A 72,089-nucleotide genomic window follows, 5' to 3' on the forward strand; every position below is an offset into this window, starting at 1 on the left:
CCATGTGAATTTACTCAAACCATGGCAGGGTAGGGAGACCAGTACTGACGATAGCCCGCGGTCAAGGTTTCTAGGGGGAGAGGTTATGGCCCCTAAGTCTGATGTAAGGGAAGCGGTTGCCACAGTGAAGATTGCTGACAGCCTCTCCTCTAAACAGATTCAGGAGGCCAGGGAGTTCATCAGCAGGAACACGGATGTGTTCTCAGACCTCCCTGGATGCACTTCCATAATCCAGCATGACATTGTCACTGAGCCTCAGGCCAAAATCCAGTTGAAACCATACTGGGTACCCGAGGCTTGGCGACAGGCCATCTCTGAGGAAGTACAACTAATGCTGCAACTAGACGTCATCGAGGAGTCTAGAAGTGAGTAGGCCAGCCCTATAGTACTGATACCCAAACCGGGCATTGCGGTTTTGTAACGATTTTCGAAAATTAAAAGAGGTATCTAAGTTCGACGAGTATCCCATGCCCCGGGTAGAAGAGCTGATTGGGAGGTTAGGACAAGCCCGGTATTTTTCTGTTTTGGACCTCACCAAAGGGTACTGGCAGGTACCCTTAACAGAGGCTGCCAAAGAGAAAACGGCCTTCATCACACCGGAGGGGCTGTACCAGTATAAGGTGTTACCCTTTGGTCTGCATGACACCCCGGCCACTTTCCAAAGGCTAATGGACATTGTGCTGCGACCACATCGTCGGTAGGCTTCGGCTTACCTGGACGATATTGTCATTCACAGTACCGACTGGGAAAGTCACCTGCCCAAAGTGCAGGCTGTAGTAGACTCCCTTCGAAAAGCTGGACTAACCGCTAACCCCAAAAAAGTGCGATAGGGTTAGAGGAGACTAAATACCTGGGGTATGTCGTTGGGCGCGGAGTGATCAAACCCCAAGTAAACAAAATAGAGGCGATAAGAAATTGGCCCCGACCTGTCACCACTAAACAAGAAAAGTCGTTCCTAGGAATGATAGGCTATTACATGAGATTTGTTCCCCACTTTGCCACTATAGCTGCTCACTTGACAGAGCTCTTAAAGGGACGAAAATCAGTGATGATTCGCTGGGATGAGTGGGTGGAAGAGGCTTTTTCCACTTTGAAGTCGGCCCTGTGCGGGTCACCGGTTTTGGTGACGCCTGACTTCTATAGGGAGTTCGTGGTACAGATGCCTCCGAAGTAAGCCTCGGTGCTTTACTCTCTCCGGAAGTCAACGGGTAGGAGCATCCCATTGTCTTTTTAAGCCGCAAGCTCACCCCAGCCGAAAACAGGTATAGTATTCCTCAACTCCAGTCCTCAGGGCTCACCTACCGGTCATGTTTTTAGGGTTTCCTTAGTATTGAGCAGGTGATATAATTAGTGTCAATGCCTTAGGACTTACCACAGGTATTCATTCTGTGGGATATTCTCAAATCCTGACTGGTAGGTGGGCCCTGAGGACTGGAGTTGGGGAACTCTGGTATAGTGGAGAGAGAGTGCCAGGCTATCAAGTGGGCACTCGAGTCTCTCAGCTACTATTTGTTGGGGAAAAAGTTCCGCCTGGTGACTGACCACTCCCCTTTCAAGTGGATGAGCCAGGCCAAAGAGAGAAATGCCCGAGTCACCAGGTGGTTCCTGTCCTTACAGAACTTTAAGTTCTCCGTGGAACACAGGGCAGGCCGGTTGCAGGGAAATGCAGATGCCCTGTCCCGGGTATACTGTATGGCAGGTTTTCACCCCCTCAGGGTTGAACAAAGGGGAGATATGTAAGAAGGTACCTGGAATCATCTTGGATGGAAGTATGAGTCACCGAGGTTCCTGGCCTCGGTGAAGTAAGAGCCGGTATTTTATGTGTCAGCAGCAGCTATTGCTAATTGACACCTTGAGATTTAGCATGGCTGTCATAGCTGATCCAGGACGGCTCTTACTGGGAGTAGTCAAAGTGCTGGGTTTGTGTCCTAACAACCAGAGGGAATCCCCACAGCCCTTATAAACACTCATTATAGCCCAGTTTTTATCTTACTGATAAGAATGTGGCTAAGGCTACATGCACACGACTGCTCGTGTTTTGCAGTCCACAAATTGCAAAACAAGGATGCCGAGCCTGTGCATTGCGCAATTTGCGGAACGGGACGGCCTGGCCATTATAGAAATGCCTTTTCTTGTCCGCAGAACGGACAAGAATATGACATGTTCTATTTTTTGCGGGGCCATGGAACAAAGCAACGGATGAGTGCTGTCCGTATCTTTTGTGGCCCTATTGGCGTGAATGGGTCTGCATCAGACCAAAACAACGGTTGTGTCCATGAAGCCTTAAATAAGTATATATGAGCTCTCAGTAGTTTAGAGATAAGGTTTATTAGATCACAGCACAAAGTGAAAGTACCAGTCACACAGTTAGAAAAACAGTTAACCCTTTGTGACAGAAAGGCTCAATATTTTTTAATAAAGGCAAATTGAAAAAATAATTTTTAACAAAAAAATTTGTAAAATACAATCATAAAAAAACAATTGCCTCTGAAGATGTACATAGCCTTTAAAGCTCCAAAATGCTTCACAAGTCATATGTTTTTGGATTGCTTTTTGGCCTAAAATTGTTATGACAAAAATATAGAGTGGCAGCATCCATAGGCTTCCTTCACACATAAATTTGGTTTGGCTCTTTTTTTTTTTTTTTATGCACAAACTCCAGAAAAGATGCCTGTGTTTCTTTCAATGTGACATTCTTTTTTAATTTTTTAGGCATTTTTGTAGCTTTTTTTAAATTTACAAATAGTGGAAAACATATATTTAGGCCTTATGCACACGAACGTATATTCTTGCCGTGTCCGTTCCTTTTTTTTTTGGCGGAACGCATACAGAACCATTAATTTGAATGGGTCCGCAAAAGAAAAACGGAAGTTACTCCATGTGCATTTAGTTTGCGTATGTCTGTATTTCCGTTCTGCAAAAAAATAGAACATGTCCTATTATTGTCCGCATTATGGACAAGGATAGTACTGCTATATCAGCGGGCAGCAAAATACGGAATGCACGTGGACGTCATCAGTATTTTTTGCGGATCAGTTTTTTACGGACCGCAAAATACATACGGTCGGGTGCATGAGGCTTAAGACTGGCGTATTTATACTCCAGTCTTAATTTATCCCCCACTGGCGTCATATGTGCCACAATTATTAAGAGCTGGGTCAGAATGGAAATTTACACCAGCAAGGGAACTGGTGTAGATTTCCACTGTAATCTATGCGAGTTTCCTGGCGTAGATTATAATAAATATGCCAGGCTTGCTGTAGTTACCCACTCCTCTCCCTGCAAACTTTTTGTAAAAGTGGTGAGCAGGGGTGTAAACCCCCCAAAAGTTACAACATTTTGTACAGCCATGGCACGTACCAAACGTCGCAACTTTTTAACTCCAGTTTTCTGTTGCACAAGGGATGATAAATGTCTCTAGTGTGTTTCAATACATGTGTTTTCTTCCAAGCCATGCATTTTTAAATAGTAAAATATATACATCCGTCTGATTTCCTTTCCTTTGTAGATCATTGTTACAAAAGCCATTGTGGAAAAAAAGGAATGCAAAAAGGGCCATAAAAGACGGAACACACTTTGTCACATGTTTTTTCAAGCAGGTGCAAAGAAAAACAATGGATGTCTATGACAAAAAAAAGCTGAAAATGAGGAACAAAATGCTATAGAAAGAGCATGCTGATCGCAAAAAAAGGAAGCGTAAATGAAGATACACAAGCTTGCACTACATTTCATAATTCCCATAGATGTACCTCTAACATCTGGAGGTGGCATTTTTTTACCTATAAATGTTGGAAAAAAAGGTCTTAAAAAAAATCAATAATTAAACTGTGGAAAACCAACCTTTAAGGAGATGTATATGTTTCCATTTATATTTCCCCCTTAGCCAGCAGTACCAGAAATCTATATTCACCTGCTCCCCGCCACTCAGTTCCAGCTCACTGGGTCCTCAGGTCTCCTCACTGGACTTCTGGTGACCTGTCCCACAAGTGGCACCCTGTACCACTGGAGATCAGCTGTTCCTTGTAACTTCATTGCCGGCACCAGAACTACACCACACTATCAACGTTATAGTGGACAGCACTTGTCACTACAGCGCTGCTCTCATTGACTTCAATACATTATTGTCACCGCCAGCTTTGTGAGAAGGTCTGTTAGACGTTCTTCGCTACCTCTTGCATGAAGTTCTTTGTTTTGGTTTCACTTTGTCATCTCCTTTCCTTCTCCCAGCTGTCATCTATTTGCATTGATTGTCTCCTTTTATATTCCCTCCCATACTGCCTCACTTTGTGGTTTATACTTCTTCCGGGATGAGTTGTTCACTGCTGGATGCTCCTTCTCCTGATTCCTCAGATAAGTCTGTTTCCTTTATTTGTGTTTACTTGCTGGCTTGATTGTAGGTGACCCTGACTCCGTCCGTATTAAGTGCAGGGAGCCGGTGGTCGTGTCCCCTCACTATTATAGGGTTTTCAGGTGTCAGATAGTATAAGGTACGTGGACATGCAATTGTCTACCATAAAGATCTTTGCATGGGCATAGCAGTCAGGTAGAGCTCTAGGGCTCACCCATATGCTCCTTAGTTTGGGATCAAGCCAGTCGGATGTTTATTTATAAGTTCCAGCTTTCTGCAACACCATCCGTGACATTATAAACCGCCCTGGGGTTAAAAATGTAAAGGCGGATGCCCTGTCACGTTGTTTTCCGGGAGTGGGGAACTTTGAAGACCTGGGGCCCATTTTGGCTGAAGGGGTGGTCGTCTCAGCTCTTTATCCTGATTTGGAGGCAGAGGTTCAGGCAGCCCTGGCAGAGGCTCCTGATCTTTGTCCCCCTGGGAGGTTGTTTGTGCCTCTCACTTTACGACACAAGGTTTTTAAGGAGCACCACGATACTGTCCTTGCTGGGCACCCGGGGAGCAGAGCCACAGTGGATCTCATTGCTCGGAGATTCTGGTGGCCGGCTCTTCGTAAGACGGTTGAGGGTTTTGTGGCAGCCTGCGAGACCTGCGCTCGTGCCAAGGTCCCTCATTCACGGCCATCGGGTTCCCTCCTCCCGTTACCCATTCCTTCCCGTCCTTGGACGCATCTGTCCATGGACTTCATTACGGACCTGCCTCGTTCCTCGGGGAAGACTGTGATTTTGGTAGTAGTGGACCGTTTTAGCAAAATGGCGCATTTCATTCCCATTCCTGGGTTACCCAATGCTAAGACGCTGGCGCAAGCGTTTGTTGATCACATTGTTAAATTGCATGGCATTCCTTCAGACATCGTTTCTGATAGGGGCACGCAATTTGTTTCCAGATTCTGGAAGGCCTTCTGTTCTCGCTTGGGGGTTCGGTTGTCGTTCTCTTCTGCTTTTCACCCACAGTCGAATGGTCAGACCGAACGCATCAATCAGAATCTGGAGAGATATCTGCACTGTTTTGTGGCGGAGAATCAGGAGGATTGGTGTTCTTTTTTGTCCCTTGCTGAGTTTGCTTTAAATAACCGTCGCCAGGAGTCCTCTGATAAGTCACAATTTTTTGGTGCATATGGGTTTCATCCGCAGTTTGGGACATTCTCTGGTGAGGGGTCTTCTGGTTTACCTGATGAGGAGAGATTTCCCTTGTCTTTGTCATTTATTTGGCAAAAGATTCAGGGTAATCTGAAGAGGATGAGTGAGAGATATAAGCGTTTGGCGGATAAGAGACGTGTGCCTGGTCCAGACCTGTATGTGGGGGATCTGGTGTGGTTGTCTACAAAGAATATTAAACTGAAGGTTCCCTCCTGGAAGTTGGGTCCTAGGTTTATTGGGCCTTACAAGATCTTGTCCGTCATTAATCCCGTTGCCTTCCGTCTTGATCTTCCTCAATCTTGGAAGATCCATAATGTTTTTCACAGGTCCCTATTAAAACCTTATGTCCAACCCACGGTACCCTCCTCTTTGCCTCCTCCGCCGATTGTTGTTGATGGTAATCTTGAATTTCAGGTCTCTAGGATTGTGGATTCTCGCATTATCCGCGGTTCTCTCCAGTACCTCGTTCATTGGGAGGGTTATGGTCCTGAGGAGAGGATGTGGGTCCCAGTGGCGGACATTAAGGCCACTCGTCTCATCAGGGCTTTCCATAGGTCTCATCCTGAGAAGGTGGGCTCTGAGTGTCCGGAGTCCACCCGTAGAGGGAGGGGTACTGTCACCGCCAGCTCTGTGAGAAGGTTTGTTAGACGTTCTTCGCTACCTCTTGCATGAAGTTCTTTGTTTTGTTTTCACTTTGTCATCTCCTTTCCTTCTCCCAGCTGTCATCTATTTGCACTGATTGTCTCCCTTTATATTCCCTCCCATACTGCATCACTTTGCGGTTTATACTTCTTCCTGGATGAGTTGTTCACTGCTGGATGCTCCTTCTCCCTCAGATAAGTCTGTTTCCTTTATTTGTGTTTACTTGCTGGCTTGATTGTAGGTGACCCTGACTCCGTCCGTATTAAGTGCACTATTATAGGGTTTTCAGGTGTCAGATAGTATAAGGTACGTGGACATGCAATCGTCTACCATAAAGATCTTTGCATGGGCATAGCAGTCAGGGAGAGCTCTAGGGGTTTTATAGCGCTCACCCATATGCTCCTTAGTTTGGGATCAAGCCAGTCGGATGTTTATTTATAAGTTCCAGCTTTCTGCAACACCATCTGTGACAATTATGTTATCACTGCAGCCTACCACCAGAGCACTTGAAAGCTGAGGGGTGCACAGCCAGAATGGAGAAGAGCCAGTGGTTTGCCTAACTTACCTGTTTGCTGGGCTGGAGCTTCTTATTGGCAGCTTCAGTAGTACATGTCCCCGCTGGCTCAGGGATTGTGTAACTGAAACTTCTACACACTTCAAAGCCCCATTCAATATGTTTTTAATGGTTTCTCATCTTTTAAGGGGAAATTAGATTATAGATGGCAAACATTTTTGGTCAGAAGACCTTCCTAAGGCCATCTGATTGCCCAGACAGTGATACATGAGGAAAGCATGGTGATGCAATAGTTGTGGTGAGCCTAGTTTTGGCACCTCCCTGATATACAGAGTGCTGTGTATTCACTGGTGCAGAGGGGAGTATCAGCATGGGGTTGGTTTCTTGGTCCCTTCAAAGCAAACTATACCTAGGCCTACATCATATCTATACAGAACATGTGTACATCCACTTTTAATTGCATTGTAATTTTTGTTATCATTGTACACCGATGACATGTAATCAAAAAGGGCTAACAAGTTATTTGTAAAACCACAGTCAGCCTCATATATAGTTGTCTTCTGCTGAGGTCAATTTTTGTGTCAGAGGTTTGGTTCACTGGAGGGACTGATCCTATTGTAGACCAGTCTAACCCTGGTGGGAAACCATAACTCTAAGGCTGGGTTCACACAGGCGTCACGTTTTGGCTCAGGATGCGTCCGGGTGCATTGCTGCAAATCCGCGATAGGAAGGTACCCAATTGCAGTCAGTTTTTACTGCGATTGCGTTCCGTTCAGTTTTTATCGTGCGTTTTGCACGCGCGTGATAAAAAACTGAATGTGGTTCCCAGACCCGAACTTCTTCACTGAAGTTCAGGTTTGGATTTGATGTTTTGTATAACATGGTTATGAGAGAAAATAATAGCATTCTTAATACAGAATGCTTAGTAGAAGGTCAATTGAGGGTTAAAAATAAAAATAAAAATTAACTCACCTCCTCCAATTGATCTCGTAGCTGCCGGTCTCCTGTTCTTTCTTCAGGACATGTCAAAGGACCTGTGGTGACGTCACTGAGCTCATCACATGGTCCAATCACATGGTCCATCCCCAATTGACCTTATTCTGTATTAAAGAATGCTATTATTTTCCCTTATAACCATGTTATAAGGGAAAATAATACAGTGAATAGACTGTCATCTTAGCAACCATGAGTGAAAATCGCACCGCGTCCGCACTTGCTTGCGGATGCTTGCGAATTTCACGCAGCCCCATTCACTTCTATAGGGCCTGCGTTGCGTGATAAACGCACAATATAAAGCATGCTGTGATTTTCACGCAACGCACAAGTGATGCGTGAAAATCACCGCTCATGTGCACAGCCCCATAGAAGTGAATGGGTCCGGATTCAGTGCGGCTGCAATGCGTTCACCTCACGCATTGCACCCGCGCGGAAATCTTGCCCGTGTGAACCCAGCCTAAGAGATCATCTATGTCCATTGATGTCAGTTGGTTGTCCAAAGGTGACCATACCATGGTCACTAATCTCATCTTTAGCTAACTGAATGGCCACCTACTCTATGAAGCAAACATAATTAACATTTGATGTTCAAAAATTCCTTCTTGGCACTTAAATATTAGTAGTCACACTCATCTTGGACACAGTCCATGGACATGCGTTACACTGTTTATGGAGAAAATAGACCCTTTTTAAAAAAAAAAATGTTCTTCAGGTCCAGGCCAATTTTTGTTTTTGCATTTTGGTTTTTCCTCCTCACTTTCCAAAAGCGGTAACTTTTTTTACTTTTCCACTTGCAAAACAAGTTGTATTTTTATGGCATCATTTAATTCAAAATACAGAGTGATTAAAAAAAGTGCAAAATTATAGTCTCGGAATTCATAAAATAACACAAATTTCTTAACATGAAAACAAACTATCTAAGTTTTATCTATATATTACAAATGATTGATGTGAGCTTCATTGGTGACATGGCAGATGTCTCGGCTGTCGTCCAGTTCTGTCCAAATGCATGCCAGGATATCCCTGGATATGCACTCCACTTCTCGTGATCTATCATCTCAGGTTGTTCAGATCCAGAGGCTGGGAGGGGAGATACACAGCTTTCATAGCAACCACTCACAGCGCAGCTTTCATAGCAACTACTCACAGCACAGCTTTCATAGTAACCACTCAGCACAGCTTTCATAGCAACCACTCACAGCATAGCTTTCATAGCAACCACTCACAGTGGAGCTTTCATAGCAACCACTCACAGCGCAGCTTTCATAGCAACCACTCACAGCGCAGCTTTCATAGCAACTACTCACAGCACAGCTTTCATAGCAACCACTCACAGCACAGCTTTCATAGTAACCACTCAGCATAGCTTTCATAGCAACCAATCACAGCACAGCTTTCATAGCAACCACTCACAGTGGAGCTTTCATAGCAACCACTCACAGCGCAGCTTTCATAGCAACCACTCACAGCGCAGCTTTCATAGCAACCACTCACAGCGCAGCTTTCATAGCAACCACTCACAGCGCAGCTTTCATTTTTCAAGAGCAGAATCTGAAAACTATTCTTTTTGGGAGAAATAAAAAAAAACACCTCAATTCAGCCCTTCCGTGGGATTTTGGGTCCGTGCCTCTGCACCGCAAAACATATCTTTTGCCATATGTTGCGGATTGCGGACCCATTCAAGTCATGGACTTCATACGGCCGGTGCCCATGTTTTGGCCACGGTGACCATATGGTCGTGTGAATGGGCCCTTACTGTGAAGGTCAGTACGATTATGGCGACATCACATTTATAGAGTTTTTATGTTTTACTACATAAAAAAAAAAAATACTTTGAAGAAATGAAATTTTGTTTTGCATTGCTATACTCTGACACCCATCACTTTTTATGTTTCTACATGCTAAAGACGGGGAAAACTGTATTTCATATTATTAACATTTTAGGGTACATGTAACTTTTGATCACTTTTTATTCAATTTTTTCAGGGGTTGAGGTGACCAAAAAAATGGTGATTCAGACATTTTGACTTTTTTTTCGTTACAGTGTTCACTCTACAGGAAAAAATACTTAGATTTTTATAGTTCAAATGCAGTAATACCAGTTTTATATGTATTTTTATGGTTTATTCATTTTTATTTGTAAAATTTGGAAAGGTGGTGGTCTGAATTTTGAATTATTTTTTCTAATATTTTTGAAGCCTATGGGATTTTTACAGGCCTCCTAATAAGCACTGCCACAGGATGGCTGGGAGTCAGCTGTAAGCTCGCTCCATATACCACTCCCACATCAATGACGTATGTTTATAAGGCGGAGTTAGGAAGTAGTTCAGGACTCAATTATTATTTTAGTTTTCGCCTAATTCCATTCAGACAATTGGGAGAAGTTTAAGGCACCATTTTGGAGGAAATTTAAAGGAGTTGTCTGAGACCTAAAAAAAAATTGTGGATGACCAGGTATGGTGCCAGAATAAAAAAAAAAAAAAACCTCATCTGGAGTGGCTTCCGTCCCCGATGCTTCATGTCCCACTAGACCAGAAGTGTGATATACAATCTATATGCACGTGACCGGCCAATCAATGGCTTCATTACCTGGTGCAGACAATTGAAGATTTACCAGCACATGTATGGCATATCAGCACCAGGCAGAAGGATAGTGTCACTCTGTTACTCCAGAGGAGGGGAATGGTTAAAAAGGTTGTGCAGTGCTAATATATTGATGACCTATCCTCAAGACAGGTCATCAATATTAGATCGTCGGGGATCTGACTTTCTGCACCCCCTCTGATCAGCCGCTTGAAGTGACCGTGTCGTGCGGTGCAAGTTCTACGTCCTCTTCACTGTTTAACTGCAGGTTGTCTAACTTGAAGCGGCAGTGCAGTGTAATTACAATACATTCACTTGAATGGGACAAGCAGTTGTAATTATACCAACCGCTACAAATTAGACAGCGTGCAGTTAAATACTGAAGAGGATGCAACGCTCGCACAAGCGCCCCAGCCTCTTCAAACAGCTGATAGGTGGAGGTGCCGGTAGCCGGACCCCCACCAATCTGATACTGAAGACCTATCCTGAGTATAGGTCATCAATAAACTAGCACTGCACAAACCCATTAGGGGGAGAAGGTGGAGGAGCTGTGGTGATGCTAGGGGCTTGGGCTACCACTTGGAAAACTAAAGTCCTCATAAGCATATGAAATCGAAGACTAATTTCTCTAAAACGAAACATGAATTTGAACCGGACAGGGGTCGTTCAACTTAGCAGGACAAACCCTATCAGACAGTATGCCTGCTTAAAGGGGTTGTCCGGGTTTAGAGCTGAACCCGGACATACCCACAATTTAACCCAGGTAGCCCCCTGATGTTAGCATTTCGTGCTCCTAAGCTCTCCTTTGCCCTGCGCTGAATCACTCATGGCAAAGGGATTTCATGGAGTTCCGGTGACGTACCAGGCTCTCCATAAGGACTGCTAGGCGGAGGCTTCCGCCCAGCAGCGAGCCCGGTGACGTCACTGGCACTAATGGGCGGGCTTTAGCGCTGCCCTAGCAGTGTGCTATTGTAAACAAACAAAAAACTTGCCCTGCGCGATCCATAAAATGCTCCGATGCTAACATCAGGGGGCTGCCCAGGTAAAATTGTAGGTATGTCTCGGTTCAGCTCTGAACCCGGAGAAACCCTTTAAATAGAGTTGATTCTGCTGACAGATGCTCTTTAAGTGAACTAAGCTAAAATATCAGACCTAAATCATGTATCTGAAAGGTCCTGTTGTCGCAAAAAAGGCCCTTTTCCCGAAGCCTGGACAACTCCATAAACGGTAATGAAACTTTGGATGAAAAAGATGAAGGGGCAGAAGCGCTACCCCATTCGGCTTTTATCAGATCTGCTCGGCTTTTTGAGTGTGTTGAGTAGAGATCCTGTGTATTTTCTACGGATCCATACTCCACACACTCAAAAAGCTGACGGGGCAGAGCACTGCGAACAATGATTCTGCCCCTTCGTTTTTTCCCAACAAAGGCTTAGCTACCCTTTAATTCTACTGTATTCACTAGTGTGATTTATTAACCATACTTACATAAAATATGATTATAATATAGGTAAAACCTCTTATTACCCGCATGCTAATGAGAAGCAATGCATAATCTAACTTATAAAATCAAAGCACCATTGTGCTAACAAATAGTAACACTGCCGCATAGGAAAAGCTTAACAAGCCCAATAAAATGATGAGGAAAACAAATATTTAAATGCTAGTGAATGACCAGCTAAGACCAAATGACTGGAGAATCATGCTTATTTCATTAGAGAGTTGCAGTTTTAAGAGCATTAGCCTCTGGAGTAAAGGTCTTTCTTCCAAGTGAAAGAGGCACAATTACCCTCATTGAGAAGTCGGTTTGTTCCCTGGCTGGTATTTTATTCTTTATGTAAGCCCCTGCATTTCTGAATGAATAAAAGCACATGCCAAGTATTTCAGGTCAGTTTCAGCTTAAAATCCTGTGCAGGTGGCAGTGGAGCCCTCTTAGTGGTTTATTACGGGTAAAGAGTAATTTCATTTTTGCAACCAATTTCCATAATACGTCCAACAAGAAAGTGGAGTAGAATAATAATAGTGACATTTCTTCTTTATTAATTATATTACTGATGTTTTATTTTTTTTCATTTACAATTTTATGCTTTGCAAAAAGTTGCATGTGTTTTTCCATGCATGAGGCTTTCTTTTTGGTCAGAACAGCCTGTGTATAGACTGTCCAGGCCATGCTGCCCGTGCCAGGATTACGGCTGGCATGGGCAGTAGGGACTATTGAAAAGATTCAGCGCACACGCTAATGTGGATCTAAGTTTTAATCTTTTTAATCTTTGTACAAGATATTTGTACATAATTTCCATTGTCTCAACAAAGAAAAATATTCATTATTGGTACATAATTTCCATAGTCTCAGCAAAAAAGAACATTCATAATTTTGGAAATGATTTCCTAGTATGATGATGGCGATGACGACGTTTCGGTCAGGTGACCTTTTTCAAGTCTCATCATCTGGCTGAATGGGGGGAAGGGGGGAATTGCAGAGACCAGGCGACAATTGCCGAGACCAATTCACCCCCCCACACACACACACATTTAGCCCGGTGATGAGACTTGAAAAAGGTCACCTGACCGAAATATCGTCGTCAGCATCATACTAGGAAATGATTTCCAAAATTATAAATGTTCTTTTTTGCTGAGACAATGGAAATTCTGTACAAATATCTTGTCCAAGATTAAAAAGGATACAACTTAGATTCACATTAGCGTGTGCGCCGAATCTTTTCAATACTTAAATAAGGTTGAAGAACCCATTTTGGCTGCACCGCATCCTACATATGATGTGCTTCCCCAATTAATCTCCATGGGCAGCAGGGACTGACACCACAAAGGCTGCACTGATACAGTACTCCGCGTCACTGCGGAAGACCAGAACTGAACGGCTGGCATCGGAGGCTGCTCAACCTGCTAAATGTGAATAGCACAGTCAATAGCAACTGTGGGAACTAGGTTGTTAGAGGGTGCTCCCTTTGTCATCATTGGCCCATCAGCAAGCATAATTGTGGGGTGCCCATGCATTGCTATGGCAGCCAGGGCCCTAGCAAAGGCCTCCAGGCCTGTATGCCTATTAGACTGTACCACAGGCAGACCCTAACAGACAGCCTGCAATGTATACCAATGCATTCGAAAAGTGATTCGCCCTACTGGGGCTAAAAAATACTAATTAACCTTTAAAAAAGTTCATAAAAAAAATAAAACAAATTTATTTCCATATAAATTGGTTGTATTTTGTAAAAGTGGTAAAAACACACACACACATACACACACACACACACACACACACACACACACACACACACACACACACACACACACACACACACACACACATCTATATAACCCAGGATCAGTCAAGATGCTTGGTCCTGTCAATCAAGGTATGAAGGAGAGTGGAAACCGGGGGGAGAGGAGGTGAAGTAGTGCTCTGAGGCTCCAGGCCAACCCCTTGGTGCTCCAAGTACCTCATTTGAAGAAGAATAAAAGTAAGAATTTTGCTGCAATGGTACACCTGATTGCAGCAATAGAGGGCTCAGTGAATTCACCAGGATCAACCCTACCAGGTAGTTTGCCTAGATTAATAAGGTTGATCACGGTGACAGATACTCTTTAAGTCATCACATGTCGCTCAAGTTTTATTTTTTTATATAGCCTTTCTTAGGGAGCACCCCTACCTTAGAGGGGTAGTTTCTAAGTTTGAGGGTATATAGTTTTCTATGATATTATTCAGTATTTTCATATAAAAAGTTGCTTAAGGACACATGTGTATTTTGTAGTACCCAATATGGCATATTATTCACCACTACAATGCCCTGTAGTTTTGTTTTACTCATCGTACTTACTCCTAGATATGTATGAATAAATTGACAACTGGGTTTCACCATTTCCATCATCAATGGAGTGTGTCCCCACCCACTGACAGTGCTGATTGGACAGTGTCAGACTGTTCAGGGACACCCCCCCATCTGTTAACACCCAGTTGCCAACATAGTCATAAAGGTATATAGTAAATAGTAATAAGAATAGAGTGTGCAGAATTATTATTTCATGGGGAACACAAGTATTTACTAAAACCGATATGTCAGGAGAAGGGACGGGCCCTCTTTAAAGGCAATGCATTTTTTTTAAAATGAATCCATAAATTATTATTATTTATTATTAAAGCGCCATTCATTCCATAGTGTTGTACATATGAGAAGAGGCATACATACATAATACAAACAATTGCACTAATCATAAACAAAACGAGTTACAAACTGGTACAGAAGGAGAGAGGGCCCTGCCCGTGAGGGCTTGCAATCTACATGGTATGGGAGAAGGACGCAATAGGTGCGGGTGAAGTTGATCATGGCGGTATAGCAGCAGCAGGGTCACTGGTTGTAGGCTTGTCTGAAGAGGTGGGTTTTCAGGTTTATTTTGAAGGATTCCACTGTAGGTGAGAGTCTGATATGTTGGGGTAGCGAGTTCCAGAGTATGGGGGATGCACGGGAGAAATCTTGGAGGCGATTGTGGGAAGAGGTGATAAGAGGAGAAGAGAGAAGGTCTTGTGAGGATCGGAGATTGCGTGTGGGGATGTATCGGGAAAGTATCTCAGAGATGTAGGGAGGGGACAGGTTGTGGACGGCCTTGTATGTATTTGTTAGTACTTTGAAGTGAATTCGCTGGGCAATGGGGAGCCAGTGAAGGGATTGGCAGAGGGGAGAGGCAGAGGAGTAATAGGGTGAGAGGTGAATTAGTCGGGCAGCAGAGTTGAGGATAGATTGGAGGGGTGAGAGAGTGCTAGATGGAAGGCCACAGAGGAGAGTGTTGCAGTAGTCTAGGCGGGAGATGATGAGGGCATGTACAAGCATTTTCGCAGATTCAAAGTTAAGGAAAGCGCGGATGCGGGAGATGTTTTTGAGTTGGAGGAGGCAGGTGGTGGAAAGGGCTTGGATGTGCGGTCGGAAGGAAAGGGCAGAATCCAAGGTTACTCTAAGGCAGCGGACTTGGTTGACCGGGGAGAGTGTGCAGCCATTGATAGTGATAGATAGGTCTGTTGGGGGGGGGGGTTGAGCAAGATGGGGGAAAGAAGATGAATTATGTTTTATCCATGTCAAGTTTTAGAAAGCGAAAGGCGAAGAAGAATGATATAGAAGATAGATTGTGGGATTCTTGATAGTAAGGTGGTGATGTCTGGATCAGAGAGGTAGATTTGTGTGTCGTCAGCATAAGAGTGATACTGAAAGCCATGGGACTCTATGAGTTGTCCCAGGCCAAAAGTGTAGATAGAGAAGAGCAGGGGTCCTAGGACAGAGCCTTGCAGGACACCAACAGAGAGTGAATGAGACGAGGAGGTGGTGTGAGAGTGGGAGACGCTAAATGTCCGCTCTGTGAGGTACGATGTGATCCAGGAGAGGGCCAGGTCAGTGATGCCAAGAGATGAGAGAGTTTGCAACAGAAGGGAGTGGTAAACAGTGTCGAAGGCAGAGGACAGGTCAAGGAAAAGGAGGACAGAGTATTGTTTCATGGTTTTGGCTGTTAGTAGGTCATTGGTGACCTTGGTAAGGGCAGTCTCAGTCGAGTGGTGGGGTCGGAAGCCAGATTGTAGCCGGTCAAAGAGGGGGCAGGAGGAGAGGTGAGAGGACAGTTCAGAATGGACATGTTGTTCAAGTAGCTTTGAGGCATACGGAAGAAGTGATATGGGGCGATAACTGGGCAAAGCAGATGGGTCAAGTGAAGGCTTTTTGAGGATGGGTGTAATGGTAGCATGTTTAAAAGCAGAGGGGAAGGCACCAGAGGTTAGTGATAGATTGAAGAGATGAGTTAGGGCTGGGATAAACACTGTGGTGAGGTTAGGGATGACGTGGGATGGGATTGGGTCAAGTGCACAGGTGGTCAGATGAGATCTGGAGAGTAGAGTGGAGAGTTTTTCTTCTGTAATGGTGGAGAAGCGGGTTTTGGGAGAAGAGGACCGAGCAGTTGTGTAGAGGGTCTGTGGGGACTGTGTAGTGAAGCTTTCTCTGATGTTGACTATCTTTTGTTTGAAGTATTTGGCAAAGTCCTCAGCTGAGATGAGAGGAGAGGGTGGGGGCGCTGGGGGACGGAGAAGGGAGTTAAAAGTGTTAAAAAGTTGTTAAGGGCTTTGAGCCAGGGAAGATATGAGAGATAAGAAGGAGGCATGTTTTGCATCAGCGAGTGAGGATTTGAATATGAGGAGGGATTGCTTGTATGCGGTGAAATGATCTTTAGAATGGGATTTCTTCCATCGCCGCTCAGCAGCCCTGGAAGCTTGTCTGAGTTTTTTGGTCAGGTTGGTGTGCCAGGGTTGTCTGTTAATTTTTCAGGTTTTGTTGTGTGTGAGGGGGGCAACAGTGTCCAGAGCTGTACTTATTGTAGTGTTATATAGGGTGGTGGAAGCATCTGGGTCTTGGAGGGAACAGATGGTAGAGAGTGGGAGAAGAGAGTCAGAGAGCAAGCGAAAGTCGAGATGTTTAAGGTTCCTGCGGGGGGGGGGGGGGGGGGGGGGGGGGCTAGTGTGTGGACCGGGGGAGCAGCAGAAGGGACCAATGAAGAGAAGGTGAGTAGGTTGTGGAAGCAGGTAGGTGAGTAGGTTGTGGTCGGATAGGGGGAGAGGCGAATTAGAAAGGTTAGATAGGGAGCAGAGGCGGGTAAAGATAAGATTCAGAGTGTGACCATCTCTGTGGGTGGGAGCTGAAGACCACTGTGAGAGGCCGAAGGAGGAAGAGAGTGACAGGAGTTTAGAGGCGGCCGAGTGGCAGGTGTCAATAGGGATGCTAAAGTCACCCATGATGATAGTGGGGATGTCGGCAGAAAGAAAGTGCCCCTCACCCCGATGGCGACATAGGGGAATGCCTACCTCCATCTAACCCTTGACCTGTTGGGGCAGCAAGAGAAAAGCCTATACAGCAAATAACAAAAATTGCCTTCCCAAGTGCACCTCAGTTTGAGAAGTGGAAATCTAGAACAATGCTTCTCAATCTATGAGGGAGCTAAATGGTGAGGCATCCCCCCAATGCTTGCCTTCAAGTAAGACCTTAGTGGCTGATATTGGAAACCTTGTAGCTGGTCCTGGGAGCGCCATGTCTCATATTGTCACCACTGAGGAAGACAATAGGAGACAACTATATATCCCTCTTTTGGCATGAATGCTAAAGGGAGACTATCACCTTGAAATTCACTGATAAACCAGGCCAATACCCTGTAGTACAAGTTCAGCTGAATGTAAAGATACCTTACACTTAGCGATCCGTTGCTTCATTCTGAAAAAAGTACCATTAATCTTTATGTAAATGAGCAGTTAAGTGCACTGAAGGTGGGGCCATGACACTGCGCACCCTTGCTTCTCCTTCTACCTCTGTCAGCCCCTTCCTCTTCTTCATGAATGAAAAGGCCAGGCGAGATGACTATGCAGGAACCTAGCGTGTCAACCAAGATGGAGAGGGAGGAGCTGACACAGAAAGCAGAAGGAGAAAGGGTGCACAGAGTGGCTTGGGCCCGCCTTCAGTGCACTTAACTGCTCATTTGCATATTGATTAAATATCCTACTTCTTCTGAATGAACATATCACTGAGTGAAAGGTGTCATTACATTTAGCTTAGATAGTCTTACAAGACATTGTGCATGGTTTAACAGGGAATTTCTTGGTGACAGACTCCCTCCAAACTACAGTAATTGGTGTACAGTGTAAGTGATGCTGAGTCAGATTACATAATTTTTATCTCCATACTTACTTACATTCCGATGCTGTGCATCCGCGAACCAGCAGTAAAATGCATTGACAGGACTACTCTTTGAGTCCTCTCCATTAGGTGTGTGGGCTCCGGAGTCCTCTCAATGCATTTTACTGCTGGTTTGTTGGAGCACAAGGGAGCATGAAGATAGAAATTACATAAGCAGACTCAGCACCACATACACTATACATCGCTTACCCTAGTTTGGAGGGTGTACAGTATCTGAGCTGACAGATTCCCATTATAGGATCACTAACTTTTCACAAAAATTTCATTTTTTTTTTTTTTTTACTTCCAGGGTCTCACCATGACTTAACTTAAAGGGTCACTAACTTTTCACAAAACTTTTGATATGTCATGCAGACGTATCCAAAGTTTAGATAGGTGGGGGTCTGAACGCTGAGACCCCCACCGTTCCCTAGAATGAGGGGAGAGAAGAGCGTGCTTCCTCGTTCTAGGGATTGTGGGGGTCTTAGCACTCAGATCCCCACCTATCTAAACTTTTGATATGTTTTTATAGCTGTTTTGACACCTAAACTCCAGAATATTTCCAGATGATCAAGTCTGGAGATTTACTGGAGTTGGCCTTTCACACATGTAGCTATCACCCTGGAGATGTTCCATGTTGGGTGTGTTCTCACTACAGCAAGGGGTAGGAGGTTTAGGCATGACCCACTGTGATTTTCTGGAACACTTACAGCTGTTTTCACACATGCGCTCACTTGGACAAAACCCGGAGTTAGGCTACTTTCACACTTGCATTGTTAATTCCGGTATTGAGATCTGGCAGAGGATCAATGGGTGATGGATCTGTTTTCACAGGCTCCTAATAAAATGGATCCGTCACCACTGACTTACTTGTTTTTGTGACGGACCCGTTTTTTTCTGTTTTTATGACCAGACACAAAACCGCAGCTTGCAGCGGTTTTGTGTCCGTTCACCAAACGGAATGCTGACAGAAAAGGAAGACATCCTGATGGATCCTGAACTATTTCCATTCAGAATGCATGGGGACAAAACAGATTTTTTTTTCTTCCGGTAATGGATTATTACATAAAAAGTAGGAGAAATAGACACTTTTCTTATAACATGGTTGTCACTGTTGAATTGGATTCCTTGCAACTTATTGAGGTACCATGTTGTTCCTTTTGCAAAAAATGGACGCCACAACGGAACCGAGTTATTCTCTGACAATGAGCATTACAAATATTAAAACAAGATTATATTTTTTGTTTTTTGTAATCCCACTTCTACAAATATCACAACCTACAGGCTCTTCATACTCACACTCATGTCCCTTGTAAACTTTTACGGAACAATAAAGTTAGAAGAAGAAAAAAACAACAACACACAGCTAAAGCTTGGAGCTACTTTGTCACATGACTTTCGTGACGTTCAGGACGTGATGACGTGTTGTTGACGCAACGGCTGGGTATGGCGGCCTTAGCTTCCTGGTAACGGCACCGGAGACGAGGAAGAAGATAGCTGCGGCGCTATTCGCCCAGCTGTAAAGAATGGCTGATTTTGATGAGATTTACGAAGAGGAGGAGGAAGACGAGGAGCGAGCGCTGGAGGAGCAGCTTCTGAAATACGCCCCGGATCCGGTGGTCGTGCGGGGATGTGGGCACGTCACAGTGTAAGGCTGGAGCGGGCAGTTGGGGATGAGGGGGCTTCACATAGGAGAGTTCACCTCAGAGCACCTACCCAAAGGCTGGAGCCGGGCACTGCCAGTGCTGTGTGGGCAGACCACAGGGCAGGGAGGAAGAGCATTCCGTATCCTGAAGTCATACATGGCCGCAAAGCACTGCTGCCCCTCCCCCACTGCATCATCTCAGGCTGTGAGGACACCGCCAGCATGTCACCCCATGGTAAAGGTGGTGTGCAGCTCACCCCTGTGCCCATGTGCATTACCTGCTTTCCTCACTCCAGACCTGTCAATCAAGTGGCAGTGGGGGAGCTTCGACAGCAGCGGGGGACAGCCCCTCGATATGTACAAACTGACTGACTCCTCTCTTGGACTACTTTCACACTAGTGTTTATACTGGATCCGGCAGGGCTCGGCAATAAACGCTTCCATTACCGATAATACACCCGCCTGCTTCCCTTATGGACGGATCCGGTTGTATTATCTGTAACATAGCCAAGACGGATCCGTCATGAACTCCACTGATAGTCAATGGAGGACGGATCCGTTTTCTATTGTGTCAGAGAAAACGGTTCCGTTCCCATTGACTTGCATTGTGGGTTATGACGGAAAGAAAACCGCAGCCCATGGTACGAGAACGCAACCAAACGGAACGGAATGCATTTTGGAGCAATCTGTTCTGTTCAGTTTTGTCACCATTGACAATGAATGGGGATAAAACGGAAGCGTTTTTCTCCGGTATTAAGATCCTGTGATGGAAAAAACGCTAGTGTGGAAGTATTCTAAGGCTACTTTCACACTCGCGTTTGGTGCGGATCCGTCATGGATCTGCACCGATAATACAACTGCCTGCATCCGTTCAGAACGGATCCATTTGTATTATCTGTAACATAGCCAAGACGGATCCGTCTTGAACACCACTGAAAGTCCATGGAGGACGGATCCGTTTTCTATTGTGCCAGATTGTGTCAGTGAAAACGGATCCGTCCCCGTTGACTTACATTGTGGATCCGTTTGCTTCCGCATCGTCAGGCGGACACCAAAACACTGCAGGCAGCATTTTGGTTTCCGCCTCCAAAGCGGAATGGAGACTGAACTGAAGCGGATTCTTTTCCATTCAGAATGCATTAGGGCAAAACTGATCCGTCTTGAACACCACTGAAAGTCAAGGGAGGACGGATCCGTTTTCTGTTGTGTCATAGAAAACGGATCCATCCCCATTGACTTACATTATGTGTCAGAACGGATCCGTTTTGGCTCAGTTTCGTCAGTTTTGGTGTCCGCCTCCAAAGCAGAATGGAGACGGAACGGAAGCAAACTGATGCATTCTGAGCGGATCCTTTTCCATTCAGAATGCATTAGGGCAAAACTGATCCGTTTTGGACCGCGTGTGAGAGCCCTGAACAGATCTCACAAACGGAAACCAAAACGCCAGTGTGAAAGTAGCCTTAGTAGTTGGTGTCCCCTGTATGGGCACACAGGTAACTGCCGAGATTTGGGTTCCTCCATATGTTGTAGCAACCTTGTGGTCAGAAGCTGTACTCCTAATGTAGGCAGACACGTGCCGGGATGGACTGGCCGTAGACTCTACAGAGACATTTCCCAGGGGGGCACCTGAGTCCTCCTCAAAGTCGCTGGCCAAGTACGCAATGATCTGATGCTCTCAGCATTAATTTAAATAATTTTCTGAGATTTAAATCCTCATGACCTATCCTGGTCAGTGGGGGTCCTACACCTGGGCCCCCCGCCGATCAGCTGTGCTTCTGTGAGTGCTGCGGCCCTCTCTGCTCACCAAGCCCATCTCTCTACATTGTATAGCGGCTGTACTTGGTATCGCGCTCCGCCTCATTCACTTTTACAGGGATGAGTTGCTCCTAGGCCACGTGACTTGGCCTAGGGAAAGCTGCGAGAAGGCTGTGGCGCTACTGTGATCAGACCGAACAGATATTGATGACCTATCATCTGCATTTTAAGTCTTGGAAAACCCCTTTAAGGCTAGGAGCCTCAGGTTCTCATACATTTGGCCAGCAGCCACAGGCGCCCTCCTAAATTCAGCTGTATCACTGTCCTCAGTATGATGATAGGGCAGTATTTTATGCTGCATTGGGTTTTGTGTACAATGGTATTGCTTGTCCTGCCTACTTGTAGTTTTTGTTGGCCCGCCCTCTGTCAATTTGGACCCACCTACAACATAGGGCAACTTGGGTAAGTGGTCATCCACGAGACATGTAGATCGCTGAACTGTATGTCGAACAATATCTTGAATTTGGTCCTGGACATGTCGATGGCCCGTGTGTGCACCTGGTACTTGCTTCTGTGGCAGACGCATAGATTGTAGTTCTTGTCCTAGTATCGGCAGTGCACATCAGGGCCCTTGTCGGGCGTGAAGTTTGCAGATTTTATCTGACAGTAAGGCCCCTTTCACACGAGCGAATATTCCGCGCGGATGCGATGCGGGAGGTGAACGCATTGCACCCGCACTGAATACTGACCCATTCATTTCTATGGGGCTGTGCACACGAGCGGTGATTTTCACGCATCACTTTTGCGTTGCGTGAAAATCGCAGCATGCTCCTCTTTGTGCGTTTTTCACGTAACGCAGGCCCCATAGAAATGAATGGGGTTGCGTGAAAATCGCAAGCATCCGCAAGCAAGTGCGGATGCGGTGCGATTTTCACGCACGGTTGCTAGGAGACGATCGGGATGGAGACCCGAACCTTATTATTTTCCCTTATAACATGGTTATAAGGGAAAATAATAGCATTCTGAATACAGAATGCTAAGTAAAACAGGGCTGGAGGGGGTTAAAAAAAATAAAAAATCATTTAACTCACCTTAATCCACTTGCTCGCGATGCGGGCATCTCCGTCTGACTCTTTTACTGTATAGGACCTGTGGAGAGCATTAACTATAGTTTAAGGACCTGGGATGACGTCACTCCGGTCATCACATGGTACGTCACATGATCTTTTACCATGGTGATTCACCATGGTAAAAGATCATGTGACGTACCATGTGATGACCGGAGTGACGTCATCCCAGGTCCTTAAACTATAGTTAATGCTCTCCACAGGTCCTATACAGTAAAAGAGTCAGACGGAGATGCCCGCATCGCGAGCAAGTGGATTAAGGTGAGTTAAATGATTTTTTTATTTTTTTTAACCCCCTCCAGCCCTGTTTTACTTAGCATTCTGTATTCAGAATGCTATTATTTTCCCTTATAACCATGTTATAAGGGAAAATAATACTATTTACAGAACACCGATCCCAAGCCCGAACTTCTGTGAAGAAGTTCGGGTTTGGGTACCAAACACGCGCGATTTTTCTCACGCGAGTGCAAAACGCATTACAATGTTTCGCACTCGCGCGGAAAAATCGCGGGTGTTCCCGTAACGCACCCGCACATTTTTCCGCAACGCCCGTGTGAAAGAGGCCTAAGGGTAACAGCACATGATGCAGATTTTCATGCGGAAGACCCTAGTGTCATACGGTAGCAGTAAAGTGAGTAAGATTTGACAAATCTCATGTACACTTTTCATTTTTATTCCAAGTGGAATTTGTGCGGATATTAAAAATCTGCAGCATGTCAGTTGTTTGTGCCATTCCGCACCTTAGATGTAGGGCTTTTCCCCATAGACTACAGTGGGGTTGTTAAGATAAACAGAAAATCTGCTGTTCCTGTGGACTCTCGCCCCCGACAATCTGGCTTGTTCATTGGGTTGTTCGTGCAGGCACTTATAGTATCATTTCTGGGCAGCAAATCGTGAGGTCTAAACAGTGATCTGCTGCCCAGAAACAATGCAGATGTATGAGCATGAGGGATGGCAATAGAGACCGCTTGCTCCACTCGTACTGTGGAGGCGATCGCTGCATGTAAGGAGCAAGAAGCGGAATCTGACGTTCTTCTCAGGGTGTAAATGCATTTTAGGGTATGACCGCTCTGAATTAAAAAAGAGAAGTGGTATCTGTCCTTTATACTTGCTCTCCCTTTATAATCCACTCCTGATTCTGGCTTCCAAAACTGCATCAGGAAACCTGACTGTTTGGGCTCTTGCACACGACCGTATGCCCTCCGAGACATGCAGTCCGTGAGCGGGCCATATGTCCCGGAGCGGCATACATCGAGCGCACAGCATCATAGATTACTATGATACTGTGCGCATCAGGCCACCCGCAGGGCTATTGTCCCGCACTCATATGATCATACGAGTGCAGGACGATACTAACCTATGATGCTGTGCGCTCCCGTGCACTCGATGTATGGCCCGCTCGCGGACTGCATGTCTCGGAGGGCATACGGTCGTGTGCATGAGCCCTTTGGCTGTATCTTAAGGGTTGTCTATGGCCACCCTGGATTCTGCCGTGTGACTTTCTCATCTGCTGCGAGTAGGAAGCTAAAGCCTGAATCCCTGTCTGTAAGGAGGTATTCCAGTGCTCAGATGAGAAACTTGGAAGAAAGCTGCAGGTGACAGAGCAGCAGTACAACATGAACAGTACTTACTAAGAGTGTTCTTGTCTTCAGCAGCCACCCCTGTTGGGTAGTGAACTACAGCTCCCATCTTGCATTGCTGAGATCTGTAGTGTCCACTTCCCCTGTATTCCACCGGTCGCTGAAGAACAAGTCTCCCCCCTTCCTGCAACTCCTATTGTGCTCCTTTCACTTTCAACCGTGTATTCAACGGACCAAAGTAGACTAAACAGTTCCTTCTTCATTCATCCATTTGATATTCCATAAAAAGATAAAAATCAGTAACACGTTAGATGTTCAGACTGCCGAGCCTCCGTGCATTACAACCCATGTGCACTCAGTCGGCGTTTCCACATAGCAACGTCCACAAGCTCCCGATCATTTTCGAGGGGCATGCCCCCTTTGTCGCTCTTCAGCTGCTCCAGCACTTGTGGATGTTGCTATATGGAAACGCCGACTGAGTTGTAATGCACGGAGACTCGGCAGTCTGAACCTGGCAGAAAGGAATATGCAATGTATTACAGATTTTTATCGTTTTGTGGAATATCATATGGATTTATGAATAAATGAACTGTTTAGTCTACTCTGGTCCATGGAATACACATGTGTAAGTGCAACTGGTGGATCTGCGGTGTATGAGAACTATTCTATTTTTTTGGGTTCTCCTATTGAGCTCTTACCTTTAGCTCCCAGTTACAGATTCCAGTAATTCCTAGTGCGAATTACAGGCTGTAACCCTAGAGACGTCACATTTTTGGCCATTAAGTGGTGAACCTGTGAAAAGTTTTCCGTTAGTATATATTGAGGGTTCCTACTCTGTGCCGCATACTTTTAATGTACATTTCACCATCTTGAGGCAGGCGATGGTGTTGGACCCACTGAGAAAACGAGCTTCCTGCTGACACTTTTCTCTCCCCACAAACTGGTCCCAACTGTGAATGGTTTTTTGTCTGTCTGTGAATGGAGGAAAATAGCTGAAAAGGGTCGTCTCATCTGAGATGTCCGTGTCAGAGGTGGGACCAGCACCTCTCTCCAGAACAGGACCCCCAAAGGGACCTAAAAGGCAGGTTCACACCTTTTTGTTTAACCTGTTCACCGCCAGACTCTATAGACTATAATGGGATCTGGCGGGAATCAGGCCGCATTCTGGAAATTGTCCGAATCCTCAGCGGTCCCAGTGTAGTCAATGGGGTCCGGTGGTGAACGGCAGTAGCCTGCTAGACCGGATCCGGTGAACTCCAGCATGCTGTGCTCTGCCAGATCAGTTACATGGAGGTGGGAGAGAAGGATCAGGAAAGTTGAAATCCAGCATGACTGATCCTTATTTTCCCCCGCAACACCTGGCATTGAGATTTGTTATGAGGCTCCTATTAGATCATTTGCCAAACCCATCAAATTATCATACAGGACCCAAACAAGTGAGTTACGAACTTACGTATGATCATAATGATATGGATACGCCTGAGGCCTAGTAGGAACCTTCACTCCTTTCTTCAAGTCGATTAAAATTTGCCCTGGTTATGTGATAGACACAGAGGTGCAGAACTCCAACCTTGATGGAACTGTGAAGGAAACGCCTTACTGTACGCCCGCTTTACAGTCATATGTTTGCAATTTCAGCAGGACCTGCTTATGATCTACTGTACAGGTGAAACTCGAAAAATTTGAATATTGTGCAAAAGTCCATTTATTTCAGTAATGCAAATTAAAAGGAATTGCATTAATGCAGCTTAAAATTAGAATTTTGTGAAAAGGTTCAATATTCTAGGCTGAAAGTGTCTCACACTAGTCAGCTACAGTAATTATATACCCTGAGCAAAGGGGACCTGAGATTGTGACTTTGGGGTTTTCATAAGCTGTAAGCCATAATCATCCAAATTATAACAAATAAAGGCTTGAAATATCTCGCTTTACATGTAATGAGCCTATCTTATATGTTAGTTTCACCTTTTAAGCTGCATTACTGAAATAAATGAACTTTGCACGATATTCTAATTTTTTGAGTTTCACCTGTATATGGGCTTCCATCGATCTGTCACTTAATAGCTGATGTTGGGGAGAATCCTGTTGGATTTCTACATTGCCTGATCCGTGTCTCCTCTGGAAATATGCCACTGACAGCGGGTTACTATATGATTATATATGCTGAGTCGAGTATGCAGGCTTATGGTAGAGTAACCCAACATCTGTCTCCTGTTTTTGTAGCGCTATGGACAGAAAGTTTAGTAGGCTACATATCTGCATCCTATCCCCTTCATCTCACAGGACATTGAGGCTCTGCAAGCAAATGGTGACCATGTAGTAGATCTATCTTCCCATACCGTTATAGCAAGGACTGCCTCTATGAAAAATCACATTGCAGTACTACATGCTAAAAAACATGATTGCTAAAGGAGAGCTGAAGTATTATGATACCCATTAATATTACCCGGGCTAGCTGTAATGTGCGGATGTGCCAACGCTATAGTTGGGAGAGCTGCTTTTTGTAGTGGCTCTCCTCTATGGCTATTTGGAAAGCGTTTCCAACCCCCCTTCTGTCTATGTGGAGACTTGTGAAGCTTTCATTTATACATGTCCATCTTGTTGGCCCCATTCCTACAATATAAACGACAAAATATGTAATGTGCTTGAAGGTTCGCCATACTTCACATTTGAGACCAAACCGATTCTTGAACAATTTGGACTTCACAGTTGGTCTGGGAAGGTTATCATTTTGCACGACTATTAAAGGGAGTAAAGTTCCCCCCCAAGAACTATTAAATACAGAAGTACAGTATTACATGAGTAGTAGATACTAGTCTCCCTCCTCCAGACCCGCCTGCTTGTGGTTAAGGCTGATGGATGATAACAGAGAGAACTAGTGAGCTCCAGACACCACAGCAGTGACTCGAGCAAGAACTGAAGGATCTGTGATGATGTCCGGAGAGGCAAAGCTTAGCAGTGGAGAAAAGTGATGATGGAGGACATGTGATGACATCACGGTCATGTGATCAGTGCAGAAGGGATGTTCAGCAGTGAAGACAGGTGGTGGTGAAGGACCTGTGATGACGTCACCACCAAGTGATCAGTGCAGTAGGGGATGAAGCACAGCCTTGAAGAGCAGAAGTGATGGGGTAGGACCTGTGATGACATCATGTGACATAGGGAGGCTTTGTGTGGTGGAAAAGCGATGGATTATGTGTAAAAGCCAGAGAAATGCTGGGAGTTGTACTTCTCTCCTCTTATTCCTCCTCTCTGTAATTTCCTCTGATATTACCTAACAGCCTGCGCATACTGGAAGTTGTAGTCCACTCATACTGTACTTCCTTCCTGTAATGTCCTCTGATATCAAATAACAGTCTGGACATGCTGATAGTTGGAGTCCTCTATTATACTGCCTCCTATAATGTCTTCTGATATCACATAATATTACTTTGGACATGCTGGGAGTGGTAGTCATTGCCTTTTGTCCCTCCTCCCTGTCGTGTCCAGTAGCAAACTCCTCGCCAATTTTGGTGAGTAAAGCAGTAATTTATGTTTTTACTTCTAGTTGCTTTTGACTGATGCTGTTATATAGATTATGGTTTCCATTCTGTGTATTGTATCGTCACCCACTGTCCCAGGTGTGATGTCCCCATTGTGGAGGTTATCAACATGGTCACCCTAGCTGAGCTGCTAAGTGTTAAGCTGATTGGTAGAGCCGCAGTCAGCGGGTTCTGCTGCTCCACCAATCCTCTCAGTCACACAACCTCCAGCAATGATGGACACCATCCACACCGCCAAGGAGGAAGCAGGAGCGATGGGACTACTGGACCACCTGCCCGCCTGTGAGCGCTGCCACCACCTCCTGCCCCTGGGCCCCAGCTAGCCTAGAACTGGAGCCTGAGCAGTGAGCACTGACTGCAGCAGCCACACAGCCCCCTGAATGGACTGGGGTAAGTAGAAAAGGATTCTTTACAGTAAGAGCAGTGAGACTATGGAGCTCTCTGCCTGAGGAGGTGGTGATGGTGAGTACAATAAAAGAATTCAAGAGGGGCCTGGATGTATTCTAGAGTGTAATAATATTACAGGTTATAGCTACTAGAGAGGGGTCGTTGATCCAGGGAGTTATTCTGATTGCATTTTTGGAGTCGGGAAGGAATTTCTCCCCCTTAAGTGGCCTTCCTCTGGATCAACTTGCAGGATAACAGGCTGAAATTGATGGACAAATGTCTTTTTTCAGCCTTATATACTATGTATACGGACTAGGGTGATTATAAATGGTTTGGGGTATTAGATTGTCAGCTCTGAGGCCCCCAGTCTGATTAAGTCTCCCCGGGCAGGAACTAATGTGCCATGTGTGCCAAGGTCTGCAGCTACTAGGTATAGATTATGCAGATTTCAAGAAGTGTTTTCTAAGGATATCTATTGTATATCATCATAATCACCTTAGCTGATCAGTAATTGTTTGGCTTTATAGAAAAATGTGATGGATAGCAGTGCACTACTTGTTAAAGGGGTTGTCCAGGATTTTCATATTGATGACCTATCCTGAGGATAGATCTTCAACATCAGAATCACAGAAAACCCCTTAAGGGCTCATGCACATGGCCGTTGTTCAGTTGTTGTGGCCCCCAATCAACGGGCACTATCCGTGCGGCCCATTCGAGTCCGTGATCCGTACGCACCGCAAAAAAATCAAACATGTTCTTTTTCTTTTGTGGTGCACAGGCCCACGGAAGCGCTCCGTAGTTCTTTCGTGGGGTTCTGTGCTTCTGGATTGCGTACCCATTCAAGTGAAATGGCTCCGCATCCCTGATGCGGGGGGCACAGGGCTGGTGCCCGCATATTGCATACCTGCTGTTTGTGGGCTGCAATATGAGCACCCCTGTACAACAGTCTTTTAAAACTTCTTGGGTGTGTATGACATTCACTTTAATACTCAGTTGGGTTGGAAACTTACATGAATGACTGGTGTCACTGCATTAGGCTACCTGCGAATGTTGCAGATTGCATGCGTTTTTTTTTTATGTGGAAAAACCATTGCATAATGTAGCGTCAGCAAAATTTATGAGATTGACAAATCTCATGTACACTTTTGTATTTTTTAGGCCAGGATATTGACCTGCTTTGAGGATTTTAACATGCACTGCCTGTCCAAAAAAAAAGTCGCCACCAAAAAAAAGCCTTTAGCTTTGATTACGGCACGCATTCGCTGTGGCATTGTTTCGACAAGCTTCTGCAATGTCACAAGATTTATTTCCATCCAGTGTTGCATTCATTTTTCACCAAGATCTTGCATTGATGATGAGTCTGACTGCTGCGCAAAGCCTTCTCGAGCACATCCCAAAGATTCTCAATGGGGTCTGGACTCTGTGGTGGCCAATCTATGTGTGAAAATTATGTCTCATGCTCCCTGAACCACTCTTTCACAATTTAAACCCGATGAATCCTGGCATTGTCATCTCTGAATATGTCCGTGCCATCAGGGAAGAATAATCCATTGATGGAATCACCTGGTCATTCAGTATGTTCAGTTAGTCGGCTGACCTCATTCTTGGAGCACATACTGTTGCTGAACCTAGACCTGACCAACTGCAGCAACCCCAGATCATAGCACTGCCCCCACAGGCTTCTACAGTAGGCACTAGGCATGATGGGTGCATCACTTCATCTGCCTCTCTTCTTACCCTGATGTGCCCATCACTCTGGAACAGGGTAAATCTGGACTCATCAGACCACATGACCTTCTTCCATTGCTGCAGAGTCCAATCTTTATGCTCCCTAGAAAATTGAAGCCTTTTTTTCTGGTTTGCCTCACTGATTAGTGGTTTTCTTACGGCTACACAGCTGTTCAGTCCCAATCCCTTGAGTTCCCTTTGCATTGTGCGTGTGGAAATGCTCTTACTTTCACTATTAAACATAGCCCTGAGTTCGAACTTCTACTGTTGTTTTTCTTCGATTTGATTTCACCAAACGTTTGTGATCACCAATCGCGATCGTTCAGGATTTTTTTCCCGCCACATTTCTTCCTCGAATATGATGGGTCCCCACTAATGCGTTGGACAGTTCTTAACCCAATTTTAGTAGTTTCTACAATCTCCTTAGATGTTTTCTCTGCTTTATGCCCATGATTTGACCCTTCTCAAACAGACTAACCTCTTTTCCACGACCACGAGATGTCTTTTGACATGGTTGTTTAAGGAATGAGAAGCAACTCATAGCACCAGTTGGGGTTAAAGAACTTATTGCCAGCGGAAAGATAATCGCCCATGCAATAAATCCAGGTGGCGGCTTTTTTTTTTTTTTTTTTTGGACAGGCAGTGTAGTTTTTAACGGCAGCATGTCAGTTGTTTGCACGACTCCGCACCTTATATGTGATGTTTTTCCACATCCAATATTTCTTGTGGTAAAACTGCAGCGTGATACAGTGCAATGTCTATGAGATTAGACAAATATCATGTAAACTTTTTTTTATTTTTTTTCTTAGGCACGGAAATTGAACTTGTGCAGATTTTGGAATTGTTGCGTTTTTCTTGTGTGGATATCACCCTTTTTAACGGATGGATGAGATCTGTGGAAAGTCCGCATCAAAATGGTGTTTAAAAAAAAGCACACAAACCTCAAAACGGAATAAATAGTGCGGCTTTATGTGCAGTTTAGTGCGGTTTTCACATGGATTTTCTGCATTGTGTGCATGTAGCCTTGCAGTGACTTGTATGGTTCTGGTGTCAGTAGGAGGGAGAATTTCTGATCTCATCTGTGACATTAACCTTGTTGGGCTAGTTTCGCACTGCCAGCAGAGAACACCATGCCAGGACTCTGGTTACGGCTTTGCCGGGCAGTACCGGAATGCTGGCATTTTGCTGGACAAATAACGCTGCGTGCTGAAACTCCTGCCGGCAGTGTGAAAGAAGCCAGGCATAGCTTATTGCTGTCATCCTTTTCCATTTAGTGGCATGGGCTGCCGACAGACGCCTAGTTTATAAAGAGGTGTAACTTCAGTGGGCTTCTGAGTAACACTGGCGTGGGAGACGTCAGCCTTTTAGTATAATCTGCCCCATGGTATCTTGTAGATCTTCTTTTTGCCGTGTGACATTCAGTTAAGTTGTGCATGTATATGGGGGAGATGCTAAGGATAGGGAGTGTTTGGCCATCAGCTATCTAAATTATGTATGGACATACTAAATACGGCCCTGCCTGTCAGCAATCGACCTGTTAAGGCTACTTTCACATCTGCCCTTTTGTATTCCAGTTTTGAGATGCGGCAGAGGATCCCAAAACCGGAGCAAAACGCTTCCGTTCGATTTAATACATCCGGATGCATCTGTTCCGTTCAGATGCGGCTGTATTAAATCGAAACTGAACAAACCGGATCCGTCACTAAAAACAATGTAAGTCAATGGGTGACTGGTCCGAAAAAAAACCCAGACCTGGCACCGTTGACTTAAGCCTCATGCAGACGTCCGTGGAACACGATCCGTGAGATACTGGACTGGCATTGCAGGAGCGCACGGCGTCACTGGTTGCTATGACGCAATGCAATGCCAGTCCGGTATCTCACGGACCGTGTTCCACGGACATCTGCATGAGGCTTTACATTAGTTTTATTGTTGGATTCGGTTTGTTCCATTTCGCAGACCAGGCATAAAACTGCAGCTTGCAGCTGCTTTGTGTCTGCTCACAGAACGGAAGCCATCCTGATCTGTTTTGTCCCCATTAACAATGCATCGGGACTAAACAGAAGCTTTTTGCTTAGGTTTTGAGATCCTCTGCTGGATCTCAAAAAAGGACTACAAAGTGCAGATGTGAAAGTAGCCCAAGCCAGGCATGCATACCCCTAGTAGGGTTGAACCTGCTGAATTAAATAAAATTCCAGTCTTGTGAAAATCGGTTGCGTTGTTCCGGAGAAAAAATACTTGTTTATTATTTATGCAAATTAAGCCTTCAGTGCACTGAGGGAGGGGCTGAGCACTTTGTGCACTGGAAACCCTAATTTTCATAAAAAATGTCATCTCTCTGGAGCTTTCAACCGATAATCACATGACAGGTATCATTTAAATCAGTAGGATCAACCTCCCAGGGCTGGTATACCTGCTTTGTAGGGTTGATCCTGCTGGCAGGCACACTTTAAGGGCTGATTCACGCAACCTTGATGGACCCAGGAAATACGACCTGTGTGTCGGCCTCATCTCCCGGGATGCAGTCGTATCCTATCTGATCAGGACTCAGTACATTAGACCCATGATCAGATATGAACTGACTGCACCATTACTGTGGACAGAGAAATGACATCCAAATCTCTCTTGTTCCCGTCCCTGCAGTTTAACAGCTTCTCACCCTGCGTGATGGACTTCCGGCCAAGCTATTTCATCATAATGTTATTATTATTATTATTATTGTTATTATTATTATTATTAAAGCGCCATTCATTTAATGGCGCTGTACATATGATAAGGGGTATAAATACATTACACAGACAATTGCACTAAGCATGAACAAGAAGAGTTACAGACTGGTACTGAAGGAGCGAGGGCCCTGCCCGTGAGGGCTTACAATCAAGTTATTCTTCTGTGGAAAAGAGTCCTGAATAGAAACCTCTGCTTCTCACACAAGCTAAAGGTTTCTGCATGCTTTTACATTAGCCAGCAATGGATGAGCACCAGACAAAATGCTTCATTTCTGCTGCACAAGAGAGAAGTGCAAAGGATACTGTGCCTACTCTATAGGAGAAATTCATCAGGACCTCCTGCTGGAGGATGCGCTTAACTTATGGCCAGGCACAGGCTTCGTCGTGAATTAGGTGCCTCCTCCGGCAGTCTGTGCACCTAAACCGAGATATACAGCAGCTCCGAGCCTCTGAGTGGTCATTTACACCAGAAAAAAGGCGTGAAAGAAGATAAATGTGCTGGACACACACCCTTCCCATCCTCGAAAGTGGCGAGTGTTGTAGATACCCCAATTGTTTGAAAAACTGCAACGTTTGCGGCTATGTTTCCTCCAAAAAACTGGCGTAGGTAGAGGATAAATCTCCCCCTCTATTCTTTTTCACGCTTGTTGCCTTAAAGAGGTTGTTGCCTCTCACTAGGATATTTCAGATAGGAACGGTTTCCAGAGGTGGGACCTGCACCTTTCTCCAGAACAGGGCCACTAAATTGAAGGAGAGGACACCGCTTATGCGTGGCTTGCTCTCCATTTACCTCTATACGACTTACAAAAATTGCTCAGCTATTTTCGGAAGTCGCATAGCAGTGAACGGGGAGCAAACTGTGCAAGTGCCGCCACCTTTCCATTCACCACTATGGTACTGGCGGAAATAGCGGAGCCAGCGCTATTTGTGGAACTCTCATAGTGCTGAATAGAGAATAGTTGCGAATGCACGGCTGCCCTACTTTCACTTCTACGGGCCTGTTCTCGAGATAGGTGTGAGTCTCGCCTCCTGCACCCGATCCTATCTGACATTGGTGGCCTATCCTAGGGATAGGCCACACATGTTGGGATGGGATTACCCCTTTAATTTACATGTAAGCCCCTTGAGAACCAAGCAGATGTAATTTCATGTTCAGCGCTTTGTATAATAAATTTTAGAGGACCTGCTGCCTCTCCTACATGTCCGTTTTAGTATCACTTGTGTATCCTACAAAAAAAGTAATTCTGCAGTGTCATAGCTCTGCGTTGTGCCGTTCCTCGGTTATTTCTCCTAGAAATAAATTGCCAATTGGATATTACCATTCCTCCTGCAAAGGGTTATGTCCATACACATTAGGGCACTGGCAGTACTGGTTGGACAGTGAGTGCAGAAATCGCACGCCTATCTGGCAATTTATTCATAAATTTGTTGCATAAAAAGCAGAGTTCTTATGAAGGACGTTAAAGGGGTTTAGCTGATTGCATGTCACTAGGATATGCCTTCAGTGTCGGCAGGTAAGTGTGGGTCCTACCTCTGCTCCTTATCTTCAGAATAGGGCCTTCAAAGTAAATGGACTTGTGCCGCATGCTCTCACTTTACTTTTATGGGCTTGCTCGGCTAATTTTTCATTCCCATAGTGGTGACTGGAAAGCGCAGCGCACCGCCACTGCTACATTCACCGCTATGGAACTACCAGAAGTAGCCAATCCAGCACTCTATTTTCAGAACTCCCATAGCGGTAAATGGAGGGTGTATAGATACAAGAAAGATTGTAGCAGCACTTACGGGAAAAAATTGTATTCAAACGGTGGTGGTGCCAGCCTGTAGAACCCCCGTTATCCAAGATATGGAGAAGGAACGCAGCAAGCTCAAGTCTTCAATATAAAGCTGTGACTTATTCACCAAAACAGTGCGACGTTTCGACCTTACATGGTCTTTTTTGCTTGAAATGTCGCACTGTTTTGGTGAATAAGTCACAGCTTTATATTGAAGACTTGAGCTTGCTGCGGTCCTTCTCCATATCTCGGTGAATGGAGGGTGGCCATGCTTGCACAGTGCACGCTCCCACACTTTGGGAGACCCATTCTGGAGATAGAAGCGGGCCCCAGAGTTGGTATCAGCAGTCTGACACTGATGGCATATCCTAGCAAGATGCCATCAATGTCTGCCATGGTAATACCCCCTTAATTTCATGTTCAAAGTTTAGACTGGTAGGGTCTGAGGCTGAGACCCTCACTGATAGCTGAAGCTGAGTGATTGTAATAGGCTTCGCTGGACACTGGAGAGCAGTGTGTGTGGTGTATGGACTTGTATACAGTTCTGGATCCATACACAGCACTCTACACTTTCTCTGGCAGCACACAGAACCATCAGCGCCACTTGTTTTTTAGCTTTAGGCCTCTTGCACACAAACGCGTGCGCCCTGTGGCCGTGCAGCGGGCCGCAATGCACGAACACCCACCGTGGGGCAGCGGATCGTGGACCCATTCACTCCGTGATCCGCCCGTTCCGCAAAAAGATAGGACATGTTCTATCCTTTTGCGGAACGGAAGTACGTACTTAGTGCTTCCGTAGGGTTCCATTCCTTGCTTCCGTTCCGCACCATTCCGCATCTCCGGATTTGCGGACCCATTCAAGTTGAATGGGTCTGCATCCGTGATGCAGAATGCCCACGGAACGGCGCCCGTGTATTGCGGAGCCAGCATTAGTTAACTATTGTATTCTTTCTTTTAGATTTGGTCTTAGCAACAAGTTTGAAGCTGAATTCCCATCATCTTTAACTGGAAAAGTATGTATCCATTAGCAGAGAAATGACTGATGTGACGTTTTCATTCTTTTATAATCTTAAATTCTGGTATTCCTTCCATTTGCTCCCAGGTAGCTCCGGAGGAATTTAAATCTAGTATTAACCGAGTCAACAGTTGTCTTAAGAAGAACCTTCCAATCAATGTTCGATGGCTGCTATGTGGGTGTCTGTGTTGTTGCTGCACGCTGGGATGTAGCATGTGGCCCGTTGTGTGTCTCAGTAAAAGAGTAAGTTATTTCACCATAGTCAAGTCTATATCTCCTCACTGCATGCTGTGATGCAAAGTATTTTAGGAAGAAATTGAATTAGTGGGTGATTTATGAAATGCACACCTCTTTACTTTAAAGAGTGAAATTTTAATATGATGTCCCTAATGCCCTAAAAAAACCTTTTTCCAATATACTTTATTAATTTGGTATTTTTCTTAGTCTATTACATCCAATTGCCAATAATGGGCTCCGTTCAGGATCCAGATTTTTTATAAGTGGAGAAAAAAAAATTGTGCACGAAGTACTCTTTTTCTCCAGTATTTTTGACAGAATTTGGGATGGGGGTGCCGAATGGAGCCTCAAACACAAATGTGAACATTTAAACTGGAGATTTTAAACTGGTACACCGGATAAAATTGGTGTGAAGTGAAACTGGCTTAGTTGCCCATAGCAATACCAATCAGATTCTACCTTTCATTTTTCAGAGCTCCTTTAGACAGGTAGCATCTGATTGGTTGGTGTAAAGGAAAACTGGCTTCGTTGTCCATTGCAGTTTTGATAAATCTCCCCCTTTATGTTGGTATCCAGCTCTTTATCAGAATCAGCGGCATAATAGAAATATTTCGGTTCTATTGCATCTTTGTAATACATTATTGGAGCTGCACCTGTTTGTAACTCTGCCAAATATACGGTTTTATGTTGTTTTTTTATAAGTTTCACTGCTGATTTATTCTGGGATGTCCAGTCGGTCACTACTTATGAGCAGTGGCTTCCTTTTTTATGAATTGCAGTATCTGAAGGGCTGAATGGTCAGAATAAACTGTTTCTCTGCTTTCCCAGCACCAGGACATACATGTGTAGTGCTGGAAATAAGTCATGCTTGAGATTTCCTTGCATGCCCAGTTGCCGAAAGGGGCACTTTAATTAAGGGTTCTCGGCAGCGCGGACCGCCTGATATCCTCCAACAGCTAGCTTCAACAAATTAACCTCCACGGCAGACATGGCCGAGGTACTGCCCCTCAGACTTGGGCTGCTTGGTAGTCTAATGAAAATACCCCTTTAAGAATCTACAATCTACTAATCTGTGTTTTCGAAATTGCTCTTTCTGGAATCTTGTCTTATTAGGCTACTTTCACACTGGCGTTTTGGCTTTCCGTTTGTGAGATCCGTTCAGAGCTCTCACAAGCGGTCCAAAACGGATCAGTTTGCATTCTAATGCATTCTGAATGGAAAAAGATCCGCTCAGAATGCATCAGTTTGCATCAGTTCAGTCTCCATTCCACGTTGCTTGCAGCGTTTTGGTGTCCGTCTGATGAAACTGAGCCAAACGGATCCGTCCTGGCCCACAATGTAAGTCGGTGGGGACGGATCCGTTTTCACTGACACCATCTGGCACAATAGAAAACGGATCCGTCCTCCATTGACTTTCAATGGCGTTAGAGACGGATCAGTCTTGGCTATGTTAAAGATAATACAAACAGATCCGTTCTGAACAGATGCAGACGGTTGTATTATCTGAACGGATCCGCACAAAACGCGAGTGTGAAAGTAGCCTAAGCTGTACTCTGGTACACAATAAATATCTTTTTGTGGTAGGTCCAGGGTTTGCGACTTTTTTACTCCAGAATACCGGCGTAGGGGGAGTGATGAATTCCCTGCTATGTTACAATCAAAGAAATTTCCACACAAAAATCAACAGTTCTGGGACCTCGATATACCACAGAGGGATCTTCCCTGGAGTAACAGGCCTGTCTAAATTCCTCCCAATGTTGGTTTATTAAAATACTGTATTGGTTTTGATATTAGACTTGGGTAGTCCTTTTTATCATACCAGTTGTCCTGCACTGGCCGCAGTGTAGCTTAAGGGTACCTGTACACGATGCAGAAAACCTCCACTGAAACCACACAAATAAAGCGTATAAATCTATTTTTATTTAAATTTTATGGTTTCCTTCAAAGATTGGGGTGTATCTTTTTAGAGTGAGCTCCCGACTATTGCCAGAGGGAGGGTGAGCCATCCCAATCCACGTGAATATATAAATCTGCACTGTTGTGGTTTTGGTGCGGTTTTTCTGTGTTTTTTGTTGTGGATTTCAGTGAGGATTTTCTGTTTTGTTACCAAACCTGTAAGGCTACTTTCACACTAGCGTTCGGGGCTCCGCTTGTGAGTTCCGTTTGAAGGCTCTCACAAGCGGCCCCGAACGGATCCGTCCAGCCCTAATGCATTCTGAATGGATGCGGATCCGCTCAGAATGCATCAGTCTGGCTCCGTTTGTCCTCCGCTCCGCAGGCGGACACCTGAACGCAGCTTGCAGCGTTCGGGTGTCCGCCTGGCCGTGCGGAGGCAAACGGATCCGTCCAGACTTACAATGCAAGTCAATGGGGACGGATCCGTTTGAAGTTGACACAGTATGGCTCAGTTTTCAAACGGATCCGTCCCCCATTGACTTTCAATGTAAAGTCAAAACGGATCCGTTTGCATTATCATGAACAAAAAAAAAATAATTTATTTTTTTTTTTTTTTTTTCATGGTAATGCAAACGGATCCGTTCTGAACGGATCCAAGCGTTTGCATTATAGGTGCGGATCCGTCTGTGCAGATACCAGACGGATCCGCACCAAACGCAGGTGTGAAAGTAGCCTTAGGGCTCTTTCACACCTGCGCTCTTGTCTTCCGGCATAGAGTTCCGTCGTCGGGGCTCTATGCCGGAAGAATCCTGATCAGGATTATCCTAATGCATTCTGAATGGAGAGTAATCCGTTCAGGATGCATCAGGATGTCTTCAGTTCCGGAACGGAACGTTTGTTGGCCGGAGAAAATACCGCAGCATGCTGCGCTTTTTGCTCCGGCCAAAAATCCGGAACACTTGCCGCAAGGCCGGTTCCGGAATTAATGCCCATTGGAAGGCATTGATCCGGATCCGGCCTTAAGCTAAACGTCGTTTCGGCGCATTGCCGGAGCCGACATTTAGCTTTTTCAGAGTGGTTACCATGGCTGCCGGGACGCTAAAGTCCTGACAGCCATGGTAAGTGTAGCGGGGAGCGGGGGAGCAGCATACTTACCGTCCGTGCGGCTCCCCGGGCGCTCCAGAGTGACGTCAGGGCGCCCCAAGCGCATGGATCACGTGATCGCATGGATCACGTCATCCATGCGCATGGGGCGCCCTGACGTCATTCTGGAGCGCCCCGGGAGCCGCACGGACTGTAAGTATACCGCTCCCCCGCTCCCCGCTCCTACTATGGCAACCAGGACTTTAATAGCGTCCTGGGTGCCATAGTAACACTGAAAGCATTTGGAAGACGGTTCCGTCTTCAAATGCTTTCAGTACACTTGCGTTTTTCCGGATCCGGAGTGTAATTCCGGCAAGTGGAGTACATGCCGTATCCGGACAACGCAAGTGTGAAAGAGCCCTTAAAGTGGTATAAGCCAGGGCTCGACAAATCCCAGGCGCCAGGTCGCCATGGCGACCAGGAATTTAGTCCTGGCGCTTGGGTATTTGTCAGCCCGTTTTCAAAGGTGCCTGGGCGATGGGTGCGGAGCTGCCGTTCTGTCCGGAGGCAGCACCGTGTGAAACAGCTCCGTCACAGCACACAATAGCAGAGATGCTGGCAGCAGGGAGGGGAGGGGCTCGGGAGGAGGAGTGTAATCTGATCCTAGAGTGGAAGCTGCTTCTGCCAGCCCCTCCCCTCCCCGCCCACCAACCAATCAGAGCTGAGGCAAGGCAAGCACCAGCAGCTCTGAGCCGTCTGTACAGGGAGTTAGAATAGAAATGAATCGAATGAGTCACAAGTTAAAAGAATCTAAAGATCCGACTTATAGTGACTCATTCGATTCATTGAGTTAAAAGAACAGTCAGTCAGACTCTAGAACAGTTTACACTGAGGCTGTGCTGATGCTTTTGCAGCAGTGATGTGACAGTGACAGGACACAGTTCAGATTACAGTGTGAATTAACCCTTTAGGATCAAATTGGCTTCTCAAGGAGATCTATATGTTAAAGGCATCCCTTCTTCTGTCTCATTCAGTAGCTATAGAACTAAGGGTACTTTCACACTTGCGGCAGGATGGATCCGGCAGGCTGTTCACCCTGTCGGATCCGTCCTTCCGCTGTTTCGCCGGACCGCAGCTCTGTCCCCATTGACTATAATGGGGGCAGAGCTCTGGCGCAGCACGGCAGTGCATGGTAAAAGTACTGCATGTCCAACTTTTTAGTCCGGCGGCCTCTCACCGCGAACTGCCATGCTGCACCGGAGCTCCACTCCCGTCCCCATTATAGTCAATAGGGTCCGGGGACGGAGCGGCGGTATATGTAACATGGTATACAGCATTATTGGGGGGGCTCTATGGAGAAGTGGGGGGGGCACTATGCGGGCACCTACTGGGGGCTTTATGACGCGGCTCCGCCTGGCTCCTAACTTTTTTAGCTGGCTCCTAGATTCCAAGGAAATTTGTCAAGCCCTGGTATAAGCACTCTCTAGACGGTGTGGAATGGCACAAACAATTGACATGCTGGGGATTTTAAAATCCTCACTGTGGCTCAATTTCCACACGGCAGAAGAAGAAAGCAAACTGTACATGAGATTTGTCAGATCTCATTCACTTTGCTGGTACTTTGAGGGGACATTCACATGACTGCATCCGTCGTGCAAGCCGCAATTTGCAGATCCAGCAAAACACGAATATTGGCCATGTACGTTCCACATTTTGCGGATCAACACATCCTGCCCTTTGTTAGAAATGTCTATTTCTGTTTTTTGCGGGTCTGCGGAACGGACATACGGATGTGGACAGCACAGTGTGCATGTTTTGTGGCCTCACTGAAATGAATCTGTCCGCATCGGATCCGCAAACAGTGCAGTTCGGATGCAGACAGAAAACACGATCGTGTGAATCGACCATTACACAAAATGTGCGCGGGTAGCCTAAGAGGAAAACCTTTCCATTTAGCAATTTTTCAAACCATACAAGTGATTATTATTATTTTTTTTATTAATGTTAGAAAAAGTAACTTTACTAATGTGTTTTTATCATTGATATCTTTGTGCTTTTACACCGAGGCAGTTCTCATCATGACTCTTCAGGGGTAGGAATCATAATGATAATTTTATGAGTAAAAAAAATTGTCACAGAAAGAACTCTTCTCTAAGGTCTTCTCATTGCCTATAGGAGTTGTCTCCCCAGAAACACACACTTGTGCATGGGCCGTGCCTGCTAGTGCAGCTAAGCCCCATTCAAGACACACTTTCAAGGAGAAGATGCTCCAAAGCCATTTGGCTAACCTGCAATAAGCAGCCCCTTTAGGCCCAGTTTAGTATTGTATCATCGGTTAAATATATATACTTTAAAAGTCGGTGTCACAATGTATTTTCAATGTTTTTTATTTATTTATTTTTCTTCAGGGTCTTAAATGAATAAATATACACATTTACTAGCCAGCGTTTGTTCAGCCTACGGCTATCTCTCTCCCGACTCCCTCCCTGCTTCCCCATACATGTGTATTCTATGGGAAGAGCGGAGAAGGCCACTGCCAGACGCTTCAGGCGGTGGATTATTTCTAGGGAGAACAAAAGGATCGGGTGAAAATAATTCTTTGTCTTCCCCAACATCATCTTTAGGGGCAGAGTCAGGAGCTCTCCACGCATGTGTATGACCAGCTTTTAGGGTGACTTCACTAGAAATCGACCGATTATCGAAAGTGTCGATATTAAGGATTTAGCACATTATCGGCATCTAACCTTGTCGATATGCCAATAATGCATATAAAGCGAATACTAGTGAGCGCTTATGGAAGCGCTCACTAGTATGCATCGGGTGTCTGGAGCAGGGAAGAAGCGCAGCAAGCGCTTCCGATACTCTCCCTCCCTGGTCTTCTTTGATGGGGCCCGCGCTGCACTGTCAGGTGACAGTGCAGCACGGGCCAGAGAACACAGGGGTCCGCGACACCGGACCCAGGGATGAAGAGGAGCCGCGGCGCAGGTGAGGTGAGGAGTTTTTTTTTATTTTATTCATCTGAGGTCTGATAGGGGTTAATAAAGTCAGTGAGGAGGAGGGGATGGTGTGGAAATTGGCATTTGGCACTAGTATATTATAAATGTAAATTATAAATTGACTACCAGCTAAGGGCTTTATTCATTTATAATTTACCGTACATTTATAATATACTAGTGCCAAATGCTAATTTCCACCACCTCAGTGACTACCAACTAATATAATATATAAAATATCGGTATAAATTATCGGCTATCGGCCTGAAAGTTCACTGATTATCGGTATCTGCTCTAAAAAAAAATCTGTATCGGTCGATCCCTAGACTTCACACAAAGTTTATACTTACCAGTATGCGGTGGAAAAAAAAGAAACTATTTCGCACAGAATCCACTCAATGAAATGGCGCTCTAGAGCGTGTGACCTGAAGCTAAGGGGTACACGTGTGTAGGATAGTATGTCCTGACTTGAACCCCATAGAGATGCGGTGTGAAAACGAGGTATCTATTTCACAGCGCTGTACACTCAATATCGTCCTCGTCTGGAGGTTCGTTTTAATGCCGTAATATTTTGTTGCAGAGGATTTCTTATGGTTTAAGTCCTTACAATATTTTGCATCCTTGCTTCTCGTTCCTTTTTGAACTTTTTATGGTGATCTGTGTCTTGCATACATGAGAGGCCTCTCTTGCTAAACGCGGGACTTTTCTCCATTGTCTTTGTGCCTATAAATGTATTATTGTTACGTGCTAAAAATATTACTCTCCAATCAAGTGCCCCTTTCAGTTTTTGTATGCTGTCACCTGCCTTTCGATGGGAATCAGTAACATGTCAAGTGCAGAGATTAATTGGGCTGCACGTGCAGGCGCTTTTTACTTTCACCTGTCACAGCTGAGAAAAACGAAATGCGTAATGCTGTCTGCTGCGGTCTGATCTCCAGCTCCCAGCCTGGAATCGTGAAGCCATGTTTCCTTGGATTGTTTCTAGCAGAGAATGCGCCTCTGTGAAGCCATCTTTTACTCATCGTAGAGTGCAAGTGTGTCTTTGTAGTAATGCTTCTAAGGAGCCGGGCAGTGGTTTATATTATTTCAGCTTTTCGTGGAACAGATGATTTATTGGAGCAGGATTTTGACAATGACCATAGACCTTTTTATAATGGTACCATTTAAATACCCCAATGCAATCCATCAAGAAGTGAAAGAAAAGCATTGAAAAGACATTTCTTTCTTGTCACGTGAGATCCTTTAAAAATATGGGTAAAAAAATCAACATGGGCGAAACATAGAAACCTTACTTCTCCATAATCGGGCAATGCAGAAATAACATTTTTATTTTTTTTATTTGTATTTTTAATCTAGTAATCTTGTGCCATTGATTTAGCAGCGGGTGGGCAGGCAGATGCCTGCTCACTGCAGAACCTATTGCTATTTTACACCATTGATAGAGTAGCCTTTCAGAGTCAATGAGCTTCTGTCAATATAAGCTTGTCAACGCTACAACTTCATAGACTTGAGAGGCGGTTTAAAGGGTCAGCCCTTTTCAGGTTTGCTGTGATGCAAATGAACTGTAATGCTTAAACAACTATTGGAATTTTTATGTCTGCCCCCTGTTTTTTTTTTTTTTCCCCTTTTTTCTCCCCCTCACTCCCACCCAACTTTTTTTTTTTCCCCCCTCTTACGCCTTCACAAAGTCATTGACGAGACATTCAGTGCTTTCTAAATTGGAAGTTGCATTGTGCTAAAGACCCGGTACAGATTTACGGAGGGCTGAAAGCAGTTAGATCATGTTCTTTTCATGGTGCGATTAGAATCAAATCGATTTCCCTACAGCCTTCAGCATTCAGATGGCAATTTGAACAAAGCTTGGGGCTAGACAAGGGACAAAACGACTGAACTGAATGTTAATTACACTCCACAGCCTTATTTTCTTTTGATTTGAAGCTGACTGGCAACTAAATTAACACAAAGTGTGACCATAACTGCAGCCCCATTTTCATTTAAAAGGGGAACAGCCTCGAAAAGACTATCTTTACAATAAAACAAGAAGGGTCTGCTGATCTTTGTCAGCTCGGGGCAGGGTTTCACGTTGCAGAAACGCTCAGATAATGTAAGAGATTTAAAAAGTGACGCTCACGTCCAAAGTAAACTCTTAGGTTCCCACTCGAACAAACTATCTCTGGAGAGCCCAGGAGTCCTGTTGGTTATTTGGTTCAATTGAGCTGTAATTGGTAATTGTGCAGATTTACGTTTTTACTGCGTGCGAGCAGTAATTATTTGATGGACTTAATTGCATATTAGCATTTGGACATCTGAGAACACCTCTTGAGTCGGCGGCAGTGCGACGCGGCTTAAACATGAGATTTGTTTGTTGCCGCTGTCAGTGTGGTGCAGTGCGGGGCGTCCTTTCTCATCCCACACTGCAGCTGCACCAAAGACGGGGCTGTCACTTTGCACCTGCAGCCTTTCCCTGCCTTCAACACCTGGCATCATGATTTATCCTCTCTGGTCCTAGACTCCTCTGATGCTGCTGCTGCATCTAAACCCACCATTGTGGGCTCTGCTTCATGCAGGAAAGGAAAAGACAGATCTGGTTCATTCAATCTTTGGTTCAATTATAGGGTTGGAGGCTGAAAAAAAAAAAAAAAAAAGTTAAAGCTTCATCTATGTCTGTAAAATAAGTATAAACTTTTTGTGGTAATTTAAAAGAATTTTCTTAAGCCTAGGTTCACATCTGGACACAGGACTTAAGTTTTAGGCAGGAGTTGAGTCAGGGAGTTCACTGAAAATTTGGACACACAAAGGGTGGACAATCCCTCAAGCCAGTATGAGCACGTGGTGCAAATATACATACCCACATTAACATGAGTGGTATATTTCCCTGATCCATTCCACTCCTGAGTTTTTTTAACAAATGTTCCCAAGAAGTTTATTGGTACTTTTAATATAGTGAAATAAAAGATTTAGTTTTAACATTAGTCAGAGAGGTTGCAAAGTTACGCATAGGTCCTAGTGACCACCTAAACCAAATTGCTGCATCACAATAGCGTAGCGACCTCCTGAGGGATTCTGTCGTTTATTTTCAATAGGTTCACATCTGTGGCACAGGGTGTGTTGCCTTAATTGCGGATTCCGGTACAAAAGGAGGGACGCACACCACTGCAAGCATTCAATGTTTTGTCCGGCATAACAACTACAACCTTACGGAACCCGTTATTATCAAAGGGTTCCATTGGGCACTGTTGGTGTCTGCATTTTATTTTTTTCCTCTCTCCATTTTTCCGTTCCTATACTGGAATACAAAAACGAAATATGCACCGCATATGTGAACCTGGCACTTGACTTGAGAGTTGCTCTACAGTACATCGGCACGACCACTACCCAGTGGTCAGTCTTCTGCTACCGGCTCTGTCCAATGGTATGTTTCCAGCGCTGGTGGCTCCTGCACACAACTGATCGCTGGGTATAGGCCATCAGTATCTAAAAGCTGGACAAACCCCTTTAAGTTGGCCCTCAGAAATATACAAGTATCACAAATGACTCAGCTAGCATCATACTATGCATAAGTAGTTCATATGAAGCAAAATCTATTGCACTCACTGAATAAAATTCTCAGATTTTCTCGTAAAATTCCTGGCACAAAAAAGGAGAGGAAGTGTTCTCCACTGGATTATTCGGCATTAGTTGTAGTGGCTCCTGTAAAGTAGACTACAATCTCATTGTGTGTATTGACTTACCGTATTCCTGAGTTCCTCCTTCTTTGTGCAGGACTAAACTAAATACGGAAGCCAGGTTGTTGATTTGCCTGTGGTATCACAAGATTGATTTGTATTGTCATTTGCTTAGAAATTTGTCAGATTTGACAGCCCCAAAAGACTTACCTGTTTCAGAGAAGCCAGTGGTTTACATTACTACCTATTAGGGCTACATGGCAACTGGTGGCCGTGTACATTAAAGGGATTCTGTTCTGAGATTTTACCCCTATAACCTAAACATATGCTCATGTCAGGAGTAATAATAAGAATCCTAAGCTGGCATTAGTAAATTTCACTGTGGCTCTATTTGCACAAAAAACTGGTTTATATAACCTGTCAATCACTCACTTAAGGTGCCCAAGGGGAGGTCCGTTAATACAGGGTGCAAATAGAGCCACAGTGAAATTTAATAATACCATCTTAGGATTCTTATTATTACTCCGGACATGAGCATATGTTTAGGTTATAGGGGTAAAATCTCATTACAGAATCCCTTTAATGTACACGGCCACCAGTTGCCATGTAGCCCTAATAGGTAGTAATGTAAACCACTGGCTTCTCTGAAACAGGTAAGTCTTTTGGGGCTGTCAATGCACTCTTATACAGTACTGTGAAAAAGTTTTAGACTACCCTTTGCCTTCAAAACCTCATCAGTTCTTCTAAGTACACTTGCAGACAGTTTTTGAATAAACTCAGAAGGGTGGTTGTTCCAAACATCTTGGAGAACCAACCACAGATCTTCTGTGGATGTAGGTTTGCTCAAATCCTTCTGTCTCCTCATGTAATTCCAGACAAACTCGATGTTGAGATCAGGGCTCTGTGGGGGCCATATCATCGCTTCAAGGACAGAAGATAGTTATTAACCCCTTCAACCACTGTGATGTACCGGTGGTTGAGGGAATGTATAGAGCAGGCTGCTGCAGTGAGCCCACTCCATTCGCAGCGGCTCCTGCCTGTATAATACAGCAGGCACCTGGATGCACTGACTGGGGAACGGCTATCACACCAAACCTCATAATTTAAAATTGTACCAATTACAAATACAGTTTGTTCTGAAAAAAAAAAGCCCTCATGCAGCTCTCTAGACCGAACTGTAAAAAAGTTATGGCTGTCAAAGTGGCGATGCAAAGAAAATTTTAATTTTCTCATAGGTTTAAAAAAAAAAAAAAAAAAACTAAGGCTAGTTTCACACTAGCGGCAAGGCCCTCTGGCAGGCTCTTCCGGTGGGTGAACAGCCTGTTGGATCCATGCTGCCGCTAGTGCATGCGTGCCCCTGGACTACCGCTCTGGCCCCATTGACTATAATGGGGGTGGGCCGGAGTTCCGGTGGCAGCAAAGTCGCTTCATTCAAAACTTCGGAAATAATACTGTACGGAGATTCCTCTCCGTACAGTATTAGAATGTATGGGCTCCGATGAGCTGAAGTTAGTAAATCACGAAGTCGCGCGTGACTTCGTTGAATAACTTCAGTAGTAAATTTTTAAGGTGGAAAACCCACTTTAAAATTTGAAAATGAACTCTGCTTCGCTTCTGACTAGTACCTAGTAATCAAAGTTCAGTTTTAATGTGGTTTTCCACTATAGAAAATCAACTATCGAAGTTATTCAATGAAGTCACGCGCGACTTCGTGAATTAGTAACTTCGGCTCATCAGAGCCCATACATTCTAATACTGTACGGAGATGGATCTCCGTACAGTATTATTCTGAAGTTTTGAACTGAGTGACTTTGGATGAGGCATCAGAAGCTCACTTCTCTCAACACTGTCTGATGTATGAAAAGGTCATATGGATCGGATTACCCAACCAGTAAAGCACTAACATCTGAAAGGCGTGGATTATAATGGATGAAGGAATCTGATTCAGGCTACTTTCACATCAGCTTTTTTTTTTTATTCCGGTTTTGAGATCCACCACCAGACCTCAAAACCTGAATAAAAACGCTTTCATTTCATTTAATACATTCGGATGCATCCATTTTCTCCAGATCCGGTTGTATTAAATAGAAACTGAACAAACCGGATCTGGCAATAATATAATTGTAAGTCAGTGGGTGCCGGATTCGTTTTTTTAGATAGAGGTTGTCCAAGTTATGAAAAAAAAAATATATAGCACTGTAAATCTGATGAGCAGCAATATATAACTAAGCTAAGCACGTTTCAGGCCAAAAAATATATATATTTCCTCATTTCCCTGGTTCTCTTCTGGCCCTTGTTTACATGCAATAACAACAACCTCTGCCCCTCCCCCTGCTCTGCTAAGGGAGTGAATACAAGAGCTGCCCTGAGTGCTTGGAGAATCAACAGCAACTTGTATGTGTAGAACTACAAGTCCCAGCTGTATAATGACACTGCTAATACACACAGGATCTTCCCCTTACCGTCTTGTGCAATGCTCTCTCTAGTCTGTCAGCTCCAGTGCCCAGCATTGTCTCCTCACTGCCTGCAGCTACCCAGTCTGTGCAGCTGAAGGGGTTAAGGATCCTAGGAGAGAGCAGACAGATTGGCAGTGAAGGGGGGCGTGGCCAGCACAGGCTTGTAAACGAACTTTATCAGATCAGGGAGAGAAGCTGACATCACAGGTCATGTGACCCTCAGTCAAATCTGATAAACCAGGCACTGCAGATAAAGTGAGTTAATTGTAAAGTTGTTATATTTGCCCAGTTAGGAACATAGAAAGAACAAAAAAATAACCCGGACAAGCCCTTTAATGAAGAAATAGATCCGGCCTGAAAAATCAATGGTGCCGTATCAGTTTTCTTTTCCAGTATCCGGATCCGGTTTGTTCAGTTTTGCAGACCGGACACAAAACCGCGGCTTGCAGCGGTTTTGTTTCCAGTCAAAAAATGAATGGGGACAAAACTGAAGCCTTTTCAGATCCTCTGCCGGATCTCAAAACCGGACAGCACAACGCAGATGTGAAAGTAACTTCAATCATGTGCTTGAGTATTGACTGTGAAAGGTCTCCGTAATGTTTGGCTGGTAGTATAGACTATGCATGGAAAATGTACGGTCTGATTGGGCAGATAAAACCGTAATGTCTAGTTTATTGGCTACAAGGGTATGTACATACATCTGCAGCAAAGTGGAAAATCTCATCTGTGTGCTGCAAAATAAGCCGGCAGTGTACGTTCTAGACTTTCTATTGGCAGGAGGTCAGTTTATGGTGTGGATTTCACCATTTGCAATACAGATGCAGTTTTATGTTTATAGCGTTACCCCAAATGTCAGTATGAAAGCAATTAGGGACCCATTTCTGAGCCATTTAGGTACATTAAGTTGTCTAGAGCAAATCCTTTGCTCCTTCTATCACTATATCAATGAGTGTTTGAGTTACTATTTAACAGCATCTCTTTGATAGACCACCCCAGACCCAGTCGCTGCCCATGGCTTGAATGGTCTCATGCAATAAACAGCTGCAACGTCTACCCTTTTTTTTATTTTTTTTATTCTTCTTTATCTCCCTTAAGCTACTGAAGGGTAAAATTGTCTCTCATTTGTCTTCCAGACACGAAGATCGATTGAGAAGTTATTGGAATGGGAAAACAATAGGTTATACCACAAGGTGAGTGCCGCAGGGAGCAGCTCCGCAGTGTTGGGGTTTGAATTGCACAGTATGGAAACAGATGCTTTTGTTAGGGAAAAAATATGAAAGGTGGATAAATGGGCTAATGTGTGTGCCGCCATCCAACGGAGCTCATTTTTCTTCTTTTACTATCCCTCTCTTCCAGCTGTGCTTGCACTGGAGACTGAGCAAAAGGAAATGTGAAACCAATAACATGATGGAATATGTAAGTTAAAGGGCTGTTTTGTGAGTCTCTCTATTAAATGATCATTTATTTTGCCTGTGATCTTATTCTTTCCACGACTATTAATCAGCAAAGGTGTCAAGAGCTTAATCAGCTGAGCGGAAGGATTTTCTACGGTCCACAATTGCCCAGAGTCATGTGCAGGGCTGATTTATAAAGTTATGAAGGGCACGGAGACAAGTCTTTGCTGCGCTGTTGAGAAAAATAATAAATTAATTGCTGAAGTAAAGTAGCCGAGGCGGGCATTGATGGGGTGTGAAATTTTCGATTCTGTAAGAAAGATAAGCACATCTTTGGGTGCACAGCAAGTCTGAAGCTTGATTAGCATTACACTAAATAGCCATCTTCAAGTGCAGCCTCATAGGATAATTCATCAGAGGCATAAAGACCTTCTTGTTTCGTTTTTTTTTTTTTTCTTTTTAATGGTTATTTTCTGAAATGAAATATATCTTGATCTTTTGTCTTTATGAGCTGGCCCAGTATTTGGTTTATTATGGAGTAAAGTGTTTGCAACAATTGGTTAATTTTTTTAAATTAGATTTCAAGCTAATTTTTTTTATTTAAGTTTGTCTTTATAAATATCAAAGAATAATTCAGGATTGTGTATAATAAATTATAATAGATTCCTCTTATTTAGTGACTTTTAAACTTCTGATTGGTTTAAAGTAATGTTAGGCTACATTCACACGACCGTATGTGTTTTGCGGTCCGCAAATTGCGGATCCACAAAACACAGATACCGGCCGTGTGAATGTAGCCGGCCCTATGATAGCAATGCCTATTCTTGTCCACGATTGCGGACAAGGATAGGACATGCTCTATCTTTTTTGCAGGGCCGTGGAACGGATCTACGGATGCGGACAGCACATTGTGTGCTGTCCGCATCTTTTGCGGCCCTATTGAAATGAATGGGTCCGCACCCGTTCCGCAAAATTGCGGAACGGATGTGGAGCAAAAAATACGGTCGTGTGAATGTAGCCTGTGTGATCTGTGGCCGTATTGCGGCCCACAAATCGCGGGCCGCAATACACGGCCACAGTTCCGTGTGAATTCCGCATCACGGATGCGGACCCATTCACTTCAATGGGTCCGGAATCGCAGAACGGCCGCACGGGACGGGACTCCGTGGGGTTACGTCCCGTACTTCCGTTCCGCTAAAAGATAGCACAGGCACGGGTCACACACGTTCCCATAAATTATAGTATTTTAATATAATCCGAATACATGTTCAAATGAGATGAAAATCTATTACATTAACTATATGAAAAAGTATGTAAACGTATACATTTCTGATTTCTGTCTGCATCGTTTGTGCCATAACTGGCGCACTTTTTATTTCCCATGCTTTGGTTTAAAAATGAGGCAAAAAAATAAAAAATTGCTCCTTTTTGAATAAGGTTTCTCGCTTTCACCTGCTTATAACTATATTTTATTATTTTCACTGAACTCCATTTTGCTCTGTTGCCTTGGGTTAACCCTTGCATTCCAAGTCATAATTAATTACCCTCCCAAAGTGAATCAATATTCATAAGGGGATACGTACAATAGACCCTTGACACTAGGCCATTAATTAGTCCTAAAAGGCCATGATTAGCAGCGAGGCTTACTTTCATTGTAAAGGTGCTATCAAAGGAATTGTCTTTTTGTTTTGTGATCCACATGTGATGAACTGTATTACTTAGATCATCAGTTAATAATTAGCTGGTGCTTACTTGAACAGATTTAGTGACCTCTCCACCATATGTTTGTATGCCTCTTTTCATAGCTCGCCGGTGTTGTTTATTACTCTAAAACACCCGCTGTGTAGCATCATCTTGGCCTGAAAAGAGTTTGCTTTTTGTTTGCTTGATTTGACCCCTTTCTTTGCCCTTTTCCATGAAATTCAGTGTTCTGTAGCATTTAAGTGGGCAATAAATGTCACACGTTTGTACTGCCGATATGATGAATGAGGCAGAAAGTTGATGACTGTTTCTTCTTCTTTTCACAGGTCATATTGATAGAATTTTTACCAAAGACACCGATTTTTCGACCAGATTAGCAGTCTTTCTCCCCCTCTAGGTTTTTTCTCTTTCTCTTTTTTTTTTTTTCTCCTTTCCACAAGGGACTTACTCAACTTAACCTATTTCCGATGGTGCCTTGCTTGGTGTTTTCCCAGTGGTGACATAGCAAAGGTTCAGCTGAATCTTGTGGTTTATTCCTTTATTTTAAGGAATGTGTTTTTTTGTTTTTTTCCCATCAGAAACACTACATCACTCAGTTTGTGCTTTAGGGCTTCACCAATTAAAAAAAAAAAAAAAAAAAAAAAACACTCAGTGACTACCTTCTTAGATTGACTGACTTTTTTCCCATAGATAACGTTCATAGGTTCTTATATGCGTTTTACGGTGATGTAGGTGTTTTTTTCACCCCCCCATCCCCCCACTCCGCTCTTCAAATGTCACACTATTTTGGAACCAAGATTTCACTGCACCATTAGGAATCCTTGTCCGCCAATCATGTTGATCCTGTCAGCTGGCCCTGATAAGGATACCCTGGAGAAGAAAGTTGCAGCTGATTTGTTCTTGACTGTGAAAAATGTGCATGATGCATATTGCTGGAGCTCAGGACCATGCAGTTCTGGTATCGCTGTACTCGGGTCTATATTCTGGATTAGGAACCTTCCTCCCTTACCATTTTGATTTCCTGTACATAGTCGTAATATTCTGTTTCTTTAATGACCTCGCCTCAGTTTGCTGTGTTGCCCACTAGTTGGCTGCATCTGACATGCAAATTTTATTTAATTGCTTACATCAGGGATGCCCAACCTGCAGCCCTCCAGCTATTGCAGAACTACAACTCCCAGCAAACCTGGAAAGCCTACAGCTATCAGTCTACAGCCAAGCATGGTGGGAGTTGTAGGTTTACTGTGCTTCGCAGGCTCGGAGTGAATCCAGGAACATGCTCCCTGAACACAATAATAATTTAGTCTTTTAATCTGGAATAGTATGACTTTTACACTTAGAAGTTGTCTGAACATCGTTCTAGTCTAAAACCAGCTACATAACTGTGGTATATGCTGTAATATAGCATTTCAGATGCTTTATTTAAAAGGATGAATACATTTTTATTACCACTGCTCTATTTAAAGTTACAAATAATGACTTTTATTACCACTATTAAAAAATAAAAAAAATAAATCGCTTTCATCTTGGGATGCCATCATGAGAACCCGACCTCATTCACATATATATTCGTTTGTGGACCATTTATCAGATGTAGACGTCAAGATCACACACGCATACATTTGGAAAGCCTCATGACGTAATATATATCATTTTTTATTTATTTTTTCTCTTTCATTTCCAACTAATACTATTAACAGATGTATAACCAGCACTAACACAAAGTGGGATGGGATGAAGCGGTTTAGATAAGTTTCCTAATGTGTAATACCTTTTATAACATTAGTATTATTTTTTATTTTCATTTTTTGCTCCAATAAATATTTCCCCCTATTTTTTTGGGTGCATAACCACTGCTGGCAACGGGATGCACTATTTATTTTAATCAAGGAAAATCAGTTGTACAAATGATCAGATGTCCATATGTTGTTGCTGTAAGATGCTTGGCTTTAGTTCTGTTTTGCCATTTGTATACGATTAAAAGAAAAAAAAATATTATCAATGGAAAAATGTTTGCATTGCATGTATTTGCTTTGGAGTTTGATATGTTTTTTGCAAGGTAGTAAACCTTAACTGTATCATGTATTATGCAATGAATATTTCAGAACTTCCTTTCCTTAGAATAGGCCTTTCAATATCAAATCAGAGGGGCGCCAACTCTTGGTCCCCCAGCAATAAGCTGGCTGTAGAGCACCCAGTGCACCAGTACCAGGCGTAGCTCCGCACAGTGTGTAGTAGCCGTGTCTGGTTACTGTAGCTCAGTCCCATATAAGTGTCATAGGTAGTCTTTTCTTCCTTCTGAAAGAGAATTAATTTGCATATCCTTTTTCAGGTGGTGTTGCCTAGCCTGTAAGACTTCCTCTGCCAGCTGGCTGTCTCTACAAGGAGAAACAGTAATGCCCTAGAGCTACATCAAAAGCCTCTGAAATGGGGCAAGAACATCAAAAACTTGACTACAGATGGGTGTCTATTACTTTTTGGCAGAGACTGGTTTGACTAACCTCCTTAATCATATTTCAAGGCACATTAAAGGGTCAGACATTAATTCCCCCATAGTAAAAGTAACTTGTCATGAAGTCAAGACCAGGCATGTTGAAAGACTGCATATGGCCTAAAAACGTTAAGTGAGAAAATCCCCAGAGTGTTAGTCAGGGAATGTAAAATATCTCTCTTTCAATATTGATAACTGTTCTTGTTGACTTCTCGTTCAACTTGGCACTTGTGATTGTTGTTGCCATTTAGTGGTCCCAGTGGCTTCCACAAAATCAGCTTAGACCATCATTTTAATCTAAAGGCCAACTATACCATTGACAGATGATACAATGCTGGATGCCTACAGCCAACACTGTGGGGAGCTTTGTTTATGGATTTATACAGCTTCCATTTGCCTCTTTGTATTCCCCCTTGTTAATGCAATGGGTTTGGATCTCTGTATCTGGAAAACAGCCCTGCAAAAAAAAAGATTTGACATGTATGGATATGCATTGGGCAGAGTTAGAGGTGTAGCTTAGTGTAGAGTAAAAAATTTGCCTGATGAGGTCCCTCTTTGACTCTTTTAAAAGTTAGGAGGTGTGTCCATGCCACCCCTCACCATGTGCCTTAACCCCTTAGGGACGCATGACGTACCTGTACGGCATGTTTCCCGAGTCCTTAAGGACCCATGATGTACCGGTACGTCATGGGTTTAAAAGGCGATTGCTGCGCGGAAGGGGTTAATTGGAACAGGATGCCTGCTGAAATCATTCAGCGGGTATCCTGTCACAACTCCGGTGGGGGGGGGGGTCATGTGACTTCCCCCCTGTATCGGCGATCGCCGCAAACCACAGGTCAATTCAGACCTGTGGTTTGCGGCTTTACCTGCGGTTACAGCTGCGGTGCCATCGGCTGTAAGGGGGACCCGATGGCATGGAAGGCAGCGCGATGTCTAAGGAAGGCATCGCGCTGCCTTCCGGTGAAGAGCCTGTGAGATCCAGCCCCCTGGATCTCACAGACCCCGGAAGCTGTATGAGTAATACAAAAGTATTGGAATGCATTGTAAAGGAATATACCCCCCAAAGTTCAAGTCCCAAAGTGGGACAAAAAATAAAGTGAAAAAAAAGTGGAAAAAATAAAGTTTTCCCCCCAAAAAATTAAGTTTCAAGTAAAAATAAACAAAAACGTCATTTTCCCCAAATTTTCCTGAACGTAAAAAAAAATTGGTAAAAAATAGGGGGAAAAAAAAAAGTATACATATTAGGTATCGCCGCGTCCGTATAGACAGGCTCTATAAACATATCACATGACCTAACCCCTCAGATGAACACCGTAAAAAATAAAAACTGCTAAATAAACCATTTTTTTTGTCACCTTACATCACAAAAAGTACAACAGCAAGCGATCAGAAAGGCGTTTGCCCACCAAAATAGTACCAATCTAACCGTCACCTCTTTCCGCAACAAATGAGACAATCTGAGACAATCGCCCAAAAAATAAGACTGGCTCAGAATATGGAGACACTAAAACATCTTTTTTTTTTTGTTTGAAAAAAAGCTGTTATTGTGTAAAACTTACATAAATAAAAAAAAAATATACATATTTGGTATCGCCGCATTCGTATCGACTGGCTCTATAAAAATATCACATGACCTAACCTCTCAGACGAACACCATAAAAAATAAAACTGTGCTAAATAAACCATTTTTTGTCACCTTACATCACAAAAAGTGTAATAGCAAGCGATCAAAAAGTCACACGCACCCCAAAATAGTGCCAATAAAACCGTCATCTCATCCCGCAAAAATCATACCCTACCCAAGGTAATTGCCCAAAAACTGAAAAAATTATGGCTCTCAGACTATGGAAACACTAAAATATGATTTTTTTTTTGCTTCAAAAATGAAATCATTGTGTAAAACTTACGTAAATAAAAAAAAAAGTATACATATTAGGTATCGCCACGTCCGTGACAACCTGCTCTATAAAATTACCACATGATCTAACCTGTCAGATGAATGTTGCAAATAAAAAAAAAAGTGCCAAAAAATCTATTTCTTGTTACCTTGCCGCACAAAAAAGTGTAATATATAGATCAACCAAAAATCATATGTACCCTAAACTAGTACCAACAAAACTGCCACCCTATCCTGTAGTTTCTAAAATGGGGTCACTTTTTTGGAGTTTCTACTCTAGGGGTGCATCAGGGGGGCTTCAAATGGGACATGGTGTCAAAAAAACCAGTCCAGCAAAATCTGCCTTCCAAAAACCGTATGGCATTCCTTTCCTTCTGCGCCCTGCCGTGTGCCCGTACAGCGGTTTACGACCACATATGGGGTGTTTCTGTAAACTACAGAATCAGGGCCATAAATATTGAGTTTGGTTTGGCTGTTAACCCTTGCTTTGTAACTGGAAAAAAAATATTAAAATGGAAAATCTGCCAAAAGTGAAATTTTGAAATTGTATCTATTTTCCATTAAATCTTGTGCAACACCTAAAGGGTTAACAAAGTTTGTAAAATCTGTTTTAAATACCTTGAGGGGTGTAGTTTCTTAGATGGGGTCACTTTTATGGAGTTTCTACTCTAGGGGTGCATCAGGGGGGCTTCAAATGGGACATGGTGTAAAAAAAACAGTCCAGCAAAATCTGGCTTCCAAAAACCAAACGGCGCACCTTTCACTCTACGCCCCGCTGTGTGGCCGTACAGTAGTTTACGGCCACATATGGGGTGTTTCTGTAAACGGCAGAGTCAGGGCAATAAAGATAGTCTTGTTTGGCTATTAACCCTTGCTTTGCTAGTGGAAAAAATGGGTTAAAATGGAAAATTAGGCAAAAATATGAAATTCTCAAATTTCATCCCCATTTGCCAATAACTCTTGTGCAACACCTAAAGGGTTAACGAAGTTTGTAAAATCAGTTTTGAATACCTTGAGTGGTGTAGTTTTATAGAATGGGGTCATTTTTGGGCGGTTTCTATTATGTAAGCCTCGCAAAGTGACTTCAGACCTGTAGTGGTCCCAAAAAATATTTTTTTTTGTAAATTTCTGAAAAATTTCAAGATTTGCTTCTAAACTTCTAAGCCTTGTAACATCCCCAAAAAATAAAATATCATTCCCAAAATGCTACAAACATGAAGTAGACATATGGGGAATGTAAAGTCATCACAATTTTTGGGGGTATTACTATGTATTACAGAAGTAGAGAAACTGAAACTTTGAAATTCGCTAATTTTTCAAAACTTTTGGTAAATATGGTATTTTTTTTATGAAAAAAAAAAACTTTTTTGACCCAATTTTAGCAGTGTCAGGAAGTGCAATATGTGACGAAAAAACTATCTCAGAACGGCCTGGATAAGTCAAAGCGTTTTAAAGTTATCAGCACTTAAAGTGACACTGGTCAGATTTGCAAAAAATGGCCAAGTCCTTAAGGTGAAATAGGGCTGAGTCCTTAAGGGGTTAATGGACCTGCCTTATAGCGAGATAAACGCTTTATCGCTGCTCAGGAGTGGGCAAGTTCTCTAAAACCATTTTTAAAATAATTGCCAGCTTGGAGAACCAGGAAAAATTTTGTTCACGCCAAATCCCCACTTTCAGTAAAAGTGCCTTAAATGGGTTGTCCCATCTGTACCAGCATGCTCAGCTATTTCTGTAAGTCCCATAGAACAGAACAGAGAGAAATGGGCAGCAGTGACTACCTGATTTTTATTTTTTTATTTTTATCGAGGGGAAACTAGCATTCTTTGGGAGCTGGTGTGTGAGGGCCATTATGTGTGGCATTATGGGGGTATTGTGTGTGGCCCTGGTATATTCAGTGTACTCAGTATGGTATGAGCTTTGTTCTGGTGTTGTATATGTGTTACAATTGGGTCCAGTATTGAATTGGTACAGATCATATTTTTTTTTCCCCTTTTATCCTCCATGACGGCATTACCATGAGAGATGACCTGCCTCCAACCAGGTAGGGACAGGAAGAATAAATTTGACCCTACTCCGTCTCCTCCCCAGTGTGTTCCTGTCCATTTCATGTGGGAGACTATTTTTTTAAAAAAATTTTCTCATGGCAAGTGCTGTGGGACTGCGTTTATGGAGGCAGACAGAGGTGGCTGTTTTATGCTTTGGCCACATGAGAGAGAGAGGGAGGCAGGCAGCACCCGTTCCCTAGTTGGGTACCTGTTGTGCTGGAGGGTTCGCTACAGGCCGGGCATATGCGCCTTATCTCCTGCTCTGCGTGTCAGACGGGGTATTCTATGTGGAGAACAGAACAGTGAGTTCCTCCAGTCACGTGCACGCTTTCTGATGCAATCAGATAGGTTTGGCTCTAGCGGTGACATCACAGGAACCCACCCTATGTTTCACGTGCGTTCCGGCGTACAGCCAAGTGATGATGCGTGGAGCTTATTTGGCGTGCAGATCAAGGCGGAAATCGCCCTCTGATCTGAGGTCTGCAGGTAAGGGAGATATATAAGGGGCACTATGTGGTAGCCTGTCAGCATGTCTGAACTGGGGACTGACTTAATGGAGACCACTCCGGGGCCGACTTTTGTAAGTGCCTGTACGCTTGAGGAGATGCTAGTTATATAATTTATATAAGCTACCCCCTTGTTACCTCTGCTTTCTCCCGTTATGCATGTAGAGCGATAAAGATAGAGCTCAGAGAGCAAAAACAAATCCTAAACCTAGGAAATGTTTGATTTGTTCTTTAAAATTACCTGAATCCTGCACAAAGGAACTTTGCAAAAAATGTACTTCTAACATGGCAAAAGATTTACTGTAGTTACCTCTATTAGAGAGGAACTAAGATGTATTTAGAGAAGAAATGCGTTTGGCCTTTAAATGAAAATCCTGTATCAGTACCCGGTCCCTGTACATCTAGACGCAGGGATCCTAAATTAGTCAGCTCAGATTTTTCTTCCTCAGACTCAGAACAGGACTCAGATTTAGAGTCTCAGGATTTGGACGATTCCTCTGGGTCTGATACCAAATTTAAAAGTTTTATTTTTTCCTCTGAAGATACTAAAGAATTAATTAAAGCAGTTAGAGCGACCATGAACCTCTCAGACGAGAAGGTACAAAGGTCGGTACAGGACGAAATGTTTAGTGGCCTTGAACAACAGAAAAATAGTTTTTCCGGTTCATAAGAACATGCATGGATTGATTAAATGGGAATGGAAGGCTCCGGATAGGAAGCTATTCATTCCCAGGACAATTAAGCGTAGACTCCCTTTCAATGAGTAAGACGAAACACTGTTAATGTCTACCTTAGGACAGGGTGTCTCCCTTTCTAAATTAGTTAAAGGAGCTAATGCCCTTCCTTTTGAGGACATGGGGTCCCTAAAAGACCCCATGGATAAAAAAAAAGTAGATTTGTGTCTGAAAATATCGTGGGAATAAGCTGCAGCTCTTTTTAAGCCTAATTTGGTCGCCAGATCTCTTATGAAAGAAAACGCTCCCTATGATTCCTTAAAGGACTCCTTCCCTCTTTTATTGAAGGCAGTAGATTTTTTGTCAGACGCTACCACAGAATCCGTTAGGATGACTACAAGAACTACAGCTTTATCTGTCGTATCTAGAAGAGCTCTGGTTAAAATCTTGGACTGGAGATGTGATGATCCCTACTCTCCGGTCACGTCACAGGTGTGAATTATACTAGTGAGCTCATCAATTTACCACATAAATTCCCTCCCATCTATTCTAGATGATGGAATTATGCAAACTTACTCTCCTAGATTCTAACACCCCAATATTTTCTATCGCAATTGCTGCCACCACATATACTATAAGGCAATACGGGCCTATACTCACATATTCTATCAACCCAAAATTAACACCGTAACACGGGTTATCTATATGGGACATAAAATACTCTGGAACACTACCGGTAATGTTATTCCCTCCGAAATAGCAAGTTCTATAAGACAACAAGGAATGGACTTATCAATTTTTAATTTTAATACACAATAGTGCAGTGCAATACAAAAAAAGTGCCAGATAAAAAACTAAAATATACATAAAATCACAATGCAGTAAACAGATAAAAGGGATAAAATACAGAATATTGGCTTACTGAGATGCAGCAGTTATATTCCGGCTGTGGGGACAGCTGAGGATACGGGCAATCACTCCAAACAATGTGGATCCCCAAATGGCTGACAATTAACGGTCCCCAACCACCCATTTTTATCCCCTCTCAGCCGAGGGGGTGGGCTGTGATGGAACCTCCCTCTTTTCGGTCCGGCCTTCTGGGACGTCTGATATTATTCAGGTTTTTGCCCCACCTTACCAAACGGCTTACCGATGTGGCAATATGAATCACTGCAATTTCTCGCCATACAGACACCAAATATGATCGAGTTATGATTTCCAGAAGGCGAGATCCTGAATACCGAGAAATGCCTCATGTCCAGTATGGTGTGTCTGGACTCTCCCCGAAGCCCATGTCAGGCTGAACACAATTACTAGAGTTCTGAGGATGTGGGTGTTATGAGGTCGGAGTTTTGGCTTCTGATATTATATTTTTCACCTACTGAATGGCTTAAACCACCTGCTGGGTTAGCAGCCACCATTTCTGGGGTTGCCCTGCATTTTTAGTGTCCCCTTCCAGGTCTTCATTAGTATGCCCATATGGCTTGCAAGTAGCATGTCAGTGCTAAATGGAGTTTCCTCTGAGAATGTGGAGTGTCTCACCTTTTTGCAGACTGGTTGGCATCTAGAGGCACAATTTGCAAAGGTCCTCAATAGATCAAAAGACACTGACATACAATCAGCTATTGAAAATTCAAGTTTAGGAAAATCTAAAATCTGTCTATCTAGCTCAGATTTAGTTACAGGAGACATCAGCTCAAAAATGAAACTATGTAGTCTCCCCTTTAACAGACATTTAATGTTTGGTCAGGACCTGGAGAGGGTTTTGGAGAAGGCTTCTGACTCTAAAAAATCCTTTCCAAGTGCAACAAATAAAAGGAAATTTCCCTTTTGGAAGGTTAAAAAGGGAGGTTTCTTCCAGTCTAAAAGATCTGACAGAGGTTAAAGTAAAAAAATTAGAAGGAGGAGAGGTTTCTTGTTTAACCCCAAAAGCTCTGAAATCTCTAAACAATGACACCAGGCATCAGGTGGGAGGAAGATTAAAATCCTTTGCAAAGGAATGGGAAGAAATTACCTCGAATCCATTGGTTCTAAATATTATATCGGTAGGCTACGACATTCTTTCAGTCTTCCTCCACCTATAGATGTGTTCAAGGTAAACCCAATCCAGAAATCTGGAGGAGAGCATTTTGGAGCTGTTGAATCTAAATGCAATTGTCCCAGTCCCATTACACCAACAACAAACAGGTTATTATTCAAAGTTTTTTTTGGGTAAAAAAATAAAACAGAAAATTCTGTCTCATAACTTGAAGAACCTGAACAAATTCATCGGATATGAAAAATTCAAAATGGAGTCTATAATCTCCCCTAGATTTAAGGGACGCATATTATCATATTCCGGTATGCGAAAAATCTCAGTTTCCTTCGGATAGAAGTTTTCTTGGGAGGGGCTCTTCAACATTTCCAGTTCCAAGTTCTCCCCTTCAGAATCACTTCCGCTCCAAGAGTATTTACCAAGGTCATGATAGAGGTAGTGGCTCATCTGAGAAGACTAAACATCATCATTGTTCCCTACATAGACGATCTTCTAGTAGTAGGAAACTCAAAAGAATCCCTAGAAAACAGCCTATTTTGAACTTGTCAGATCCTCTATCAAATTGCTTGTGTTTATAAATTGGGAAAAATTAAACCCCTGCCAGTCTCAAAATTTCATTTTTTAAGGGGGTATTACTAGGTTCAACGTGTCAAAAAACCTTTTTCTTCCTCCTCAAAAAGTCTCAGGTGTGATAAACAAGGTTTCAAAATTCCTTGTTCGTCCATTTTGCACAGTCAGAGAGGCCATGAAACTTCTAGGCACTCTAACTGCCTGTATCCCAGCGGTAAAATGGGCCCAGTTCCATTCTCGAGTATTTCAGCAATGGCTACTAGAGAATTAGAACGGGAATCTAAATTCGCTAGAAGGAAAAAATTATGATTACACTCGCTGGTAATCGGATTTTCCAAACCCCACAACTGCACCACAGAGACAGAGACTATCTGCCCCCAGGGACAGGAAACCTGCAGAATAAAAAGGTGGAGCCTCTCTCCCACCTCAGTGGTTTACAGAGCATGAGAGTGACTCCAACCTGGGTTAGTTCATCCAATTTTGTAATACATTTATTTATTTATGTATTTTTGCGACACCCTATGCAACTTTAACCAGAGAACCGTGAACAGCAGGGAGGGAATAAGGAAGGGTGCTGTCGTGGGATCTGTAAAATCCGTTTACCGGTGAGTGTAATCATCATTTTTCTCCCCCCCCACGACAGCACCACAGAGAGGTTATAGAGAAAACCCCTTCCTTATGGGTGGGTAACCACTTACAGAACCTTCTTCCCAAACAGAAGATCAGAGACAGGATTCAGTTGGAGTTGATAGTGACGGTAGAAGGAGAAGACCACAAGGCAGCCTTACAGCTTTGTTCAATAGAAACATTAGCCCTCTCAGCCCAAGAGGTAGAGACTGCAGGGACCGAGAAGGAGAACTTCCAGAACATGAGTAAGTCATAGAAATAACTGTCCTAATCGACCTGGCTTGGGAACTCTTTGATGCCACCTTACTCCTATCTATGCCAGAAAAAAGAACAAACAAAGCAGTCCTTGGTTACTTCTAGATAACGCATAAGACTTCTCACATCTAGGAAGTGGAAACCCCTTTCCTCCTGGTTCTTGGTCTTAGCAAAAAAGATTGGCAGGACTATTTCTTGAAGCCTGTTACACTTGGAAGGAACCTTTAGGTAAAAAATTTGGATCTGGTCTAAGAATAACCCTATCATCCAGTATAGACATAAAAGGAGGGTTGATAGAGACCCTGAATTTCGCTAACTCTCCTTGTAGAGGTTACTGCTACCAAAAAGACTAGCTTAAAGTTAAGAAGCTTCACTGAACAGGACAGCAATTGCTCAAAGGGCTCCCTAGTTAAAGCATTTAACACTAGGTTTAGATCCCAAGGGGGAAACCTGGGTTCTCTGACAGGAACTATTCTGTCTACTGCCTTGAAGAATGTTACTACCCAAGGGTCAATGGAATTTTTTTTCCCCCAGAGTGTAGAAAGGGACGAAACCTGCACTTTCAGGGTGCTCTTAGCTAACCCCATAGACAACCCACTCTGGAGAAACTCCAGAATCTGAACGACTGAAGTCTCAGAGGGCAAAGAACCTGCCTCGATCCCCGAAAAATCTAGGAACTTCTTCCAAACCCTACCATAGATGGAAACTGTTACAGCTTTCCTACTTTTTAGTAAGGTAGATACCAGAGCTTCCGAAAAACCCCTCTCTAATCAGTAATGACCTTTCAAATTCCAGGCTGTAAGGTGCAGCCCCCCTGACATTTGGATGACATACTGGGCCCTGAACCAGAATGTCCGGAATCTCTGGAAGGATGCAGGGATCTGAAACTGACATTGACCTCAGGAGAGAAAACCATGCCAGAAAGGGGCTATCATAATTATTCTTGCACCTTCGTCCCTGATTTATCCTGACAGATAGAGGAATAAGCTGGAAAGGCGTAGCCTAAGGGGTGATTCCATTTCTGAAGAAAAGCATCCACCCAATCTGGGAATTCCTTTGGGTTGAGAGAGCAAAACTTCTCTACCTTCCTGTTTTCTCTGGTGGCAAAGAGATTGATTGAGGGAATGCCGCACCGACTGGCTATCTCCAAAAATACTGAAGGATTCAGCGACCATACCCCCTGTCTCAACTGATGACAGCTCAGGAAATCCGCCTGGAAGTTCTCCTGGTCCCTTATGTGAAGAGCAGAAAGATGGCTGACCTTCCCTTCCAGATTCTGGAACAACAGATCTGCTTCCCTCATGAAGGAAACGGATCTTGTCCCCCCCTTGATTTATGTAGGCTACCACAGACCGGTTGTCTGACACTATCCTCACATGTTTTAAATGAATAAAGAGTAACGCTATCTCCAAGGCCAGTCTTATAGCTAGCAGCTCTTTCCTGTTTGAGGAGAAAGTTTTCTGCACTGGCGACCACTGACTCTGCATGATTTGATCTAAGAAATGTGCTCCCCATCCTCAAGGGCTGGCATCTGTTTTTAAAACTACTGGATCGGGGTAACTCCAAGGAATCCCCTGACCCAGGTTTGCACTGTCTTCCCACCAGGACAGATCTAACGTTTTTCTGGAGATTACTATCTTTGACTCCAAAGATCCTCCAGTCTTCCTTAGTGATAGGAGTATCTCTCTGTAGTCATCGAGAATGAAATTGGGCCATTTCTACCCCCAGAATACAGGTCAGTGACCCCAGGACCGACCTAGCTTTCCGGACCATCAGTTTCTGAGCAGATTTCAACATCTGCAACTTTGCATGGACGTGTGATATCTTCTCCTTGGTCGGAAAAATTATCTGCGCTACCGAATCCAGGAGAAGTCCCAGAAACACCTGACTAGTCCCCAACACAATTCTGGACTTGGAAGATTTAGGATGGATGATAAATCTCAAAGATTCTCATCACCCTTTGAACTGCCATCATACAAGTCTGCTGAGCGCTTGCTATAATTAGAAAATTGTCCAGATAGGACAGGAATAAAATGTTCTCCTTTCTTATAAATGAGGCTACTTCTGCTACTACCTTTGTAAAAATTCTGGGAGCCATAGAGAGGCTAAACGGAAGAGCCTGAAATTGAAGGTGACAAATTGTTCCCTCGACATTCACTGCCACTCTGAGGAACTGTTGATGCAAAGGGTGTATGGGGATGTGATAATACGCGTCTTTGCTTCCCGATATCCACAGATTATTGGAAGGAGTCTAAAGTGGTGTTTTTCCTGCCTTCTGGGTGATTAATCAAATCATTTGGGTTAATTCTCCATTTTAGTGAGACACGATTTTGATTTCATGTTGCAGACAGGTTTAATCTCAGTCTGCATGAACACCACAAGAGCCTGGCATAGACTGACAGCCAAGCTCCTGTTCTAATGGCCATGATTAGTATTCTGATCCCGGCCTTTTAACCCCCTAGATGCATAGCAACTTATGGCATCTAGGCATTGCCATGGCAGCCGAGAACCTGACAAATGCCCCCAGGCCTGTCATGACTGTATGCCATATAAGCTATGCCACAGGCCTTTCAGTCTTAGGCCCCTTTCAGATGAGTGAGTTCCACGCATCTGACTCGCAGCGTGAGTATTCAGCAGCTCCTGTCCTGACCTCCCAGCACTGCCGGGGTCGCATAGCATTACTTTTGATTTTTAATGCTGTGTAACCCTTATAGTTCTGGAATTTATTGGATAACACTGACATAATACTGTCAGTGTTATACAATACATTCCTGAAATGAATTGAAACGCTCCATCTCCTGCATTATTATTATTTTTCTTCATATTTTAGTTTTTTCTTTGTATCCACTTAAAGGGATTGTGCAAAATATGAAAGTTAACCCCAGTCCACAGGATAGGAGACAACAAACTAATCAGTGGGGGTCTGACCACCGGGACCCCAACAATTCTCAGAATGGGGATCCCTTGTTCTCATCCTGATGGAGCAGCAGTCCGAGCACTCTATTAATCTCTATGAGACTGCCAGAAATAGTTGACCACTGTACTTTGCTGCCTCCCGCAGTCCCATAGAGAATAAATGAAGCGGTAGGGCAGATGCTCGGTCTGCTGCTGCATTAGGACTGGAACAAGGGATCCCTATTCTTAGGTTTTGTTGGGGAGTCCTAGTGGTCAGCTATAGGTTAGTTATCCCTTAGCTTGTGCAGGGGAGATAATTTTCATACTTGCCAAACCCCTTTAATATAAAGAGGTATTAGCATCACAGAATACTATATCATATTCCTAGAACATGTCATAATATTCTGATCATGGAGGTCTGATCTCTGGGACTGGATAATGAAAAGAACTGTAGTACACTTTTCCCTGGCAGTTGGGTGCTATCAGTATGCCATCATTTAAAGTTCATGTACACTGTATTGTTCTTCATGGATAGCACACTATCCAAATTATTTCTCCGGGGCCATGCACACTGCCATCATTTTTTTTTTTTTGACTCACTGATCTCTGTGCCCAATCTGCAGATCTCAGTGCAGGTCCTACTACAGCCCATATTTGTGGATGAGAGTAGCCCTTTCTATTGTTGGGAGTGAGAGTATTTACAATGCTGAGAAAACCTCCTTTAAAGAGGTTCTCTCATCTGAGACATTGGTGGCATATCTCCTTGATATGTCACCATTGTCAGATATATGCGGGTCCCATCTCTCTTGCACCTATCTCCAGAACAGGACCCCCTAAGTGAGCAGATTGCAGTCTCGCATTTGTGTCCACCCTCCAATCATTTATTTTGGACTGTCGCTTGACTATCTCCGCCAGTCTCGTAGAGGTGAATAGAGTGGTGGCCATGCTTGCATGGTGTGCTCTCCATTTCATTTCTATGTGAGGGTATACAGTATATACCGAGTGGAGGTGATGGGGAGAATGAGGGTATACAGTATATACAAAGTTTAATACTACTGCATCTGTTAAAGGGGCCTTTTCCCTATTTTTATCCTTCTGATTATTGGTGCCTCTTATGGTCCAGTGCTTCTTATACTCCGATTAATAAGGTATTTACTTAGACATGTCAGAAATCGTGACAGGTCATCTTTAAAATAAAACAAACCCCAAAATAGGTTGAATATTGTGTCTGGCTTCTTTAGATGCTGCCATCCGTGTATTACTTGAATGATCTTCCATCTAAAGGGCCACCATGTAATACTACATTTGCTTTGACTTGTGTGGGGATTTGCTCTGGTAGTTAGGACTAGCGGATGCAGTATAGAGGCAAAGTACACAGTTCTTTATAAAATACTGTCTCTTACTTCACCGAGGCCAGGAACCTCGGTGACACATACCTTCCATCCACGATTATTCCAGGTACCTTCTTACACTTGGTATTTGTATATGAACTGCCTGGCATGAAAGGAAGTTGTCAGCAGATTTTAGCATCTTAAACCAATAGCATTGCTGGCCAGGTGACATAAAGACAGGTGGTCATTCATAGCTTTTAATCAGTAATCTGTTCCCAACCCCTCCCTTTTCATCTTGACAGTGATACGTTTATGGTGCCAAATTTTGGATCCTGTTGGGGAGAGATTATTGATGAAAAAGCATGGCACTTGTCTACCAGCATGTCCAGGCCATTACTATATAATATCAGAGCACATTACAGGAGGAGGTATAAAAGGAGAGGACTAAAACTCTTAGCATGTCCAGGCTGTTATTATGTAATGTCAGAGGACATTACATGGAGAAGGCATAAGAGGAGACAGCTACAACTCTCAGAATTTCCCTGGCTCTTACATTGAATCCATGCTTCTTCACTTGATGTCATCACAGGTCTTCATCACCTCTTCCCTGCACTGCTGAGCTCCGCCTCTCCTGCACTGATCACATGATGTTGACATCATGGGGAAACTAGAGTAGAATTTCTAGATAAAAGTGTTAGATTTAAAGATGGTAACACATGTAACAAACAACGTGTAAAATTTTATAAATTTGGCACAAAGTACTCCAACACAAACTAAAGCAAAGATTACTTCAAATATTACCATGATGATAAATCCCTCCCTGTAAACTTAGATTAGACAGTCTAAAGATAAAGATTCCCCAAATTTATCACAGACTTCTGAAGAAATGTATGAAAAATCAGCACACATGGGTGTCCACGGCCACTCCGGAATGCACCAGCCAAGCCACGACCGCAGATCCTCAGCAGTCACCAAGACAGTAGGAAATAGAAGGCGACAGCAGCATCTCCGGTATCTTCTTTATTAATGAGACTTCAATGAACGTGTACACGAAAAAGCAAAAGCAACGTTTCGGCTACATAGTAGCCTTTATCAAGCATAGTGAGATATAAATATACCATCTCTAATATAGTGCATATAGCCCCTCCCTCACCTGTAGGGTAGTCAATCAGTGAGGCAACACACCTCCCAATTATTTAAACTGACCAGTCTGAAGTAGGCTATAATCAAGTAAAAATTTAAATATCCTTATGTGTAATTAAAATACATGTGTTACTGTGTGGTGGGCGGTATTCACAGCGGCACGTCCATCGATCACCTGGATTCCACAATCGCATCTCCCAATTTCAATTGCGCATGCCCATAAAATTGAGGTACTCCTTGAAAAGCGGTATGGCCGCCACATCACCAGACCAAACAAACAGCAGGTCATCGATGTAGCGGCCATACCACTGAATATGATTGTGGCCGCTACATCGATGACCTGCTATTTGTTTAGTCTGGTTATGTGGCGGCCATACCGCTATTCAAGGAGTACCTCAATTCATGTCTGGACACTATTTCTTTTAGTGTTCATCATGAAGCTGGCGTGGTCTCCTTTTTGGATTTGTGCCTGAGGGGGGATGTATCCTTGTCCAGAGTTCTCACATCCACCTTTAGAAAGCAATTAGCCGGTAACACTACAGTTCTTGCCTCTTCTTGTCATCCGCCACGTTATAAGGAATATTCCTAAAGGCAAGATGATTCGTGCAAGACGTAATTGTACAGAGGTGGAATCTTTTTTTATGTGAGGCCACCAGCATAACTGGTAGACTGTCACATAGATCCTATGCTTTCCAACATATCTCCAAGTGTAGGGATTTAGCTCTGTCTATGGACAGATATACCTTGTTTTTTTCTACGGTGGCTGGCACTAAGAGGCACAGCCGACCGTCTTATTCTAAAGTTTATCACACAATACAGTGAAGAATTTAAATAAATCTGTAAAATTGTCAATAAATATGTACCTTTGCTGGGATGTGATAAGGATTGGGCGGGAGCGGTTGCAGGAGGTATAAAATGTGTGGCACGCAAAGCACCCACTCTGGGTAATGTCCTCAGCCCCAGCTTATTTCAGGATAAAAAGGCTTCTAAGCCAACATGAATTGTTAACAAAGGCAGCTATCGATGTGGACACGGCAAATGCACTTACTGTGATCACACCAAAGCAGGCAGGTTTTTTGGATCCACCGCAAATAAAAAAGAATATGACTGAGAGCAAATCTTATCTAAATTGTAATACCAAATTTGCGGTGTATCTAATCACCTGTGAATCATGTGAACTGCAGTATGTTGGATGTACAACTAACCCTATCAAGACCAGAGTCCGCAAGCACATTTCAGAAGTACCTCACTATAAAAATCGCAATGTGTCGGTTGCCAGTTTACACTTTGCGGTACTACATGGTGGTGACACGTCTAAACTGCGGGTTCAAGGCATTGAGAGGGTTACAGTTCCTGTTAGAGGTGGAGATTATAGGAGAAAGTTACTTAATAGAGAAGCTTTCTGTATATTTTAGCTTGACACGCGTCATCCAATGGGTCTGAATAAAAGGCATAATCTTATTCTGCAGTATTAAGATAGGACCCCCACTGTTGACTTTTTATTTTATATCATAAGCCATTGTTTGCTGTTTTTTATACATATGTATATACACATTATTTTCGGTTTGGATTTAAATGGTGCTGTTGTAACTTTTTTTTTATTGCACTCTGGGCTCACTAATCATGGGAAACATTGAATTAGGTGTTTGGTGAGCTTATAGTGTGCAGTCAGTTGAGGGTCTCTTGTGTCATGAGTAAGGACCGAAAACTAAAGGTGTAAAACGCGTAGACGAGACTGTCCTGTACTGGAAGTTTTTATCGCTTCAATAAAGTATTCCTCTTTGCTGTAAGATTGAGCTGGATTCTACGTTTTGTTTTTGAATATAATCACATTGTATAGGAGTATTGCACCAGCATATCTATAAATTGACATGGACTACCCCCATAATAATAGGGAGTCAAATGCTTATATAAACAATATCTCCTACACCGTGGTCAAAATAGACTGGAATCCTGGTGTCTCGCTCACTCCACCATATTCCGCCCTCCATCTATAAAAAATAGAAAAGAAGGGTGATATATTAAAATCATATATACCGTATTTTTCGCCCTATAAGACGCACCGGCCTATAAGATGCACCTAGATTTTTGAGGAGGAAAATAAAAAAATATATATCACATCCCAAGATCTACAGGTATAGAAACCTTTGATGTTATATGTTTTACCACTGTAAGGATGGACAAATGTGTCTCCTTTCACCATATTGCCACAATTGCAGCATCCTAAACAGGGGAAATTGGCAATCTTTCTCGGTGCCATGTGAGTTTTTGATATAAATCTGTCTTCACAAGCCAATCTTCAACATACACTCTTACATCAAAGAACTGCAATTCACATTCAGAAACAGTTATGGTGAATTGCATACCTGGAACCCCCATATTAAAATGCTGATGGAATTTATTCAGTTCCTCCACGGTTCCACTCCAAATCCTAAAAATGTCATCGATGTAGCGCCACAGCACATGACCCCCCTCCCCCAATAAATGCTGAATGGTATACCAACCTGTCCTCCACCTCATCCATAAAGATGTTAGCATAAGTTGGGGCCACATTGGACAACATTGCTACACCCGCTTCTGCTGGTAAAAGGTGTCCCCAAAGAGAAAATAATTCCTCTTCAGGACCACCCCCAGCAGTTGGAGAACAAATTGGCGAGCATCAGGAGAGAGTCCTGTGCCGGCAAGCGCCACATCAACAACCCTCAGGCCATATTCATGTTCAATAGATGTATACAGTGACACTACATTGAAACTAACAAGAAAAAAGTAGGTAGGTAGATTAACCTCACATAATTTAATGAGGAAATGCCCAGTATCTTTGATATAGGATGGAGCTTTGACCGCATGGACATGAAGCAATTTATCCAAAAACACTGCAATTTGTACTGAATATAGACCCCCTGCCAGACACAATCGGTCTGCCAGGTGGGTCTTCCAAACTCTTATGTATTTTCGGTAGTATATATAGCAATGGGGTAATGGGGCACTGTACCTTAAGGTAGTCACTTAGATCACCATCGATGAATCCCTTATCAAAGGCATCATCGATAATCTCATTCAAATCCCTCATTATGTCCCATTTAGAATCCCCTCCCAATGCTTCATATACTTCCGCATAATTTAGTTGTCTCTGTATTTCACCAATGTATTTGATAGTGTCCATAATGACAATTGCTCCCCCCTTTATCAGCGGGCTTTATTGTAATATCTTTATTTTGTTCTAATGCTCTTAATGCATTCCTCTCTTGATATGACATATTCTGCCTCAAATCATTTCTATTCTGTTCCCTCAAACTTTTAATTTGTTTAGTAACAATTCCAATGTATGATTCAATTACATGATTATTTTGAGGGGGTGAAAAATGACTCTTTCTTTTTAACTCTAGCTCCTTCAGTGCTAATTCAGCCATATTTTTTATTTATTGGATGTAATGCTCTTATCACCATCTGTGGAAAAAAAAAACTTTCAATCTCAACCTTCTTAAAAAAAACATTGCAAATCAAGTTCCAAATCAAACTAATCTCTTTCAGCTGAAGGGCGAAAGGTCAGTCCACAACCCAATACCCTAACCTGATCAGAGTGTAGTTCCTTGGAAGAAATATTCACCACTAGTTAAATCATTTCCTCTATTTGCACCTTGTTGGTCTCCCTTTGGTCTCTTTGCTGTGACCCAGATACATAGGTTAAGGCAGGTTCCGTCTGGGACCTGTGGTGTTTCCTTCCGCCACGTCGACATTTCCTTCTTTTGTGTGCTTTGATGATCCTAAAAAAATAAACTTCCCTGATTAATCGGTCGACTCAGAGTCGCAGGTGGTGAATCCAAAGTGTCCCTGTTCAAATCTCCTCCCTTTTCTTCTCCTGGGTCTATTCTGCATTTGTTGGTTCTGCCAATTGTATACCCATCCTAATTGGTAATCCTCCAGATCTCTATGCCATTTATCACACTTTGTTCTTTCCACCTCCACTCTATAGCGTTGTATATGTTGTGTCATCTTTTCTTTATGTGAAGCAAATTCATCTGTACTTATAAGTAGAGTTGAGCGGACACCTGGATGTTTGGGTTCGGCCGAACTTAAAAAAAAAAGTTCGGGTTCGGGACCCGAACTTGACCCCGAACCCCATTGAAGGCAATGGGGACCCGAAATTTTGGCCACTAAAATGGCTCTAAAATAGCCCTGGAAACAGCTAGAGGTCTGCAAAATGTGCTTAAGAGCATGGCAAATGCTCTGCAAACAAATGCGGATAGGAAAATTAATAAAAAAAACATAAAAGACCTTAAAAAAATAAAAATTAGGAATGATGTAGGAGGAAGAGGTTGAGGAGGCGGTGAATGGGTGGATGTGGCCGTGTAGGCTTACGTGGCTGTCTAGGTGGAAGCGGCGGCGAAGGAGGAATAGGTAGCCAACACAGATGTGTTATTTTGCATTTTTACATAGGGGTATCCCCCAAAATATTGGGACATATAAAAAAATAAAAAAGGGAATAAGTGCACTTGAGTACAAGGATGGATGGTTGAGGCTGTTAGAACTGTCTATTCTGCACAAGGTACAGACAAGTCCTGAGGGATCCAAGCCTGGTTCATTTTAATGAACGTGAGCTTGTCCACGTTGGCTGTGGACAGGTGGCTGCGTCTGTCTGTAATGACGCCTCCTGCCGTGCTAAATACACATTCAGAGAGTACACTGGCTGCAGGGCAGGCCAGCACCTCCAAGGCATACAGGGCAAGCTCTGGCCATGTGGACAATTTGGAGACCCAGAAGTTGAATGGGGCCGAACCATCAGTCAGTACGTGTAGGTTTGTGCACAGGTACTGTTCCACCATGTTGTTCAAATGCTGCCTCCTGCTAACACGCTCCATATCAGCAGTTGGGGACGGTTGTTGCGGCGAGGTGACAAAGCTTTTCCATATGTCGGCCATGC

General features: G+C 43.7%; 1 protein-coding gene across 1 annotated transcript; it reads left to right on the plus strand.

Annotated features, from left to right (window-relative positions):
- The first annotated feature begins 19,405 nt into the window (after window positions 1-19,405).
- CHIC2 (cysteine rich hydrophobic domain 2) lies at window positions 19,406-52,697 on the plus strand. The gene is made up of 6 exons (XM_040418873.1): window positions 19,406-19,639; window positions 35,218-35,272; window positions 35,362-35,517; window positions 48,738-48,794; window positions 48,961-49,020; window positions 51,026-52,697. The coding sequence occupies exons 1-6, from the start codon at window positions 19,518-19,520 to the stop codon at window positions 51,074-51,076; spliced, it is 501 nt and encodes a 166-aa protein (XP_040274807.1). The 5' UTR covers window positions 19,406-19,517; the 3' UTR covers window positions 51,077-52,697.
- Window positions 52,698-72,089: the final 19,392 nt, after the last annotated feature.

Source organism: Bufo bufo, chromosome 2 (genome assembly GCF_905171765.1).
Source record: "Bufo bufo chromosome 2, aBufBuf1.1, whole genome shotgun sequence".
NCBI classification, from domain to species: Eukaryota; Metazoa; Chordata; class Amphibia; order Anura; family Bufonidae; genus Bufo; species Bufo bufo.

Coding starts and splice junctions, on each gene's coding strand:
- CHIC2 (XM_040418873.1), top strand. CDS start 19,518: ATGGCTGATTTTGATGAGATTTACGAAGAGGAGGAGGAAGACGAGGAG. Junction 35,518..48,737: donor TTGTGTGTCTCAGTAAAAGA/GTAAGTTATTTC, acceptor TTTGTCTTCCAG/ACACGAAGATCGATTGAGAA. Junction 49,021..51,025: donor CCAATAACATGATGGAATAT/GTAAGTTAAAGG, acceptor TTCTTTTCACAG/GTCATATTGATAGAATTTTT.